This window comes from Centruroides sculpturatus, unplaced genomic scaffold, assembly GCF_000671375.1.
Source record: "Centruroides sculpturatus isolate CEXI.00-Female unplaced genomic scaffold, Cexi_2.0 scaffold1084, whole genome shotgun sequence".
NCBI lineage: Eukaryota > Metazoa > Arthropoda > Arachnida > Scorpiones > Buthidae > Centruroides > Centruroides sculpturatus.
This window is the reverse complement of record NW_019385296.1, coordinates 159,188-231,276: the sequence shown is the minus strand read 5'-3', so window position 1 is coordinate 231,276 and position 72,089 is coordinate 159,188. Positions and strand designations below refer to the sequence as shown.

The 72,089-nt window shown below is 28.9% G+C and overlaps 1 protein-coding gene and 1 long non-coding RNA gene across 4 annotated transcripts in view; one reads left to right on the top strand and one right to left on the bottom strand.

The window, feature by feature from the left end:
- Positions 1-8,868, top strand: part of LOC111637292 — a 23,968-nt gene extending 15,100 nt beyond the window's left edge. Inside the window, exons 2-3 of the long non-coding RNA XR_002758670.1 lie at positions 7,776-7,864; positions 7,946-8,868. This is a non-coding gene — a long non-coding RNA (uncharacterized LOC111637292). The remainder of the gene's footprint in view (positions 1-7,775; positions 7,865-7,945) is intronic.
- An 8,556-nt stretch (positions 8,869-17,424) lies between these two features.
- LOC111637286 (transcription elongation factor S-II-like) lies at positions 17,425-65,931 on the bottom strand. 3 transcript variants are annotated; one of them, XM_023382759.1, is made up of 8 exons: positions 65,887-65,931; positions 40,142-40,250; positions 38,530-38,769; positions 33,043-33,096; positions 27,836-27,990; positions 24,483-24,629; positions 23,669-23,740; positions 17,425-18,578 (listed from the first exon to the last, which is right to left on the bottom strand). In XM_023382759.1, exons 1-8 carry the CDS (start codon positions 65,914-65,916, stop codon positions 18,570-18,572), a joined length of 816 nt encoding a protein of 271 aa, XP_023238527.1. In that variant the 5' UTR covers positions 65,917-65,931; the 3' UTR covers positions 17,425-18,569. The 3 variants fall into 3 exon arrangements, with proteins under 3 accessions (XP_023238527.1, XP_023238529.1, XP_023238528.1); XM_023382761.1 differs by lacking the exon at positions 65,887-65,931 and adding an exon at positions 44,963-45,040 and having other exon boundaries at positions 17,426-18,578; XM_023382760.1 differs by lacking the exon at positions 65,887-65,931 and adding an exon at positions 44,924-45,028 and having other exon boundaries at positions 17,426-18,578.
- Positions 65,932-72,089: the final 6,158 nt, after the last annotated feature.

The window sequence follows — 72,089 nt, the reverse complement described above, 5'->3', positions numbered from 1 at the left end:
GATTACAGATATCCAATTTTTACATTATTATGCATTATCAACATTCTACACTGTACTTAAGAGCATTGTAATGGAGCATTAACTCTAAACACACAGTTAGTTGTTGACCTTTTTTTTTATTTTTAGGCATCAGACTTTTTCGTCGAGATATTCGGACTTAAGTAGCTAATACTGAAAGATTAATCACGGGCCGCATAAATTCATTAGATGGGCCGTATGTTGGCCATGCCTGTTCTAGGTGCAAAACTGTTAAGTATTCAATCTGATGATATAGGAAAGGTGTCAAGAAATGTTTAATTGAAAATAAATAGTTGTGTAGTAATTCTTTAAGTTATGAAATCTTTAAAATTCGAGTGAATTTGAGCCTTTGCTGATTCGTCTTTAAGACAAATTTGTACTGAAGACAGGTGAATGCAGTTAGAAAGTGAATGAATTTTAAAGATCTCATTCCAACATTTCTAAATTAAACATCATCAATATTAAATTTGTGACATTTTTAGAATTCATAACTAACATGTGCCATTTAATTTACTTATAAAAACTATTTTTTAACTGAATGAACTTATTAAAAATCAAAACTAATTTTCTGTTTAATTGTTGAAATTCTTTAAACTTCTCACAAGAAAAATTTGGATATTAATAATAATAATAATTTGTAAATTCAACATGTTGTTATTGTTCAAGTAAAAAGAAATTTAATTACTTTTTGATTTAACATTATATAAATTATCTTCTCCTCCTCCTCTTCTACATCTTACTTTCGTATTGACAGAAATTACATTTTAATTAAACACATTTTACGTATTTGTAATTAAGAAACTGGTAGTAAAACATTTTGTTGTGCGTGAGGAATGCATAGTTTCAAACATTATATGTCTTAAGGTAACAGACCGCTTCAAATGTCAGCCATTAAAAATAAAAAGAAATGCTAATTCAACAGTACACAAAATCAAACTGAAACGAGATGTTACTACTACACAAGAAATTCAAAATAATCAAATATATAGCATGTATATATATTAAAAATGCTTTGCAAACTTATCATAAAAAGGCAAACATATTAATAATCATACAAACAAAAACTTAATTTCTTTTAATAACTTTTTAACTGTAACTTTATATGTATGAATTGTCGCTCTCTATACAATCATTCAGTCTAAAAAATTTATATTAAAACATTACAATCTGGAATGAAATTTCAATCTGTTGGATAATTTTTGTTAAACAGAATTATCATCATCAATTGTAAGGAGATTTATCTTTGTTTTTTAATAAATGTATATTAAATAATATTATATATATATAAAGTAAAATATTTTTGTATTATACAGTTAGTTATATATGTATATAACTTCGGCCATAAGGTAAGGATTACCATTACTTCCGATGCAACCGTGTCTATAAATGTTGCCATTTATATCATATAAACTGCATATATATATATCACACAAAATTCCAACGTATATATTTCGACTGCATTAGAATATTTTATTTACAACGGAATCTAAAATTCCTTGCAATAAAAACCCAAATGAGAAAATCTTACTGGCTGATAATGGGCAATTTTTCAAAAATCACAAGTATTTAAATACAGAATTCATTTTTAGAAATATATATCCGAGATGGTACGGTGATACTTTTTGCAAAAGCCATGTTAAAGGTTAATAGCTTTTTTCTTTTTGGTTCCGTCTTTAAACATTTCAAGCAAAATTTTAGGTAAATGAAAAATAAAATTCTTGCCATTCTGTCAAAGTTCTCCTAAACTTAAGGAGCTGTTCGTGTGATGATTGTGAAAAATTAAACAAAATGATTAAAATGCTTGCTGCTTCATCAGTTCTTCAGCAAAACTATAAAAGGAAACATTTGTTGTTATAATAAAAATATTAATGACAACAAAAATAAAAATAAACCTTTGATTTAATGAATTAACACACAACAAATATTTATTAAAGCTCGAGTCTCAATGTATGCATAATCATCATATAAATAGCTTCATTTACATGATGATTTTTGCAATTATACGTTGAAATTGACTATTCTGTAAATATTTTGAATTGAAACAAATCATTTTCAATGCTATAAACTTTTTAATTAATTCACTGTATAAATTAGCAAAACTTAAATACATTACAGCAACAAACTATGAAGTTATGAGAACCCAGCATTTTTGATCATCAATTGCTATTACATGAAAATCCATTAAATCAAAGATTTTCCACATAAAAAAATTAAGCAATATAAAGTAACTACAGTGGTACCTCAGGATACAAAATTAATCTGTTCCGAAACTGAGATCGTATTATGAAAATGTCGTAAGGTGAATCATTTTTCCCCATACGATTATATGTAAAACCAAATAATTCATTCCAACACGAAAAATATACTCAAATTCAAGCTAAGTAATACATNAAATATTTTATTTATAATTTTCTTTCCCTTTTTTGTGCTTCTGAGTGCTTATTAGAGCGTGGGCAGATACATTTAATCGATCTAAAAAAATATAATACTGTATTTAATCAACATTTAATTCAGTTCTTCGTTACTTTATGTTCTCAAAGATATAAATTTCAGAAACTTTTTAAATTTTTTTCCTCCCAGTAGTACTAAGAGAGTCTTTTTTTCATGCTCATCGTTGATTCGTTCAGGTCCACAATAGGGTAGTCGCGTGGTGAATGACAAAACTCGACATATCCGAGTCAATCTACCCACGAAAATTTCAGCCAATAAGCACTAAATTTACTATTACTCTTATATCAGTATCGTGCGTGCTAAATTAGCATTTCACTTTATTCATTATCGTCCATTTCCACGAAGAACTGGATGGAGTACTCAAAGTATTGTTCCGTCAAGTTGTAAATATCATTTAAACTCATTTTAATTTATGTTTTTGCAATTTAAAAGGACATTCACACCAATTTAACTTAATTATCCAATAATTTCAGTCCAGCTAAGTATTAATATAGCGCTTAGAATATGATGCTTACAATGGAAATCAATCGTAGTCAAGAATGGTTCGTTGGGATAAAAATGGTCCTCTTAAAACACTTTATACTTGGTTTGGTTTTTATAGGACAAATGGCTGAACGCTTCCTGACAGTTCTTTTATGGGAAACTGGCCCCTATTAGATGTTACAAATGTGAATAAAACCCAAAAACTCCACGTGGTCAGCCTATTGCTATAGCGCGAAGCCAAAACCAACTGCCAATGTTTAGTGGTTTTATACAGTAGTGGGCCTTCATACGAGAAAAAGCAAGGTGAGGCTGGAAGTGTAAGAAGTTGAAAGAATTGGATCAATAACGAATGACAGAGAAGCTGTTAGCCTGATATCGTGTGCGCATTTTATACGGCATTCCCATTGGAGTAACACAAATAATTAACAGCAGAATTATAATTAAAATATTCTTCATTAATAATGTAAAAATTTCTTTGAGCTTTAAATTGCAATATAAGTCATGATGCAACTCTCAGATTATTAATTTTAACAAAGCATGTAAATACAGGACAAAGTTGAGTTCGAGAGTGTCTCGCATCTTCAAAACACCGAAAAACGAAGAAATCTTTTCAATATTAATATACATATATAGAAATAATGATGATAAAGCACAGATTGTGATGTGATGTATCGCTTCCATCATTAAAAATCGATGATGAAAGTGATCCATGAAGGTTCTAGTTAATAAAATAATGGATCACAAAATTCATTCAATTGTACCGCTTTAGTCACTAGAATCCTGGACAGATGGCTTAACATTAGGGAGACCCAGGATCAATCTGGGTGGCCTAAGAATGTTTTCGTGGACGGTTTCTCCCGGATATAAAGCCACGATATGTATGGGTTAAATTAGTTTTTCTATCTCCATAATTAAATATATCAGTTATTAACCAAAGTAGCTCCAATGTGGGCCTGACTGAACCCATAACGGGTTTCATAAAAGGCCCTCTTAGGGACCACAGTTTAGTAAAAACAAGAAATTTAAAAACAAAGTAGAAAATTAAGTCTAAATTAAAATTTCAAAGAATTATTACTTGATGATGATTATGATGAAAGCCTACTTTAATTGTTACTTAATAATGTAGCCTATTATTTTTATTAAATACATAAGTTAAAAATCTTGTCGTTGTCATAAAAATATAATTAGGCATTATCATATTATATTACCCATTAAATTAAGGTAGCTATATAAGGACGATGCCCTAAATATGTCTATTCAGTATTATAGTTTATATATATTGAAGGGAATTTTCAGAACTTATACAAAATTTGCAGTGAAACCCGTAATTCATGCCCTTATTCTGTCCTTTTGCAGGGCACTCGTGTTTTTTTTTTTATACATATTGTGCTGAGGGAAAATACGCGCTTTTGTCTTTAAATTGCAATTTCTATCCAAAAAATAAATTCACCAAACATATAAACGTCAGTCGAGAAGTCTTTTGCGATGGAAAATGGTGTCAGAATTTAAATTTGGGCTAAAAATATCGAAAGAACATTTACCGCCCTCTGTTGATAAAAAATTCAACTAGTGATGTTTTAAAATTTAACACTAAAAAATGTCTTTTATAGAAATATACAGAGAGAAAAAAATTGTTTACATTTAATTTTAAAAAGTTGATAAATTTTTAATCGCCTCTTTTAGCAAAATAACAGCGCAGGTACGCACAATTTCCAATCTGTATGTTAAAGTAACTGAATCACGCAACACGGCAAAAATAGGTCAAAGAACACACTGGATTTAATATTCACCAATAACTCGGTAGAGAGAGAAAAAAAATCACTGCAGCCACTTCTAATTGTTTCTCGTGTTATTAAAATCGCGGCAAGGATGCATAAAACGTTTTATCGATCGGTAAAGTTACCAGTTTTCCGTCCACATCATTTATCGATTCGATTTGGAACTTTTCCAAACCACGTGATTACGGAGTGACGTAGATAATCGAGTCGCAATTTTAACGGTCGTTTTTTATTCTTGTGACTACTACTGACGGCGCTACAGTCGATTTATAAATTCAAATTGGATTCTGGTGTTATCGTCTCGTCTTTGGTTATCTTTTTTATGAATGGTCACTTTTTTATTTCATTGGGCTGCAATTTGAAAAAATTGTAACCTATAAATTCCCAATGTCGTCCGTCCGTCCGTCTTTCCTTAATCTCGAGAACGGAGTTACTCGTAGATAGATTAAATTAAAGACGAGCCCCCCGATTTTTACATTTTTGTACTCAGGGACCTTGGAACGTCGAGAAATACCAAAAAAATTGGGTTTATTCTATATATATATATATATATATTGATGTTAGTGTGTGGGGGGACCACGATGTTGTTCACTCAATTTGAAGCTTAACTCCTGTGCTTTTAGTCGAAAATTTTTTAAATTTGGCAGGGAGGTCTGTATATTTATTAGGAGAATTGATGCTATTCAATTCCCCTAATGTTTTTTCTCCCAGTATTTCTTCTCGTGATTAATGCACGTGTTCTTTGCCTTAAAACTTTCCAATTGCTGTCATAAAACCAGCAAAACTTATTGTGATTCATTGGTTAATTAAACATATATTTCGCAACCTATCATACATGTATTCTGAACTTTAGCTATTGTGATGTGGGGCTACAAATGAAGAATTCGATACGCTCAATAATAGTTTTAATTGTTATTGATATGTTAACGTATCCTGAAGATAATTACAGTACAATTGTGAATTGGCTTTCATTTTAAACGTAGTAGTTTCTAAAATAACAAACCGGAATTACAACTGCAATTTGCATGATTTTTTTTTTGTTTTATATCAGGAAAATTTAAATTGCAATTGTTCAATTCGGACATGCACACAAACGTGGAGAAATGCAAGTCTGTCAGACGGAATTTATAGTTAAACTGGGTGATGTTTTCCGCGATTATTGATGTTTATAGGTTAGAAAGAAACCAAACAAATGCGTCAAAACTATGGAGGAGGAGGATAGAAGGGCAATTCGATATTTGTACAGTTAAACTTTACTGTACGTCCACTCAATAATTACACACAAGAAAAAAATGTCTAATACAAAAAGTACATGGAAATTTGATATTTATAAAATGCCAAGCAATTTAGCTGCAAGACAGCCGACATTTTAAGTATAAAAATTACACTGCAAAGTGTAGCCATTTTACATTCGACTGTTTCCACTGTAATCCTGCTTATAGTCCTTGTGATTATACCGTAAACGTTATAATTGCAGCATATATCAGTGACTTTTACCTAAGTCATCATTTCGTCTAGATTTATCTACGCCATCTTAATTACGAAACAAAGGTTCTTCGTGTTTAATCTTCGTCCAGAACTACAGGACATATATATATTAGCATACAACCTAATTACAATGTGTATTAAACGTCAATCTGACGTCACTTCATGATTTTAAACAAAGAGCTAGTATAGAAATGTCGTCACATTGACGTCAGTGTGTATGCATAAGCGAAAACAAATGGAATTATCTTGAATACAAGTAGTATAAGTTCTCGTTTATTGGAATTAATAGAATTTAAAAATTGCTGATTTACATTTAAAACATTTTTAACACCTAAAATAAGTTAACAATATTAAAAAATATATGAAGTAAACACTGATCTGTACTATAGAATAGGGGATATCATCAAAAAAAGCTAAAGTTTATCACCAAATTACAGATTAAAATCAATAGCCTTCATCTTTCATCTCAATTTATATTGTTATTAGACAGTTTGCCCTATAACATTCATCATAGATGTTATTCATGCATCTTTCTCTAACATATAATTAAATCCTTGTCATGATTCTGCAACTGACTGTATAATTAAAGATGTGTTTGTACTATAAATTTGTCTTCCCACTTGGTAGATTTACTTTCTATAGTATAAAATTATTTTTAAATTAAGGATTTGTCTTTATCATTTATTCCAACTAAAATATTTTCTTTTTTTGAGGACAAACACTAGAGTAAATTCTATGTAAAGTTTTAATTTCATATCAATTTCAGGTATGTCCTTGAGAATATATACTACTACTATAGAAGTTAATGAGGTTTCCATTTCTAAACATCCACAAATATGGGACATGAATACAATTGAAGGGTATAATGTCCACACCAGGGAAGGGTATATGTAAAAACTTTGTGACAGATTGCGATGGGATGTGGTATCAGGGAAATTTTTGAGAATCTTTGGGATGCCATCATTCTACTGTTTGAAATAATTTTATCAAAATCATTACATAAAAGTGATTTTGATCAATGATCATGCAAAGTTCTATTTATGTAAATGGTTGCACTTTGGAACATGACTGTCATGATTAAAACAGGATGAATAAATGATGTTGATAGTCCAGTGTTTTAGTAACAACTCTTCATGTTCCAAAAAGCATAGTTGCATTTTAGTAGAAATGCTGTACTAAATATGATTAAAAATTGCAGTCCTGCATTATGATGATATCACAATAAATAATTGCTCATTTTGTAATACATATTAAACTTTCCATTATAAATTACAGTATAAAATACTAAAGATAGTAAAGTATTTGGCTTACAGGTTTGGCTTGGATAGTTGGGGTTCTACTGCATTTATTTTTCAAATTCAAGCTTTCTACCTGACAGAGGACCATTTAATATTTGTTTGTTAATTTACATAAAAAATATTTTGGATACATACAGATTACATTCTTCTTTTATATTATGAGAAAATTAATGTACAAGAATAAATTTGTTCTGCCAAATTTAATTTCAGTAAGACTAATAATTACAGTAGATTTAAAAATTTCATACTTTTGCAACAGGTAGGATTTTTACAAGGTATCTGCATCCCTTGTTATGATTTACTACAAAAATTAGTTCCTGAAACAAGACTAATGCTGGACGGTTGTCAGTAAGTATTATTATTATTATTATTATGCAAGTTTTTATTAGTAAAAACAGTTTTAATAAAAATAAATCCTTCTTCCTTTAGAAAAAATCTTCAAAAGTGGCAAGAATTAGCCAACCAGCAAGAAAATAAGTAAATTAATGTGGTTTTTGTTTTCATACTTTGGCATATAAATGGATGAATATCTGTTTAATTTATTGTTAAGTAAATCTTTTGTATGATTGAAGAATGGTACAAAGCCAAATCGTAATCCAAAAATGGCATTTATAAAATATTTAAAACTACAAATAGCCAAATGATATAATGATATTTGGAGTAATGCATAGAGAATAAGCAAATTATTGTATGAATCTCATATCTGCTAATGTACATGCTGTTAATTTGCCGGAATTTGAGGAGTCCGAAAAAGTATACATACTCTTGTTACTATAAGAAAAACAGACCATGCAACTGATAAAGAATAATAATTATTTTAATTTGTTGTGGCGACAGTCCTCGGATTAAAATCTATTTTTATAATAAATAAATAATATATTTATTATAAGTGTCTGTAAGGCAAATTTTATAGCAGTGCCTGAAAATATGAGATTTTGAATGCTGTATGGATGAAGTAAGAAAACAATCAACTTTCTACATAAAAGCATGCCAGGGGCAGTTATTGTGATTTAAATACTACATTTTAATGACAACAATCATGTTAAATGCTCCCAATAGACATCTTAGTTGGACTGTCTTTGTCTTCTGATCAATTTGGGATGTCTTAAATGGTTTTAAATCTATTTATCGAATGATCGTGTAATTATTTTTTAAGCTGTTATGAATATGTTACATAATCATTTGTATTATATGAAGTACATTGTAAATGTCTGTACAATTGTTCTGATTCGTCTGTGATAGAAAAAAACAATTACCATCAACATTGTTGGTTTGTTGTTTAAAATACAAAATATCTACAGTATTATTGATATTTGTACAGCTATATTGTATAAAAAAAAGTTACTATAAGTGGAAAATAAAGAATATATATTACTATATAAATAAAGTATATATATAAAATATATATTAAAATTTGACAAAATTATTTCTGAATTACAGAACTCTCCAAATTATAAAATTGGAGGAATCAATTGTTTGTTTTCATGAAATGTTTTAAGATCGTTCACATCTCATTATCAGATTGAACACAACTAATTTCTTTGTATGTTTGAATAATTTTGAACATACAATGAATTTCTTTGTATGTTCTAGGTCAGGGGTGGCCAACAGTTTTTGCTCCCTGGCCGAATTGGAAAGAAAACTTTTTTGTTGGGCTAAACCAGAGGCTGCCCTAGCAAGATTTTGAGGTGGTGCAAGATCTCATTCTGGTGTCACCCTGTAGAGACGAAATTGTACATAGAGATTACAGATATCCAATTTTTACATTATTATGCATTATCAACATTCTACACTGTACTTAAGAGCATTGTAATGGAGCATTAACTCTAAACACACAGTTAGTTGTTGACCTTTTTTTTTATTTTTAGGCATCAGACTTTTTCGTCGAGATATTCGGACTTAAGTAGCTAATACTGAAAGATTAATCACGGGCCGCATAAATTCATTAGATGGGCCGTATGTTGGCCATGCCTGTTCTAGGTGCAAAACTGTTAAGTATTCAATCTGATGATATAGGAAAGGTGTCAAGAAATGTTTAATTGAAAATAAATAGTTGTGTAGTAATTCTTTAAGTTATGAAATCTTTAAAATTCGAGTGAATTTGAGCCTTTGCTGATTCGTCTTTAAGACAAATTTGTACTGAAGACAGGTGAATGCAGTTAGAAAGTGAATGAATTTTAAAGATCTCATTCCAACATTTCTAAATTAAACATCATCAATATTAAATTTGTGACATTTTTAGAATTCATAACTAACATGTGCCATTTAATTTACTTATAAAAACTATTTTTTAACTGAATGAACTTATTAAAAATCAAAACTAATTTTCTGTTTAATTGTTGAAATTCTTTAAACTTCTCACAAGAAAAATTTGGATATTAATAATAATAATAATTTGTAAATTCAACATGTTGTTATTGTTCAAGTAAAAAGAAATTTAATTACTTTTTGATTTAACATTATATAAATTATCTTCTCCTCCTCCTCTTCTACATCTTACTTTCGTATTGACAGAAATTACATTTTAATTAAACACATTTTACGTATTTGTAATTAAGAAACTGGTAGTAAAACATTTTGTTGTGCGTGAGGAATGCATAGTTTCAAACATTATATGTCTTAAGGTAACAGACCGCTTCAAATGTCAGCCATTAAAAATAAAAAGAAATGCTAATTCAACAGTACACAAAATCAAACTGAAACGAGATGTTACTACTACACAAGAAATTCAAAATAATCAAATATATAGCATGTATATATATTAAAAATGCTTTGCAAACTTATCATAAAAAGGCAAACATATTAATAATCATACAAACAAAAACTTAATTTCTTTTAATAACTTTTTAACTGTAACTTTATATGTATGAATTGTCGCTCTCTATACAATCATTCAGTCTAAAAAATTTATATTAAAACATTACAATCTGGAATGAAATTTCAATCTGTTGGATAATTTTTGTTAAACAGAATTATCATCATCAATTGTAAGGAGATTTATCTTTGTTTTTTAATAAATGTATATTAAATAATATTATATATATATAAAGTAAAATATTTTTGTATTATACAGTTAGTTATATATGTATATAACTTCGGCCATAAGGTAAGGATTACCATTACTTCCGATGCAACCGTGTCTATAAATGTTGCCATTTATATCATATAAACTGCATATATATATATCACACAAAATTCCAACGTATATATTTTGACTGCATTAGAATATTTTATTTACAACGGAATCTAAAATTCCTTGCAATAAAAACCCAAATGAGAAAATCTTACTGGCTGATAATGGGCAATTTTTCAAAAATCACAAGTATTTAAATACAGAATTCATTTTTAGAAATATATATCCGAGATGGTACGGTGATACTTTTTGCAAAAGCCATGTTAAAGGTTAATAGCTTTTTTCTTTTTGGTTCCGTCTTTAAACATTTCAAGCAAAATTTTAGGTAAATGAAAAATAAAATTCTTGCCATTCTGTCAAAGTTCTCCTAAACTTAAGGAGCTGTTCGTGTGATGATTGTGAAAAATTAAACAAAATGATTAAAATGCTTGCTGCTTCATCAGTTCTTCAGCAAAACTATAAAAGGAAACATTTGTTGTTATAATAAAAATATTAATGACAACAAAAATAAAAATAAACCTTTGATTTAATGAATTAACACACAACAAATATTTATTAAAGCTCGAGTCTCAATGTATGCATAATCATCATATAAATAGCTTCATTTACATGATGATTTTTGCAATTATACGTTGAAATTGACTATTCTGTAAATATTTTGAATTGAAACAAATCATTTTCAATGCTATAAACTTTTTAATTAATTCACTGTATAAATTAGCAAAACTTAAATACATTACAGCAACAAACTATGAAGTTATGAGAACCCAGCATTTTTGATCATCAATTGCTATTACATGAAAATCCATTAAATCAAAGATTTTCCACATAAAAAAATTAAGCAATATAAAGTAACTACAGTGGTACCTCAGGATACAAAATTAATCTGTTCCGAAACTGAGATCGTATCATGAAAATGTCGTAAGGTGAATCATTTTTCCCCATACGATTATATGTAAAACCAAATAATTCATTCCAACACGAAAAATATACTCAAATTCAAGCTAAGTAATACATTAAAAAAAATAACTATAGTAAGGAAAACACTGAAAAATGCATTTTGTAGTTGTAAATGTATAAATAACCATAATAGAATAATAATTGATTAAAAAAATGTAGTTTTATTTGCACTTTACCTCTGAGGATAGACGACGGTGGAGGTGTAAACTGGTGGCAAAAGAGAGGGAGAAGTGAAATGATACTAAAACTTAACTTACGTAACAATGTGACAATAACTTAAAAATAACTTAGAAGAGATAAAAAAATTATTATTGTTTTATATATATTTTAATTTTTATTCACTGCTTTTTGCTTTCTTTCTTCACTTCCACCAGCACTTTCACTGGATAGAGGTCGCTTGGTAAAATATCTATGCATAGAGGTTTGGCTTTGCCCACTTTTTAAAATGTTTCTAAAATGACTTAGGCAAATGTCATTACTCCGAGTGGCAATACTGCCAGTGTGAACCTTTTCGGGATGTTTCTTTTCAATAAAATCAGTCACTTTCTGATAATACCTCAAGATTTCCTTTATCGAGATCCTTCCACGACGAAGCAAACATGTGGACTGAGACCAATGAATAGAAGTGAATAAAAAATGGCGCTGCGAATTAATGTAATGTCATGTGGTGAGTTTTTGTTCGTATCGTGGAGCAAAAATATGTTTGATTTTCATGTCGTATCCTGAAAATTTCGTATGATGGGGCATTCGTATCCTGAGGTACCACTGTATTTAAATCATACATAAAATTACAAAGAGAAAATAAATTTATTTTAATTTTTACTTTATCTATTAAAACAACTTCACTTAAAATTTACTACTATACTCCTTTAGTTGTAGAAACCAAAAAATGAACATTCTGTTATTTGTGTGTAAACTTTGTTCATTATTTTTTGAATCACTGAACATATTTTCTTATTTTAAAATAGGAAAAAATTATTTTAATATGAAAGTAGACATATGGTTGGAATATTGAAAAATGGGGAGGTAAATATTTTATAATTTTAGTAGATGTGTGATTGTAAATTGTAAAATTAATGTAGTTATTGCATATTTACTAGTGTAGAAAAAGTATTTATGCCTTGTTTAGCTTGTATGGAAGAAAGCCCAATGAGGAGAGAAATATTTTAATTTCTGAAATGCATCTGGAAAAAATAAAGTTGTTGAATGGCTAGTAATTATGGAGTCTGTGGATTTGATAATTCCTAGAAAAGAACAGTGTTTGAACAGGTTATGTATTAAAGAAACAGAATAGAAGCAGAGGATAAATTATTTAACATATTTAGATTAATCTACATTATACAGGATGGCAAAAAAAGCACATACAACTTTAACTGAAAGTTTCTCTGTAAGAAATAAAAATCAGAAATACTTAGTTTAAGTTATATATTAAGGCAACTCTACATATTTGGTATTTTCTGATTGCTAAATAATTGTCTTTTGATAAAGTGTCTGTCATGTGGCAAGCACATGCACACACATACACACACATGCTTATTTGCCAAGCATTGATTCATTGTGGGAATTATCAAATGTTTGTCCAAGATTTGTTTCCTTTCGTTCAGCATAATATATCAATGAGGAGTGGAAAATGGCAAATACCAAATATTTGTCAAGTGAAGTCACGAGTAAATCATCCACACTACTTGGTACTGGCCAAATGTTTGTTCAGCATTTGGGAAATATGGAATGTGTGGAGCTGACTTTATTGCAACTACTACTCCTAAGTGTGAGTTCTTCCAAGTATTTTCTTAAACAAATTTTTCTTTCAGATTTTCAAAGATATTTGTAATTAAAATTAATGCCATTCCCATTAAAAATCATAACTAATCTAATCTAAATGGCTTATACAACATTTTTAACAATTATTAACAGAATGTTATTTTTTTACTGTGTGTTTCAAGCAGTTCAGTCTTTGATTAATAGTTTGAAACTACAAAATAATTTTCATTATGTGATATACAATGCTTCTTGAATACTTTATCTTTGTTGTCATCTATATAACTATGTTATGCTGGATGTTCCTAAACATGATTTGATGTGTGTAACTGTGATTAGATGCCACAGGTAACCACTTTCAACATCTGTTACAATAATACCAGCAGTTTGCTTATGTGTTACTGATAAACTACAGATCAGGGCTACCTTTTCATCTGCTACCCTGTATAAGATTATTTGAAAAACTTAAACAGAAGTAGAAAGTATGCTTAAAAATATAGCTGGAACTTTTTATTCAAATATGAGAAAATCCAAGAAAGTCTAAATTATCAATCCAAAAAATTCAACTAGTATATGGGGGTATCATTCCTTGTCTTTTTTTTAAGCATTACTGTGCATTTTTATAAGTAAATAGTTTTTAGCACATTTCTAGTATCTGTCAGTACTCGACATTCTTTGACAACACTACATTTTCTCATTTCTACTCCTTTAATCTCTAATTTTTTAAGCTAAAAATACGCTTGTATGTGCTTCACACTTAATGGCATTGCTTAGCTCTGTTTTTACAATGTCTTATCTAGATTCAGAGGTCATTAAAACTGTGAAATACCTGACAATTCTGAAACTCCCAAGCTATTTTCTTTTTTAAATATATTGAATTATCCATATTTACACCGAAAAATGTTTTTAATTAACTGAATTTTTAACATTAAATTTCAAGGGATGTATAGTACTGTACATTCAAATTAATCAAATATATGTTTTTCCATCATTCCCAGAGAACAGTCAAGCATAAACTAAAAACTTTGTATAGTGTTAATAGTTCATTGATGAATTAAAATTTTTTTTTTTCATTTGGAATAATGTAAAATTTATATAATTTTGTAAATTGTAGACTGAAGAAGAGTATATATTTTATACATAATATACAGTTAAACTATTAAATTACAGATCAAGTATTCTGATTCCAAATTTAATAGAATCAAAGTCACTTGTGGAAATAACTTTTCAATCAAATTAATCAAGTTTTAATTAACCAAATTCAACTGGGATTGTTTTCTTCTAAATTTCTACAATTTTAAATTCTATCAAGGTCATAATGTGTTTATGGAAAAATTTTAAATGGAAATTTAAGTATAGTTTCTTCGAATAACTTCTGAATATAAATTCTGAAGCAGTAAAAATGTTAAGATGAATGAAATAGTTATAACATATTTTTTAAAAGTGTAATTTTTTAAGTGAAATTGATTTTGTGTAGTAAGAAATAAAATTGAAAATTTAAATCATGTATAGAATGAAGAAAAGATGTAAAAGCAGTATTATAAAATTAATGAACACCAACAAAAAAATAACATTTGAACTTGGCACAATATTCAAAAAAATGAGAAAAACAATGCTTAATTCTGGAAACAAAATTAATTTTTAACTTTATTCAGAATATTCTTTATTATTATCAGAATTCTTTATTATTAATTAAACTTTATTCAGAAATGTTTTCCTTCTTTTATAAGATCATCAGCAGCAGTGAAAATTATCATGTGTATTAGAAAGAATTGTTCAAAAGAGAATGTATTCCTTCAGCACATTTGATAATTTTCACTGCTGATGATTTATAAAAGAATAAAAATGTTTCTGAATAAAGTTTAATTTGGTTTCTGAAATTAAGCATTTTTTCTAATCTTTTCTTATTAATTAATAAACATGATAAACAAAATCACTTTTGCCTCTTGCTTCTTCACTTATAAACAATTCAAACAAAACTGTTAAAATATTGAAATGTAAGCTAATGTAATTAAATGAACTTCTTGTTGATACTTGCCTGTTTTAGAAATTAATTTTAACAAACTAGCACTTATTTTGTTTTTGTGCTTTTTTTTTTTTAATTATTCTATTCTAACTGGTTGTAACTGAAAAAGCCTTAATAAAAGAGGTAAAAGTGTTATAAAATTAATAAATTCAGATACTCATAAAAACTTTTAAAAATAGTAAAAACAATTTAATTAAGAGCATTTTCGGTTATTTTTGAAGACCTTCCTCAGGTAGACTATAAATTCAAACTTAGTGAAAATTGAATGTAACAGATAATTATGTCATATTCTATTTATATACCTATTAAAAACAGCAAAAACAATTTAATTACAAAAACATTCATAATTAAATTGTATTTGCTATTTTTAAAGGTTTTATGAGTGAGTGAATTTCCATATTTGTAGCTTCTATTTTTAAAATTAATAAATAAAATAAATAAATAACTTATGTGTTATATGCCATAATATTTTATAATACTGTTTTTGTAAAGTGTTTGAGAAGTTACTATATAACAAGAAATCTGTAATGACACTAAAGTTACATGTATGGTATTGCATACGAGACCTGCAAGCTGTATGCAATACCATAAGGTCAATTGGTACCAAATGGACAATTCACAGGTCTTGTATGCAATGTTGTACACATGCCTTTAATGTCATTACAAATTTCTCACTGCATAACATTTTGGACACCCTGTACATTTTCTTCATTCTATCCAAATGTAGTATGTAAGTTTTATTGCATCATATATGAAAAAAACTTTATATATATAAGTTATATATAAAATGAGAACTTACTTTCCATCTAAATCCACATTCATTGCACAAAACAAAGGTAGTCATAGGTTCATCAGCACTTCTTGTTTGAACCTAAACATTTTAAAATTTGCAATTAAACAGTAAAATATAATATGCTTCTAACACAATAAAGTGCTATAAATTAAGACACTTGGCGGGTTTTCTCATCTTTATTTAGTTGATACGTGTGAACATTTTACACGTTTCGGGCTCTTAAGCCCCTCTTCAGCCAACTAAAACATTAAAAAAGAATANTTGGAGGAATCAATTGTTTTGTTTTCATGAAATGTTTTAAGATCGTTCACATCTCATTATCAGATTGAACACAACTAATTTCTTTGTATGTTTGAATAATTTTGAACATACAATGAATTTCTTTGTATGTTCTAGGTCAGGGGTGGCCAACAGTTTTTGCTCCCTGGCCGAATTGGAAAGAAAACTTTTTTGTTGGGCTAAACCAGAGGCTGCCCTAGCAAGATTTTGAGGTGGTGCAAGATCTCATTCTGGTGTCACCCTGTAGAGACGAAATTGTACATAGAGATTACAGATATCCAATTTTTACATTATTATGCATTATCAACATTCTACACTGTACTTAAGAGCATTGTAATGGAGCATTAACTCTAAACACACAGTTAGTTGTTGACCTTTTTTTTTATTTTTAGGCATCAGACTTTTTCGTCGAGATATTCGGACTTAAGTAGCTAATACTGAAAGATTAATCACGGGCCGCATAAATTCATTAGATGGGCCGTATGTTGGCCATGCCTGTTCTAGGTGCAAAACTGTTAAGTATTCAATCTGATGATATAGGAAAGGTGTCAAGAAATGTTTAATTGAAAATAAATAGTTGTGTAGTAATTCTTTAAGTTATGAAATCTTTAAAATTCGAGTGAATTTGAGCCTTTGCTGATTCGTCTTTAAGACAAATTTGTACTGAAGACAGGTGAATGCAGTTAGAAAGTGAATGAATTTTAAAGATCTCATTCCAACATTTCTAAATTAAACATCATCAATATTAAATTTGTGACATTTTTAGAATTCATAACTAACATGTGCCATTTAATTTACTTATAAAAACTATTTTTTAACTGAATGAACTTATTAAAAATCAAAACTAATTTTCTGTTTAATTGTTGAAATTCTTTAAACTTCTCACAAGAAAAATTTGGATATTAATAATAATAATAATTTGTAAATTCAACATGTTGTTATTGTTCAAGTAAAAAGAAATTTAATTACTTTTTGATTTAACATTATATAAATTATCTTCTCCTCCTCCTCTTCTACATCTTACTTTCGTATTGACAGAAATTACATTTTAATTAAACACATTTTACGTATTTGTAATTAAGAAACTGGTAGTAAAACATTTTGTTGTGCGTGAGGAATGCATAGTTTCAAACATTATATGTCTTAAGGTAACAGACCGCTTCAAATGTCAGCCATTAAAAATAAAAAGAAATGCTAATTCAACAGTACACAAAATCAAACTGAAACGAGATGTTACTACTACACAAGAAATTCAAAATAATCAAATATATAGCATGTATATATATTAAAAATGCTTTGCAAACTTATCATAAAAAGGCAAACATATTAATAATCATACAAACAAAAACTTAATTTCTTTTAATAACTTTTTAACTGTAACTTTATATGTATGAATTGTCGCTCTCTATACAATCATTCAGTCTAAAAAATTTATATTAAAACATTACAATCTGGAATGAAATTTCAATCTGTTGGATAATTTTTGTTAAACAGAATTATCATCATCAATTGTAAGGAGATTTATCTTTGTTTTTTAATAAATGTATATTAAATAATATTATATATATATAAAGTAAAATATTTTTGTATTATACAGTTAGTTATATATGTATATAACTTCGGCCATAAGGTAAGGATTACCATTACTTCCGATGCAACCGTGTCTATAAATGTTGCCATTTATATCATATAAACTGCATATATATATATCACACAAAATTCCAACGTATATATTTTGACTGCATTAGAATATTTTATTTACAACGGAATCTAAAATTCCTTGCAATAAAAACCCAAATGAGAAAATCTTACTGGCTGATAATGGGCAATTTTTCAAAAATCACAAGTATTTAAATACAGAATTCATTTTTAGAAATATATATCCGAGATGGTACGGTGATACTTTTTGCAAAAGCCATGTTAAAGGTTAATAGCTTTTTTCTTTTTGGTTCCGTCTTTAAACATTTCAAGCAAAATTTTAGGTAAATGAAAAATAAAATTCTTGCCATTCTGTCAAAGTTCTCCTAAACTTAAGGAGCTGTTCGTGTGATGATTGTGAAAAATTAAACAAAATGATTAAAATGCTTGCTGCTTCATCAGTTCTTCAGCAAAACTATAAAAGGAAACATTTGTTGTTATAATAAAAATATTAATGACAACAAAAATAAAAATAAACCTTTGATTTAATGAATTAACACACAACAAATATTTATTAAAGCTCGAGTCTCAATGTATGCATAATCATCATATAAATAGCTTCATTTACATGATGATTTTTGCAATTATACGTTGAAATTGACTATTCTGTAAATATTTTGAATTGAAACAAATCATTTTCAATGCTATAAACTTTTTAATTAATTCACTGTATAAATTAGCAAAACTTAAATACATTACAGCAACAAACTATGAAGTTATGAGAACCCAGCATTTTTGATCATCAATTGCTATTACATGAAAATCCATTAAATCAAAGATTTTCCACATAAAAAAATTAAGCAATATAAAGTAACTACAGTGGTACCTCAGGATACAAAATTAATCTGTTCCGAAACTGAGATCGTATCATGAAAATGTCGTAAGGTGAATCATTTTTCCCCATACGATTATATGTAAAACCAAATAATTCATTCCAACACGAAAAATATACTCAAATTCAAGCTAAGTAATACATTAAAAAAAATAACTATAGTAAGGAAAACACTGAAAAATGCATTTTGTAGTTGTAAATGTATAAATAACCATAATAGAATAATAATTGATTAAAAAAATGTAGTTTTATTTGCACTTTACCTCTGAGGATAGACGACGGTGGAGGTGTAAACTGGTGGCAAAAGAGAGGGAGAAGGGAAATGATACTAAAACTTAACTTACGTAACAATGTGACAATAACTTAAAAATAACTTAGAAGAGATAAAAAAAATTATTATTGTTTTATATATATTTTAATTTTTATTCACTGCTTTTTGCTTTCTTTCTTCACTTCCACCAGCACTTTCACTGGATAGAGGTCGCTTGGTAAAATATCTATGCATAGAGGTTTGGCTTTGCCCACTTTTTAAAATGTTTCTAAAATGACTTAGGCAAATGTCATTACTCCGAGTGGCAATACTGCCAGTGTGAACCTTTTCGGGATGTTTCTTTTCAATAAAATCAGTCACTTTCTGATAATACCTCAAGATTTCCTTTATCGAGATCCTTCCACGACGAAGCAAACATGTGGACTGAGACCAATGAATAGAAGTGAATAAAAAATGGCGCTGCGAATTAATGTAATGTCATGTGGTGAGTTTTTGTTCGTATCGTGGAGCAAAAATATGTTTGATTTTCATGTCGTATCCTGAAAATTTCGTATGATGGGGCATTCGTATCCTGAGGTACCACTGTATTTAAATCATACATAAAATTACAAAGAGAAAATAAATTTATTTTAATTTTTACTTTATCTATTAAAACAACTTCACTTAAAATTTACTACTATACTCCTTTAGTTGTAGAAACCAAAAAATGAACATTCTGTTATTTGTGTGTAAACTTTGTTCATTATTTTTTGAATCACTGAACATATTTTCTTATTTTAAAATAGGAAAAAATTATTTTAATATGAAAGTAGACATATGGTTGGAATATTGAAAAATGGGGAGGTAAATATTTTATAATTTTAGTAGATGTGTGATTGTAAATTGTAAAATTAATGTAGTTATTGCATATTTACTAGTGTAGAAAAAGTATTTATGCCTTGTTTAGCTTGTATGGAAGAAAGCCCAATGAGGAGAGAAATATTTTAATTTCTGAAATGCATCTGGAAAAAATAAAGTTGTTGAATGGCTAGTAATTATGGAGTCTGTGGATTTGATAATTCCTAGAAAAGAACAGTGTTTGAACAGGTTATGTATTAAAGAAACAGAATAGAAGCAGAGGATAAATTATTTAACATATTTAGATTAATCTACATTATACAGGATGGCAAAAAAAGCACATACAACTTTAACTGAAAGTTTCTCTGTAAGAAATAAAAATCAGAAATACTTAGTTTAAGTTATATATTAAGGCAACTCTACATATTTGGTATTTTCTGATTGCTAAATAATTGTCTTTTGATAAAGTGTCTGTCATGTGGCAAGCACATGCACACACATACACACACATGCTTATTTGCCAAGCATTGATTCATTGTGGGAATTATCAAATGTTTGTCCAAGATTTGTTTCCTTTCGTTCAGCATAATATATCAATGAGGAGTGGAAAATGGCAAATACCAAATATTTGTCAAGTGAAGTCACGAGTAAATCATCCACACTACTTGGTACTGGCCAAATGTTTGTTCAGCATTTGGGAAATATGGAATGTGTGGAGCTGACTTTATTGCAACTACTACTCCTAAGTGTGAGTTCTTCCAAGTATTTTCTTAAACAAATTTTTCTTTCAGATTTTCAAAGATATTTGTAATTAAAATTAATGCCATTCCCATTAAAAATCATAACTAATCTAATCTAAATGGCTTATACAACATTTTTAACAATTATTAACAGAATGTTATTTTTTTACTGTGTGTTTCAAGCAGTTCAGTCTTTGATTAATAGTTTGAAACTACAAAATAATTTTCATTATGTGATATACAATGCTTCTTGAATACTTTATCTTTGTTGTCATCTATATAACTATGTTATGCTGGATGTTCCTAAACATGATTTGATGTGTGTAACTGTGATTAGATGCCACAGGTAACCACTTTCAACATCTGTTACAATAATACCAGCAGTTTGCTTATGTGTTACTGATAAACTACAGATCAGGGCTACCTTTTCATCTGCTACCCTGTATAAGATTATTTGAAAAACTTAAACAGAAGTAGAAAGTATGCTTAAAAATATAGCTGGAACTTTTTATTCAAATATGAGAAAATCCAAGAAAGTCTAAATTATCAATCCAAAAAATTCAACTAGTATATGGGGGTATCATTCCTTGTCTTTTTTTTAAGCATTACTGTGCATTTTTATAAGTAAATAGTTTTTAGCACATTTCTAGTATCTGTCAGTACTCGACATTCTTTGACAACACTACATTTTCTCATTTCTACTCCTTTAATCTCTAATTTTTTAAGCTAAAAATACGCTTGTATGTGCTTCACACTTAATGGCATTGCTTAGCTCTGTTTTTACAATGTCTTATCTAGATTCAGAGGTCATTAAAACTGTGAAATACCTGACAATTCTGAAACTCCCAAGCTATTTTCTTTTTTAAATATATTGAATTATCCATATTTACACCGAAAAATGTTTTTAATTAACTGAATTTTTAACATTAAATTTCAAGGGATGTATAGTACTGTACATTCAAATTAATCAAATATATGTTTTTCCATCATTCCCAGAGAACAGTCAAGCATAAACTAAAAACTTTGTATAGTGTTAATAGTTCATTGATGAATTAAAATTTTTTTTTTTTTCATTTGGAATAATGTAAAATTTATATAATTTTGTAAATTGTAGACTGAAGAAGAGTATATATTTTATACATAATATACAGTTAAACTATTAAATTACAGATCAAGTATTCTGATTCCAAATTTAATAGAATCAAAGTCACTTGTGGAAATAACTTTTCAATCAAATTAATCAAGTTTTAATTAACCAAATTCAACTGGGATTGTTTTCTTCTAAATTTCTACAATTTTAAATTCTATCAAGGTCATAATGTATTTATGGAAAAATTTTAAATGGAAATTTAAGTATAGTTTCTTCGAATAACTTCTGAATATAAATTCTGAAGCAGTAAAAATGTTAAGATGAATGAAATAGTTATAACATATTTTTTAAAAGTGTAATTTTTTAAGTGAAATTGATTTTGTGTAGTAAGAAATAAAATTGAAAATTTAAATCATGTATAGAATGAAGAAAAGATGTAAAAGCAGTATTATAAAATTAATGAACACCAACAAAAAAATAACATTTGAACTTGGCACAATATTCAAAAAAATGAGAAAAACAATGCTTAATTCTGGAAACAAAATTAATTTTTAACTTTATTCAGAATATTCTTTATTATTATCAGAATTCTTTATTATTAATTAAACTTTATTCAGAAATGTTTTCCTTCTTTTATAAGATCATCAGCAGCAGTGAAAATTATCATGTGTATTAGAAAGAATTGTTCAAAAGAGAATGTATTCCTTCAGCACATTTGATAATTTTCACTGCTGATGATTTATAAAAGAATAAAAATGTTTCTGAATAAAGTTTAATTTGGTTTCTGAAATTAAGCATTTTTTCTAATCTTTTCTTATTAATTAATAAACATGATAAACAAAATCACTTTTGCCTCTTGCTTCTTCACTTATAAACAATTCAAACAAAACTGTTAAAATATTGAAATGTAAGCTAATGTAATTAAATGAACTTCTTGTTGATACTTGCCTGTTTTAGAAATTAATTTTAACAAACTAGCACTTATTTTGTTTTTGTGCTTTTTTTTTTTTAATTATTCTATTCTAACTGGTTGTAACTGAAAAAGCCTTAATAAAAGAGGTAAAAGTGTTATAAAATTAATAAATTCAGATACTCATAAAAACTTTTAAAAATAGTAAAAACAATTTAATTAAGAGCATTTTCGGTTATTTTTGAAGACCTTCCTCAGGTAGACTATAAATTCAAACTTAGTGAAAATTGAATGTAACAGATAATTATGTCATATTCTATTTATATACCTATTAAAAACAGCAAAAACAATTTAATTACAAAAACATTCATAATTAAATTGTATTTGCTATTTTTAAAGGTTTTATGAGTGAGTGAATTTCCATATTTGTAGCTTCTATTTTTAAAATTAATAAATAAAATAAATAAATAACTTATGTGTTATATGCCATAATATTTTATAATACTGTTTTTGTAAAGTGTTTGAGAAGTTACTATATAACAAGAAATCTGTAATGACACTAAAGTTACATGTATGGTATTGCATACGAGACCTGCAAGCTGTATGCAATACCATAAGGTCAATTGGTACCAAATGGACAATTCACAGGTCTTGTATGCAATGTTGTACACATGCCTTTAATGTCATTACAAATTTCTCACTGCATAACATTTTGGACACCCTGTACATTTTCTTCATTCTATCCAAATGTAGTATGTAAGTTTTATTGCATCATATATGAAAAAAACTTTATATATATAAGTTATATATAAAATGAGAACTTACTTTCCATCTAAATCCACATTCATTGCACAAAACAAAGGTAGTCATAGGTTCATCAGCACTTCTTGTTTGAACCTAAACATTTTAAAATTTGCAATTAAACAGTAAAATATAATATGCTTCTAACACAATAAAGTGCTATAAATTAAGACACTTGGCGGGTTTTCTCATCTTTATTTAGTTGATACGTGTGAACATTTTACACGTTTCGGGCTCTTAAGCCCCTCTTCAGCCAACATGTATATAAGTCTTATAGACTGAAGTAACAGCTTGCTTCCGTTTCAGTAACAGTTACTCTCGATATTTTCCAGTAACGTCAGCTTATTCATAAATAACTTGATTACGGTTGTTATTAAAACTAACAACCGTAAAAAACAGTTTTAATAACAACCATAATCAAGTTATTTATGAATAAGCTGACGTTACTGGAAAATATCGAGAGTAACTGTTACTGAAACGGAAGCAAGCTGTTACTTCAGTCTATAAGACTTATATACATGTTGGCTGAAGAGGGGCTTAAGAGCCCGAAACGTGTAAAATGTTCACACGTATCAACTAAATAAAGATGAGAAAACCCGCCAAGTGTCTTAATTTATAGCACTTTATTGTGTTAGAAGCATAAACAAATTGAAAAGCACGGTTTCATATCATCAAAAAAAGTAAAATATAAATTAAAATAGCTTGTGATAAAAAATTATTTTTTTTATATTAAATAATTGGTATAATATACAGGTAAACTAGTACAATAAAGCAAACTGCTCCTAATAAATGTTTCTTACTATACGCATACATAAAAAAAATATATTTAATTTCTTACTTGATTATAAGTTGAATTATTCTTTTTGCATTTAGGGCACTTCAAAAGATCTGTTTTTGTTCCACTAGTCACACACATCTGATGATCATTAATAGCTTCTTTTGTGAACTTTTGACGTAATTGTTTCATTTCATCACTTGCCATTTCCTAAAAATTACAAATGAAGTGATAATTAATAAAATATCTTTTCTCCTTCTGTGTTTAAAAATAGCATTAAGCAATTTTGTACATACAAAAATTCATTAAAATTCTGCTATATAAAAATGATAAATATAAAACATCTTATTTAAAACTAATAATAAATCTTATTTAGTGTATCATAGTTTCAAATTGAAATTGAAATTTCCATACTTAACGCAATAATTAGTTATTGTAACACACAATATAATTTGTTTAATGCACTGTACTGTACATCTTATATCAAAAATGCAGCTGCAAAAAGTTAATTTATTTATACAGCAATAAATGCTTTTTGAAAAGCATTTTATTTTCATACTTGTAGTGCTTCACAATATCCACATTTCCAAATGTATTCATTTAGGACTCTGTCATCAGATACAGAAGATATGCAAACAAATACAAAATCACATTCAAAATTACTATACAATCAACACTTTAATAGTGAGATTTTACTTCGATATGAACAAGCATGAAATTTGTCACACATATAGTATCACACAGAAATATCTGTATACAGTTGAACCTGTATATCTCAAATCTCACAGGAATGAGAAAAAATTTAAGACAGACAGATTTTGAGATATAGAGATTTTGAAATAGAGGTTCATATGCAGTAAATAGTAATAGATCTGATTTGAGGCATGGTATTTTATTAATACAATAGCAAGTACAATACACACCTTATTACATATAAGTAAAACATTTTTGACAACCTTAACAGAAATAGTTTATCAATACTTTCTGATGCTTGACTTTATAATTTTTGAGATACAGGTTTTCAAGATATACATGTTTGAGATAGACAGGTTCAACTATATATGTTCTTCAGCACAGAGGATAACTGTCTCCATTAACACAGCTTTATAGGAAATTTGTCTACTGGACATTGTTCAATTGACTTGCTGTAGGTCAAATCACTATCATATCATTCCAAACCAAAACCAAAATTAAAATTAAAGTAATAGAGATGTGTACCATGTCTATACTGTGTGACATCATAACACATGCAAATTGCTGAGCAGAGTGAAGAGAACAAATAATAACAAGGCTGCATTAAATCAACTTTGTGCCTGATTCCAATGCACAACCCAGTTTTTGAGACCAGAAAAATAAAAAAAAAGCATATTAGAATTGAGAAAATTTTATCATAAGGATGAAGCAGCACTAGTTCAATTAAACTTTTGAACAGAAATTATATATTTTTTAACACTAAATAGTCAAACAAATCAAGCATTAAAATCAGCTAAATCAGATATTAAGTCATCAAGCCAAATAGCTGTAATATTTTAGTAGTAAAATAAATATTTTTCTCGTTAATATGATTACAATTTCTTAATTGTAAATTCAAATTCTTTTTTTATTGCATTTCATTCTTAACTTTTTCCATGTCCTCTCTTTCTTAAAGTCTTTTTTCCATGCTCATCACAGAGATTGCTAGGTGGTGAACAACAACAGAGATCAATGTATCTGGAATAGACTACCTATGAGAAACTTCCTGATTTGATCCTGTGGCCCAAGCAGTAGATTGTTCCCTTAACTGCCTTGATCATGTGGTTATCTTCATTAACTCTTTCTATGACTAATCATATTAGCAAAATTCTGTAAAGACTTCTGAAGTAGAAAATTTTAGTCTTATTGAGTTATTTTAATTAAAAAACCAGTATTTTCAATGTTAATATATATCTATTAAAAATGTTTAGCAGAATGCATCTTTTACATTAAATCCTTTAACATTTACAGTGGGTGATCAGTTAACAAACAAATCGGATAATGAACACTTTCGTGAAAGATCTTTATGTTTGGACAACAAACACCTCACAGAACAAACACAAGAAGAAGTGATGTAAAATAATGAATACCAATTGTTCTTCCCTTGTCTTCAGATAACAATTCGAAACTTTTCAGAGTGCAGGAGACATCGACATTGACACTCAACCCGGTATATACTGATTGGATAGTATTCCTCCGAACTTTGAAACTCTCCCTTGTAATTCCAGCCTTTTATTTTTCTGACAGAAACAATTCTTTTATAGTATTCCTGAGACTGTCGGGTGGGCATTTGTTAAGTTTTGCATCAGTTTTTATTTTCGAAAGGTAAGAGTATAATAGCAAAGGTAGAGAGTGGGCAGAAGATGTCTGATGTTGCTGGGCAGTATAGCTTGAACAGGTCTACAGTAGGCCGCAGTTCAATCTTATCTAAGAAAGATACAGTATAATCAAGAAGACCCAATCAGCTTAAGGAGTAACAAAAATCACATCTGAAAAATAAAGAACATTGAAGAGCTCATAATGGAACCTGAAACTGATCTGACAACAGAAGAACGTCAAAAACTCTTGAATGAAGAACACCAAGAAACTTGGCAAGATATGTTTTCTTCTGAAAAGGAGGATTAATGCTGATATCTGCTAATTAACATATTTTGAAGAAGTGGAGGATGTCAGAACAACTGTCTTAGAATGGCATCCAAACCAGGTTGAGGTTTAGGATCTCTACAATTACAATGCTATTAATTAATTCTGAAAAATCCTGAAGAAGAGAAAAGCAATCAACATTAGACGGATTCCTTAACCCCCACAAATGGATAAAACATGACTAATAAAAATGCAAGACTGTGTATATATGTATTTTTATTATTGCATATAAATAAATGTAGTAAGAAAGTACATATTTTTTATTTTTTGGAGTCTCCAGAACAAATTAATCAAATTCCCATAAAAACCCATGGTAAATCGATAATCAGTTAACAAACAATTCAGATAGCGAACAAAGTTTTGGAACAGATTATGTTCGTTAACCAATCACCCACTGTATTTAACAACTAGTTTTCTTAGATCTGATTAATTTTATTTTTACTTGTAGTTTAACTGGCATGCCAGTAGCCTTAGGCAATTTTAAATTTGTGTTCTACATCATGCATGTGTATTTGTAACAAGCTAAAGATGGCAAAAGAATAATAAAAAATGTTATTCAGTAACATTTTTATACTATATTTATATAAATCATTCTTTACAGAATAAGAAATAATCTCATTTTCATAAATTTAGTAATTTGTATAATGTTGTGATTTAAAAAGATCAAAGTTTCATATATTTTTATGACTATTCATTGTAATTTTTCTCCTTTATGATATATTTATATCATGTATTTTAGATAAATTAGAAATTATAATTACCTCAGCTGTCATAGAAGCAAGTTTTTCAGGTAATATAGCACCTCTTAAAACGTTAAGACGAAGATTTGGATTTTTACCATCTTTTAAATTTGAAATTCTGCTACGTATTCTGTTTTTATATTTCATGCCTGTATCTTTCAATTCATTATAAATACATAATCACTGTTAAGGAATATTTACAATCATTTTATTTTGTAATGTTAAAAAAAGTCCATTAAGTTACATTTATTAATTTTTAATAAATCAAATGGAATAAAGATGAAATACTACATTATGTAATTTATTTAACTTCTAATCATTATAAAATTAAGTTTATCACTTACATAATTAATAAAGAAAATTAAAAGTTGAAGACTGAATACAAATAAAAATTTGCATTCTTCTTCATAATCATAGGAACACAGTTTAACATGAGCAATTATTTATTGTAACATTGTCACAATGCTGAGCTGCAAATTTTAATCATATTTTTAATTTAAAATATGTGTTCTCCATAGTTTTCCATTAGCAATGGAGTTGAGCTGGTCATCTATCTAACTCTGTTCAGGGGAAAATTTTGAATTGAAGTAATATGACTCTGGTCCAAACTGGAAGTTTATATGTAGTTAATTGGAGCCTCCTGCCTCTATGTTTTCCATATCTGACTTTGAATTTCATTTATCTAACATCATTCTTGAGATTCAGGAAAGGCAGACAGACAGATGACAGTAGGAATTTGTAGGTCTACAATTTTTTCAAACGAGTCCAATTAACAGAGTCAATCTTTCTTTAGAAGCTCTTCTGAGCTCATACATATGCAAATTCATTATTCATTAAATTCTTATAAAAATTAAAGTTTAACCGAAATTTTAAGATTATTACTTATAATTATAAAAATAAACAGAGAGGTATCTTCTGGCATTAATAGGGAAATTCTAGATTTGACAAAAGCAAGAGTTAATAAACAAAAATCACATTTTATATAATAAAATGAATAAAGTAAGTAATCTTAAAATTAATATATTTTCTACCAAAGTGATCTTATTATAGAGAAGCTACCTGTACGCAACTATCTTACAGTGAAGTTAAAATTGTAGCAAAGTCATTAATGTTTAAGATTGATTATCTCACTTGACTTTTAAAATATATATTCTTATTCTTTGCTCTCTTATTCCTATTCTGTTGTACGTAATGTCTTCTCTGTGACTTGTAGAAAAGTTACCCTATTAATTTTTAAAATTATTTAAATTATCTTGGAAGTATCTATATATCATTGTGTAACATGAAATATATAACTTTGGTATTGCCAATAGAACTTTTAGAATTGTTTTAAAACGTAATAATAAAAAACATTTCAATTTTTTTGTTGTTTGGACTAATGCTTTCATATATGTTGATAAATAACATGGGATACAAATAGTTTATTGACTTTCTCTGAACTTGATCAGTTCTCAGATACGAAACAACTAATTTTTTTGTCCTGATTATCTTGAATATCGATATATAAATAAGAAAATTGTAACTTTCATAAGTTACAAAATTGTAAATTAACTACAAAATTACTAATTGCAAAATTAATATAAGGAACGAATTTAATATTATTGTAATAAAGAAATAGAATTATCATAGCAGAATATGGTACAGGTATATTTAATATTTAAAAAGTTATCATAAATTAAGTATATCATAAATTAAGGAAATTACAGTTTTATATAAATTACTTATTTGAATTATTATTATTTGAATTTGAATTAATGTTTATTAACGTAATAGGCTGTAGCCTGTTACACGGGGGATGTTTATACAATTTATCAACTTTACATAAATTAATTTTTTCAATGAACTTTTGCCATCCGTCTATTACAATCAGGGTGGTTGGATTTTACAATTTCNTGTTAAATCCTTCTTTAAATCGGATTTATTATTCATTTTTTTTTCATAGGTAAAATACTTATTTATTATTTAAGTAAATATTTTACCAGAGGATTATTCATCCTATATGATGATCTCAGCATGAACATCATCAACTGGTAACAGTTTTTGGGTGCATTTGTTAATAGCAGTCACTCTGCAATGGGAGTGTGCTGCTGTTTGTAGGCATTTAGGAATGACGGTGAAAGAAAGATGATAGCACCCACACTATCAATAGTATCGTGATGGAGGAATATAAAATTCTAAAATGAGCTTTTAGAGGCAAAAGAAGGCCCCAATTGTAAACTTTAACCATTAAATGGATTTGTTGTTGAAAGAGCATTCAAAGTAGCCACAAAAACAATTAGAATGCTTGTGCGCAGTTACGCGGAGGTATAAAAGAATGCACCATTTATTACATTTCATGTTGTATTGTACAAGGGTTTCCAGTTCCAGTTCCAGTTATCCAGTTCCCAAACCATGTTAGAGTGAACCCATGCTATAAAAGCACCATGCTATATGGGGATATTCCCAATTCTCAAACCGTGTTAGAGTGAATCCGTGCTATAGAACTGTCGTGTTATACGGGGGTTATCTGTACTTTATTATAGTATGCATTTCCGATCAAGTCCTCATCAGCCATCACATAGATTGGACAGAAATAAATTAAAGAAGATTAGACATCTATAAGTAATAATTAACATTATAACTTACTAAAAAAAAAACATTTTTTACTACAACAAAAACACAAAACTAAATTTACATTCTCTGTAAAATCTCATACATAGAAAACTGGTTAATTGAAATTAATTTCATATTTGTGTATATCACTGTGAACAAATAAAAAAGCATTTAAATTAACATATTTTATGAATTATTACTTCTTTATATACTAACATAATAAATACATAACTTTAAAATTTAATCATTTAAGGATATTATCTTCTATTTTACCAGCCAATTCATCTGGATCTTCTGAATCTTCAGGAATGCCTATCCAAAATTAAATAACAATATTTTATTTAAAAAAATTAAATTAAATTGCTTTATGTCAGTATGGAATAAAATTCACTTTATTTTTATAATATTTACAAGTAAATTTTGTTCCTTTTTAATTGATTCATCCATCCATTGTGACTGATTTGTTTACAACAAAATGCTGATTTCCAAAATTGAAGTTGTATACATTGCTATTGCATTCTTTCCAAAATATTTTTCTTACATTGTTTAATGTAAGCAGTTATTTGTATCATCTCACATTTTAATCCAAAATTTATACATTGAAGTAGTTTTAAATACATTAATATCACCAAATGCCATTTTCTTCACAATGTAAACTAACTTTTTCCTTCTTGAATTTCATTTGAAATATCATCAGCATCAAGCATGCACATGGCATGCAATTAATACTTTATAACCAATTTGTTAGCAATTCATTTAATTCATTCAACTTTATAAATGTACCCATAAAGAAAATATGAAATAAAATGATATATCATTTTTCTCCCATAGATATTTTTACTACTTGATGAGTTTAACTTTCTGATTTTTCTTGTTGAATAGTGTGCATGTTTGAAATAGGCATATTTTAAACAAATTCCTTTTACTATTCAGTACAATATTAACACCAGAACAAACATTTCTGGCTAATTTAATTAGTGATTATCAAGTTCCAATTTAACACAAAAACAACTTTTCAATTCTAGAACTTTAATCTGTTTTGCCTTACATTGTTTTTATATTAGATTGAAAACTTACAATAACTAATTAAATTATTAAAAATACAAAAACTAGTTAAAAGTATCTCATCAGTTCTGAATTATTTATGTTCTAATTTCAAGCAATAAACCTTCCTCAGGTAGACTATAAATTCAAACTTAGTNAAATTCTTATAAAAATTTCTAAATTAAAATTTTTAAACAATCAAATTTTTACAAAAATCTAGTGCCAAAGAAACTTTTAATTAATTTGCATATCGTTCATGCACAAGAATAGTGACAACTCAAAAATTTCCAATTTCGAGTTTATTGTAGAAATGTATAGCAAACTCCCCATATTTTTACGTGGAAGAACAAACACTAATATTTATTTCCAAAAAAGATTTGAAAATTTTAAAAATACAAGATCATGACAAAAGCCTTGCAGGAAATAAGAAACTTTTAAATGGCTGTTCTGGAAGATCTATTTTTTTAAGCTGTGTCACTATTCTTGTGCACCAATGTTATGAGTGGAAAAAAAGCCTCTATCTAAAGATTAATTCTGCTAATGTTAAATCATGCTCCTATAATTTTTTAAAACTATCTGTCCTACAGGTATTGAGAGGACCTATTTTAGCAAATTCATTAAGGGTTCAGTCAAGCCCAACATATCCATACAGACCACTCCTGGAAAAATTCCTGGTATTTTTTGACCCATCCAGATTCAATCCCAGATCCCAAAAAGCAATAGTCCCCTGCCACCTTAACCACTCAACCTGTGTTCCTATGGTTGTGAAGGATGTTCATGTAAAAATTGCAAATTTTATTGTATTTAGTCTTCAATTTGTAATATATTTTACTAATAAATCATCTTGAATTTTTAAATTTAGTTGCAATTTTATCAGATCTTTACTTAATTTTTTCTTTAAATAAGTAGTCACTTATAATATATATTATGGCTTTAAGACAGCCTTTTCTTCTTATGCCCTGGCAAGGAGAGACACAGATCAAAACGAAATTAAACTTTTTTCTTTCCTACACATATACAGGAACGTAACCCCCATATAACATGGGAGTTACGTTCCAAAAAATTGCCATGTTATGCGAATTCATGTTATACAAAATAAAGAACTAGTGCGAAAAGAGGGGTTAGGTTCCAAAAATTAAAAAACATGCTGTTAAATCCTTATTTGAATTGGATTTATTATTCATTTTTTTTTCATAGGTAAAATACTTATTTATTATTTAAGTAAATATTTTACCAGAGGATTATTCATCCTATATGATGATCTCAGCATGAGCATCATCAACTGGTAANAGCCATCACATAGATTGGACAGAAATAAATTAAAGAAGATTAGACATCTATAAGTAATAATTAACATTATAACTTACTAAAAAAAAAACATTTTTTACTACAACAAAAACACAAAACTAAATTTACATTCTCTGTAAAATCTCATACATAGAAAACTGGTTAATTGAAATTAATTTCATATTTGTGTATATCACTGTGAACAAATAAAAAAGCATTTAAATTAACATATTTTATGAATTATTACTTCTTTATATACTAACATAATAAATACATAACTTTAAAATTTAATCATTTAAGGATATTATCTTCTATTTTACCAGCCAATTCATCTGGATCTTCTGAATCTTCAGGAATGCCTATCCAAAATTAAATAACAATATTTTATTTAAAAAAATTAAATTAAATTGCTTTATGTCAGTATGGAATAAAATTCACTTTATTTTTATAATATTTACAAGTAAATTTTGTTCCTTTTTAATTGATTCATCCATCCATTGTGACTGATTTGTTTACAACAAAATGCTGATTTCCAAAATTGAAGTTGTATACATTGCTATTGCATTCTTTCCAAAATATTTTTCTTACATTGTTTAATGTAAGCAGTTATTTGTATCATCTCACATTTTAATCCAAAATTTATACATTGAAGTAGTTTTAAATACATTAATATCACCAAATGCCATTTTCTTCACAATGTAAACTAACTTTTTCCTTCTTGAATTTCATTTGAAATATCATCAGCATCAAGCATGCACATGGCATGCAATTAATACTTTATAACCAATTTGTTAGCAATTCATTTAATTCATTCAACTTTATAAATGTACCCATAAAGAAAATATGAAATAAAATGATATATCATTTTTCTCCCATAGATATTTTTACTACTTGATGAGTTTAACTTTCTGATTTTTCTTGTTGAATAGTGTGCATGTTTGAAATAGGCATATTTTAAACAAATTCCTTTTACTATTCAGTACAATATTAACACCAGAACAAACATTTCTGCCTAATTTAATTAGTGATTATCAAGTTCCAATTTAACACAAAAACAACTTTTCAATTCTAGAACTTTAATCTGTTTTGCCTTACATTGTTTTTATATTAGATTGAAAATTTACAATAACTAATTAAATTATTAAAAATACAAAAACTAGTTAAAAGTATCTCATCAGTTCTGAATTATTTATGTTCTAATTTCAAGCAATAATATGGATAATTGAGAATTTGACACATTTTATTAATTATAATTAAAATAACTAATGTTTTTGATGGAAACTTTCCATGGAAAAAAGTCATTTAATTAAAGGTTGTTTAATTATAGTTAAATATTTTCAATATCAAATGCTATATTGTTTAGTGTTTTAAAATTATTTAATAAATAAAAATACTACAAAAATGTAAGAATTTAATGAATTTTTCAACTAAATTCCCACTTTATAAAATTCAAAATATATATATTTCTTGCATATGCACTGCAACTAGAGGATTTGATCCTGGCATCTCGAAAATCGGGATCCCAACCACTTTTCAGTCCCAAAATTTTCGGGATTAAGTTTTCCTAATCCCGAGATTTTCGGGATTGCTATCATTTTAAAAAAGTTGCAAAATAGACTGCATGAAGCGAAACGTTCAGTGCCAGTGCTTTTAACTGAATTGCTTGCCTATCATTTTAATATAAAATACAAGAAATTTTATTCCAACAAGCAGCAGAAATTAACCTAGCAGGCTTGCAATGCTTGCTTGGAATAAAATTTCTTGTATTTTGAACTAAAATGATAGGCAAGCAGTTCTCACTGGATTACTTGGTAATATACTTCATTTTTGTATTTTTGAATTTTCATGGGCGCCAATCGATTTTCTGGTGCAGTTGAGAGAACTACTCAGTGCGTTTTACCTGTCAATGTGTTAACCATCTTGTTTTGCCAGTGTGGGTAATATAGACCCGACACCTCTCACTTAGGGGGGGTCGACCTTAGGTGAAAAGGTTACGACCCTCACCTTGCCCATGATCTGTCAGGATGATGCGAGAAAGTCTTTTTATGTATGGGGGTAGTGGTTTGCTGGACGCTGAGAGAATCACACAGAGACCGAATTTACAAAATTAACATGCTTATTTTTAGAAAGACATGTTTACAATGATCAAAACAATGGTCTGTCCAGTGAAAAGATGGTGTACCAAACGATGGAGAGCCCTTCCCAAGGGCATGTGAGTCACACATCAGAAAAAATTCTCCTGCGTCGGTTGTAGAGGGTTTTCCTTTTACCCATTTGGAGGAGGAAGTGGTAGCAAGGCCCACATAGCACAAGACCACGATGTTCGTTCACGATGTTCCGTTGGAAAGTTAATTCCCTAGTTCATACTGTGGAGAAGTCTGCGGCGGGAAGGTCTGTCCCTAACTTCTGCCATATTTGGTTTGCTAGCCTTTACTCCTACAATCCCAATCTGTGTCAACCAGACTGTTTTCTTCCAACCTCCCTGTGTCCTCAGAGCTATAACTAGAGCAGGCTTATAAGTATTTACTAATGATTCCTCCAACTTCCATCAAACCTAAACACGTTTTCTCAGCAGCTGCATATATGTGCAACAAATTGAGAAGCAGACTTGGGGATGAGACACTGGATGAATTGTTATTTCTCAGATCATATTTTAGCAATTCAAATTAGAATGTTCCTATTAGATTAGTTTTCTTTATATTTAAGAAAAATGTGACTGATTAATATTATTTTTAAATACTTTTTGCTAAGAAACTTACTATACTACCTACTTACTAGGTTGTTACATGAATGTCGTCTATTTAGTCAATGTTAAGAGAGATTTTTGTTAATTTTCAACGTTTATTTGCATAGTTTGTTACATAAAGATTTTTCCAATTTATGTAAGTTTAAAGAGATCTTGATGATGCTTAAAAAAAATAACTTTAACATGAAGACTGAGTAATTTTAAGTCTGGTTAGTCTGACTCTAAGTCTGATTAGTTAGAGTGATTAAATTAGCTAGGTGTATACTGTAAAATACATTGATTTTTGTCTAAATTTTGATTTGTTGATTTCTGTAAGATTTTCCTATTTTTTATTAACCCTCAATACCGAAATAATCCCGGGATCGACTAAGTATAATCCCAAAATCTTAGGATTAAAAATAAGGACCGGAATCGAATTCCCTAACTGCAACTTATGCTACTCAAAGTTATCAAAGATTGGATTGAGGTTTGAGTAGCATGAGTAGCAACAAATTTGCATGGTAGGACAGGTTTGAATCCTGCTCAGGGCTGATGTTTTCATGCTAAATTTAATAAAATCAGATATAAATAAATTTCAGACAAAATAAAAGCTCAACCACCTACCTCTAGATAAACTGCTTAATATTTTATTAATTAATTAGACTTATTGTAGCCTGATAAGAATCTGGCTGTATTGTTTGCTTCATAACATTTATCAGGTTAATTATATATAAAATTGTATATATATTTTTCTAAACAGATTATGCAAGTTATAATACAGTCGATCCCCCTATAACGCAATAGATACATTCCACTTTATAAGAATTTCGCATTGTAGGAATCCTCAAATACATGAGCCAATCACAACCCAGCAATTGTGCAGTTTACAGACTACGGCTGCTTAAAAGGTTTTCTTCTATAAAATTAATCAATTCTGGACTAATTTCACTCAACATTTCCAAAACACGTATAATTTTTTGGGAATAATCTATATAAACTATGCTATAAACAAAAAATTGTAGGATTACTTACTGAGTGTGCGCCGTTCGACCACGCCATTGCTTAAGCTTGTTTTCACCGCAGAGCAGCGCACCAAATGGCGGCCACGTTTTCTGATAAGTTATTTTTCTGCGAAAAATTTGTTGAACTTTGGAGACATCATTAATAGAAATAATTTTTGTGACCGTTGAATAAGAAATGTTTTTTCCACAAGAAATGTATAAAATTACAGTACTGTATTAGACTTACAGTACCTAATTTAGGCCTATATACTGTACAGACGATAGTAAATGCAACTTACCCGCCTAAACTCTCCGTAGCGTGTAAGTAGTTAGACTGCTCATCCACTATTGGTCCAGATTCAACCAATCCTGTCGCGATATGAGTCGGCGATGACGTTTTACCGCATTTTACAAGTCTCTTTTAGCGTCTTTATATGAATATGGTCGCAATTTTTTCACTGCGATATACGAATCCGCGTCATATGAACCCGCGTTTTAGGGGGGTCTACTGTATTTTAATAAAAATCTATAAAATGTAACATTAAAAAAACCTAATTTAAATCACAAACTAAACAAATTATCTGCCAACTCTGAAATTCTTTAATAAATAAAATCTATACATATAATCTATGTAAAATTCCTGTAATAAAATATGATTAAAACTAGAATGAGTAGATTATCATGCCAAATATAGGGTTTTTGCTTGAAAGTACCCAATTTGATTTGACTATAAGAAATTAACAGTTAAAGAAAGGTTCACCAAAGATTTTACAAATTTCATTGAAAAAAATCACCACATCTCTATGTGCATTCCAGCAGTCATAGTGACAATATCAAGGTGGTAGACAATTTTCTGCTATATACACCGCTGCATATCCTGTTTCACAGTGGTGATGGCTGCAGTGATGTGCTCCCAAAGATCCTGAAGGTCTCTGACCAAAGTTGCATAAACTATATCTTTCACATAATCCCACAGAAAGAAATCTAAGGGGAATCTTGAAAGATCTTGGCAGCCACACTATCAGGCATACCAGACCACAACCTGTGCTTTCTCCTGTGGCAAAGCAATGACTGGACAATAACGTACACAATTCAACTTCTGTGCCATTTTGCATTACTACAAAATCTCTATTTTTTAATTTCTGAAGTTAGACTATTTACAAAAACATATTAATATTTTTGTGTCTATCATTAAATCCTTTTCACACAACCACAGAAGAGGATTTAATGATAGACTCAAAAATGTTAATATATTTTGTAAATAGTCTAACTTCAAAAATTAAAATATTGAAGAATATACTGAATTAACATTGAACATTGTGAATTTATGCAAATGAAAATGATTTACTCGTAACTGCCACTAGAGGGATGAACCAGTTATAAAATTTGGCAAAGGACTTGATGGTTGGCGAGAAGATTCTTAAGTTTTTAATGTAAAGAACGTCGGATCCTACAATAAAAGGCTGGAATTTGATCATTTTTAAACATTGTAAATTTTTTACCTTTTATTATTTGCCTTTTAAAGAAGTTTTATCTTCTAACCAATATAACTGTGTCTTCTGTGGTTGTGTGAAAAGGATTTAATGATAGACTTGAAAATATTAGTATGTTTTTGTAAATAGTCTAACTTCAAAAATTAAAATATTGAAGAATATCCTGAGTTAACATTGAACATTGTAAAAAATCTCTATAAAACTTGATAAGTTTCTCACCAGACGCCACTTGTTGCTTTTATATATTCATTTTTTATGGAAAATTAAAATTGGGTACTTTCAAGCAGAGCACCCTGTATTAAAAATAAGTAAAATAAAATACTTTTAAATATTTATCTTGTTCTTTAATTACAATAGCAAAAAGAAAATGCAAAAAGTAGTCGTGGTCAAATATAATTTAAAAGTTTAAAATTATTATTATTTTTTTCATATACAGTGTTTGGCACAACATTTTGGTTCAACCATTACTCATAATAAAATCATACAGATAACAAGTGTAAATTTTGTTCATTATTACTATTAAGAGATTTCTTATTTAATTATTTAAAAGTAAAAAAAATGACTCAAACTTACCATCTCCCTTTAACGCATTAGATAGCATCTCTCGACATTTCAAACGTACTGTGTCTTTTGTATCTGAAGGAAAGGTAGTTTGTTTAGGAAGTGATTTTGAAGATGTAATTGATGAAAGCTTCTGTGAAGGACTGAATTCACTAGGACTACTCTTTTGACTGCCTGAACTGCTGCTACTTGGAGGAGAATCTGATTTTTCTTTATTATTACCATATCCATCGCCTTTTGGACTTGGTGAACCTATAATTTAAATTAATCTATATTTTAAAATGTATTATTATAAATTAAATTTAAATGAATATGTATTCTAAAAATAACTAGCAGGTAAACCCGACATTGCCCAGGAAAAAAATAAAAACGAACATTAATATTTTTTGTACTTCTAATCCTTCTATTGTATTATACTATTTGGTTTATATAAACTATAAAAGTTATCTTATGTAATGGTTTATCACACCAAATGAACAATCTAACACATTTAGAAATTTAGTCAAATTGTGTACAGTAGAGGAATAATTTTTAATTTAAAATGTGTTAGATTGATCACTCGGTGTGATAAACCCTTACGTAGGATAACCTTTGTAGTTATCTAAATCAAATACTATAATATAACAAACATTAAAATGAAAACATATAAAGAAATTGATTATTTTAGAAATTTATTAATTTATTTTATTGATTATTGACTACTATTGTCATGTTTACTGTGATACTTGGGTGTTATAAAATGGCACAATTTCATTGGTCAAGCAATTGAAAATACAATATATTAAATTTTTAAGATATTAGATATTTTTCTAATGTTAGTCATTACAAACTGTTTCATTCACAGCTGAATATCAAATGGTAATCTAACAATGAATCAAATTTCATGAAAAATAGAGCAAATATTTAAACCACTTAAAACATATTATGTGCTGGCTGATAATCTTGTATTATACAATTTTTATATTCACTAAATGCCACTAAATGCTGGGTCCAATAGGAAGAAGGGACTATTGTAGAAGGGGGAATTGAAGTTAATTCGACCAAAAGTAGTCGTTGACCTCCTCCCAGAAGCAAGGATGGTCAATGACTACTCATTGTATAGGCAAACTATTGCCCATTGTTCAATTCTGAATGCATCCACTGTAACAAACTTAACATTACTCTGCTAATTATTGGAGATAAAATCTATTCCTACAAAAACTTAATGCAGACCACACTTCACCTATGTTGAGCTTACCCACCCATAAGGTGCCCCACTATTTACTACTTTGCACAATGAAACACGACACTTGTCCACTTTTCAATTGGTCAATCCTTATAGATATTATTATAATAATTATCTACATAAGGCATTTCTTAATTGTTGAAGTTAAAATAAAACTATGAAAATAAAGGTATAATAAATTTAATTTTTAATATAATATAATAAAAATTAATATAATACTGAAATTCACATATTTTTTGGCCAATATTTCTGAAAAATATCATTGAAAAATCTTGAATCTTAATACTGAATTATTTAACAATATAGAGTGTTTTATTATAACAAAAAATAAAATGATAAATACTAGGAATAAATTAAATTATCATCACTATAAAAATTAAATGTAGATATTTAACTTACCAGAGAGAAGTTTTTTCCATGTCTTAATCAATGTTTTAGCCAATGAAATCACTTCCTCATCATTGCTGGACTTACGAAGGGAATTAACTGTCATACCAATTCTAGTTTTCTAAATATAAAATAATTAATAAGTCAAAATGAAATAATTTTATGTATTTCTATTGATTAAAATATTAAAACTGAAGAAATAGTAATATGATTATGTCCATTTTCAATATTTATCAAATATAAGTTAGAAGCTGTTTGTCATCAAATTAAGTTAATTAAATTCAACTATTATGTTACATCAACAACAATAATTAATATACAGTTGCAAAATACGATTATTGAAAGACATACAGCAATCAATTAGTCTCATTAAATTGGTAGAAAAATGACTGCTATATGTCTTTCAATTGAGGAGAGGTTTACAACACACTGCCCCTCTCTGAATACACCTCTGCTTTAACTGATATTTTGCATAAAATATTACATCTTAAGATTAAATAAATACATTTAAATATTTGGTTTTTTTAAATACAAACTAGAATATTCAGGCTAATAATAAGTCGCACAACTGTCTATCAGCATCACAGAAAATATGTTTACTTCACAAGTACTTTTGACAGTATATATAGTGATAGTCATGGTATATCACACTTATTTTTATAATTTTATATTTTGTTGATGTTGTCGAAACCGTGTTGTATTTGCTTATTGTGTACAGGCACAATGAAGTGACGTTTTTCTCAACACTGGGCTAGTTGAATCTTTTATTTAGTTAGAACGTTTTTTCCATACATCAACGTTTCGGGCATCAGCCCCTCTTCAGCTAACTAAANTTTCATACATGCGTTAATCAAGCCGAATAGTATGGCCAAATATTCAGCTATTCGGCCACGCTCCTGGCTGAATATTCGGTATTCAGCCTGAGGTCGAATATACTATTCGTTGCAACACTAATAATTATAGCAATAGAACGAATAAGTATTGTTCTTTGATCTTCCAAAGGTTTATGAACACAACTTTTTAAAAATACTTTGGTTTTTCCAATTTGCCATTCCATTTTAGAAAATTCAAGAGACTGCAATATATAACTAACTCCACGAGGATTGCTTGGATATTTGCTCTTTACTAAACTTCTCATCAAATTCTTATAATATCCCACGTTCTTAAATAACACAGTTGTGTTAAAACTTGTTCATCATCATAATTATTTGGCATTGTATTTGTATTAGGTTTTATATGTCAAACATACTTTTAGAACTTTTGGAAGTAATTTTCTTCACTGGCATTTGATTATTATATAAATAGTAATCTGTCACAAACTCTGACAATTAACTGGAGAACTGAATTTCACTGCAATATTAACTGTACTTTCAGTATCAGATTCAATTCCCTTTGATCTTCTGGAACTAAATCTATTTTATGTACTAAACAAAATACTTTTTTTCAGGAGACTTTTGAAGAATGGATTCTAAACATAACTGATAATAGTGCATGTCTTTTTCTAACTGATGTGATTTAACATCAAAAACATAAATAAGAACCTTCTAACTATATACCTAATTGTACTAGAATGCATTCTGAGGCTATTTGCTTTGCTCCTTCAAGATATGTGCACCATTTATTTCCCTGAAAAACATTATATTGTCCAAATAAACCAGTTATTGTAACCTGAACTGGAGTATGCATAGGTTTCAAAGTAAACAGATTAGTAGAAATTAGTTCCATGTTATGTTGGAGTTCAATAAAACAATGCTCTAAAGGTTCACAATAAGCTGTTGTGCTTCTCTTCCAAATCCTCCAGCATATCCTCTTACACCTTGAGATACTACTGTTCCTCTGCTTACTGTAGCAGCACTTGATTGTGGAATTCTAGGCAAAGGGTTGGTAGATAAACCATACTGGCTCCATAATCAAATGGATCAAAACTTGCTTGGCTACATATATATATATAAAGAAGTCTCCCTACTTCATAAACAACTATTAACAGTTATGACCCATATATATATATATATATATATATAAATAGTTATGACCCATATATATATATATATATAGGTCATAACAGTTGTTTATGAAGTAGGGAGACTTCTTTTCTTCTTACGTAATTGTAAAATACATGAAAAAAAATATATATTTTTCTCTCTCCTCTGACTTATGGATATTTTATAACTTCAAAGAAATTTTTAAAACATTGTATCAACAATGAATAAAAAAAATTAAAGTTAAAAAAGGTAAAAAGGAGATCAACTTGCAAAGAAAACTTTTATTTACAGGAGGATTTTATTTATTTAGGAGGTTTAATAATGTAAATAAAAGTTTTCTTTGCAAGTTGATCTCGTTTTTACTTTTTTCAACTTTAATCTTTTTTATTCATTGTTGATACAATGTTTTAAAAAATTTTTCTTTGAAGTTATCTATATAAAATATCCATAAGTCAGAGGAAAAAGAAAAATGTATTTTTTTGTGTATTTTCCAATTACATAAGAAGAATTTTATATTTGTTATTTATGTTCCATGCTTGTGTAGAAGAAGCAATTTGAAAATGTTCTATCTCTAGAATTCTAACATTCTGATCTTCATTTTGTCTGAAGAAGAGTTATATACTGTTGAAAATACTTGTGAAGTAACATATTTTCTGTAATGTCGATAGACACTTGTGTGACTTACTTTTATTATTAGTATTTGACATCTGTTGTTACTTATATTTTATTATTAATATTCAGGCTACTTCTCCACTTTATCTCCATTGTCTTTTGAGACTTTTCTGATTATGTGTAAAAATAAATAAATAAATAAATAAGTAAATCTTGGAGGGTCAAATTTGACATGATTCCAATACTTCCCCTTGTTATGAATACAAGCAGCCGGGAAAATAGAAGTTAAAGATTATTATCATTTTTAAATTGAAGACATAGTCGGTTGAAAATGAAATCATTTTTAAAAAATCAATTTTTCAAAAATATTTCCTCAAAATTGATGAAACCTTTATGGGTTAATTGTACATAAATAACTACCGTTTTTTTGCCTGGACCGCATTTAATCAGAGACTGGCAAAAAAACGGTGGTTATTTATGTACAATTAACCCATAAAGGTTTCATCAATTTTGAGGAAATATTTTTGAAAAATTGATTTTTTAAAAGTAATATAAAGAAAACGGAACCATGGATATATACATATCTATTACTTATAGCAATGAAATCATTGTTTATTCACTTTCAATGTTCCAGAATACAAACTTTTGATGACTGACCTTTCTCTGGCTACTTGGCTGTTCCAATTTTTAAATCTGTGTTTTTAATTAAATATTTTTTCTTTGTTTGTAAGAGAAGTTTTAATTTTGATGGTCAAGTACACTACAGAGAAAGGTCAGTTGTCAAAAGTTTGTACTATGGAACATTGAAAGTGAATAAATGGTGATTCCTTTTTTCAACAGACTGTCTTCAATTTAATTTTTAAACATAATCACCATCCAATAAAATTCTACAATTTAATTTATCATCATTTGTTTATTTTCTATTTAAAATGTTCAATAACAAAAATAAATAATTTTAATCTCTTAAGGAACTGCTATGGCAAATGAAATTAAAAACTGCTTTATATTAAAGCATAAAAATATCTACTTTTATAAACATTTAAAATTCAAATTATGTGTGTAGCGTCCTTGTAATCCAAAAAATAATTCTTGGTAGACAACCAGACAGCAATTGGTTAGGAATACATTACGGTTTATTTAAAACAATAGACCCCCCAATGGTTTAAACTAATAGAGAGTGCCTCCACGCATTAAAGATTGTTTAAAAGCACACCCCGTTGTACAGAATGTTAGGAATGGTTTAAATAACATTACGTGTCGGTATACTGTTACTCTGTGAACACCGGATAACACCAGTTGCCAGTTTTGCCATTTTATCTTTTGTCAGGAATAATACATATTAACTGAAAATGTAAGTGTTCATAGATACTCTGAAATTAATAATCTGTATTTTATTTTTTATATAAATGATGTGTTAAACAGCAATGTTCTATACATTTTTCATATTATAGAGAATAGTCATACACCAATGTGATAAAAATATAGTAACACAATTTTAAGATGTACCATTATATGACATGTAAGTTTTTTATGTTTTTTTTATGTTATTAGTAAATATGACGTAAAAAAGGGCCCCCCTTTATACGTCATATTTACCAAATGTCGTGAACCTTACTTTATTTTGTATTTTTAATAGAACTGAAGAGGGGTTGGAAACATAAACCAACCCGAAATGTATTTGAATAAAAAAAATTGTTTTAAATAAACCGTAATGTTTTCCTAACCAATTGCTGTTTGGTCGTCTACCAAGAATTATTTTTTGCATTACAAGGATGCTACACACAGAATTTGAACATATAGCAACCATACCTTCTACATTAAGAAGTATATTTAAAATTCACTTATAGGAAAAATTAATTTATAATATTTTAAAATTTTGTCATAAGCATTAAATCATTTAATTCAATTAAACATTTTAGAAAAATTTTACCATTTACCCAAATTTTACTTGATAAAGAAGGGGCATATCAATAATTAGTTATGCAAATGAGAAAACAATATATATTTGCATATTAAATGCATACTAATTTTGTAAAAACATTACAATGTACAACTTAAAATACATGATAATTTGTTATTTTAATGCCAAACAAGCCAATTGATATTTATACATATAATAATAAAATAAAGATATAAATTCAATAAAAAATATAATTCTTAATTTTTGATAATTGTAATGTCAGAAAATATGGTAAAGTACCTTATATCAATCCTAAAAATGCATTTAACCCATTTTTACCTGTCCATAATGGAATATTTCAGTTCAAAACAACAATCAGCAGTTATCACCAGCAGACTACTTAGTGAGTTATACACTATTAATAGATATTTTGGCTATACTGCACAACTGCACCAGTTCAAATCAACTTTATTGGTAATGAGCATTTAAACTCTTTTTTAACATTTAAAATGATTTTAAAAGAACATTATGATACAGCATTAAAATGAAAAGTGATATGTGCATAAGAACATGAAAGCAGAACTGCCAAACATTATCTATTTTATGGCATTTGTCCCCTTTTTCTAACTTTTTATTTAACAAACCTTAATAAAATTGAATATTTTAAAATTTCCCCTCCTAAATAAAATCTTAAAAATTCAATTTTTTAGCTCATGATGCATCAAAAAATCCTAGATGCATATCCTCAATTCTAGCATCCTAGAATTAAGGATATGCAAATTTAAAAAATTTCTACCAAAAATTTGTTTTTTGTTAAGTTAATCTCCAGTAAAAACGTGAAAGTATCAATTTTTTGTGAAATTTTTAACAAAAGTATCAACATAAAAATCTGCAATTGTAACATTAAATAAATTGATGAGATAAAGTGCTTTATGTATTTATTATTATAACATTCAGAAAATTATCATAAATTATTTTTGCATTTTAACAATTATTTTTATTAACAACCTATTTAAAATTATCATGTAAACACTAAAATAACATCACTTAATTATTTTAATGCATTAAAGAATAGACTCTAGGCTTTTATGTTTCAATCAACAATGTCATTTTATAACATAAAATGTTATAAAATAACATTGCATATTTAATTAAAATTAATGAAAATTTAAATGCATAAAAACTTCCTTAACAAGTCTATTTGTAGTCAAGAAAGTTAGATTGAAAACTTGGATACATTCCAAAGCACAATTTAATTACAGTAACATTTGGTTTTGTGACACATTTCAGTAGGACTTATCACACAAATTTACTGTTTAAAAAGCTCTTACTGAATGGCCATTCACTTTAATTAAGTGGTATTGGGAGCAATCGTCTATGTTAACAGCATAAAAATATTTTCAAGCACTATAATAATCTATATTGCATATCATAATTTATGTACACATGTACAGTAAAGTGTACAAAATATTGTATTGTGTTGTTGATATAAAGAAGTGAAACTGTTGCATACATCTTTTACAACATAATAAAAAAATAAGTTTAAATAAAGTCTGATAGAACATTGCAGAAAACGGGTCCAAGAAAAATCCATTTTATTAATTTTACAAGCAAAAAAACACCTTTAAACTTGTTTAATAATCTATAAATCAAGTAATTTAATTGAAAATCCAGAATTTATATTTTAAGTGATTTAAGTGGTTGTATATGTTTCTTCTACATACCCTCATGACATTTCCTAGACACAAAGGAAAAAGAATTATAAACATTTCAGATACATTCACTCAAATATAATTTTAATATGAGTAAAAATTTTATTCACTTATGTATTAAATAAAAGAAATTTGGTTTTGATTTTTATTTTTCAGATGAAAAAATATTATTTTTGCATTTAGATTCTTGAATTATTATAAAACTATTTTTATTTACGGTAATCAAAATTATTTGCATTTGAAAAGCTTCTTATATTTTAAAATTATATCAAATTATATTTTAAAATAGCTTCACCACACAACCATTAAAGTTAATATAATTATCTTAACACTCATCTGTAATTTGATCACATTCATTTATTGAATTATCTCTCAATAATAATTTTATATTTCTAATGTTAGATGAAAGATAGTGATTTAATCAAGCACTGTTTCATTTAAATATTTTCATACATTACATCAACAAATCTAAACATACATAAATAATTATACAAGCTAACTAAATACCAAATAATAATTGCTGTTATTAATTCATTTAATATTGAAAAATTACATAAGATATGTTAGTATATTCTGCATTAAAATATGCCATAATAAATACTCAATAACATCTTAAAAGTATCATGCAAGTACTTGAAAAAATAATTATATTTAGTAATCATATTTTTTTATAATTAGTTTAATGCAGTGTTTCACAAACTTTGGACCACCATCTCCTTTTAGTGCATATATTTCTTATATTTTTTTTTGTTTCAAAACAAAAATTCATTTGGAAAACCCCTACCAAACCCTTGCCTTTCAGTGCTCGAGTCTTCTACTGCTCTCAATGGGACAATAGTGCCCACTTTCAGAATCACTGGTTTAATAGATACCTAGTATTGATAGAATGATTTTGCCACTATAAGAGATCCAAACTTCAATCCAATCATTGCAATTTTTCGTAGTGATTTGTTTATATCAAGACTTTCTTCCAACTACTTATCCTTACAGACTAATTTCACTGCAAATAAAACACTCTTCTAATAAGCACAGTCAAAATAATATCAATTTATATGTTATAATGTAATCCAAAGCACACTGAAAGTGCCACAGAAAAATTCAACAATTTATTTTGTAATAAATAAATTTCATAATTCCTTAATTTTTACTATCAAAATTAAATATTAATATTTTCTTATATTATTAATATTGTATTAGTTTCACATTATTTATAATATTCAATATTTTTGCATTATTCATAAACTGGATATACTCATATGTACAGTACAATTGATTTTATTACATTTTAGCACAAATTCATGAAATATAAGAAGCATTTCTTTATATCAACTGTATGAGTTAAAAACAGGTCATTATTTTGACACACATATACATATCAACAAAATTATAATATAATTAACTTTACAGAATGCACTCTACTAATAAGTTTTTTTTTATTAATTAACTGAAGTGAAACATACCAGTAATAAAATTGTATACTGCCTAATAATACTCATGAAAATGGGTTAAACATTTAATAGAAGTCCATTAAATGAATTTCCACTAAAAGTAAACCTAATAAAATGTGTGTCTGCTCAAAACAGTTGCCAAAATAAACTATTATTTGAAGAGTTTTGCTAAATCAAAACCTGTCTCAAATGAAATCATTTAATTGAATACTACTGAAACAGAAATCACATAATGAAATTAATGTTATATCTCTATATAGTTTTGTCAAACAGATGTGAAGGAAAGTACATATATGATCAATAAGAATCAAAGTACTGTAAGGTCTCTTTTTATGCGGATTATTTTTATGCGATTTTGAAGTTGTGCGGTTTGTATTTCATCTAAAAATTTCTTGGACAAACATACATATAGGCTTGTTTAGGAAGCCCGCGTATAGACAGTCTCCAAAAATCATGGAACGCTCAAAGCTCACTCCATTTGTTCCACTGACATATAACGTTTATGGATGTAAAGGACAGCTAGATCTACCTTAATCGCTTTAGTTCCTAGCAATTTTTGATATAAATATAATTAAATATAAAAAATACTTAAAACTGAAAAAAAACGAAAGAAATGCGTTAATTTTGAAGAAAAAGCTTCAAAGTTTAACTTCCTTTGTCTCACCCTTCTGTGAAATTTAACACAGATAAGTCATTGTTTACACAGCTGGATGACCTTGAACACAGCTGGAGTTGGATTTCCCGGGGCATTTTCATAGACGTTGCAAGAGGACAAGGGTTTAAAGTAGGGTGAATACTAGTGGCCGTATATTTTTAAATATTTTTAAAAAATTCAAATTTTTATTGCGATTTCCGACCCCCTGACTTAATTAAACGTATATATAATAAAATATATTAATTAAAAAAAACTATTGGAAGTCGTTTTTGATATCAGAAAGTAGCTTTAAATAATTTTACCAACTCGTTTTGCTTTTATGCGATTTTAGAAAATTACGGAACGTATCCCTACTTTTTCAAGGCAAGTAAAGTCTTTTTTTATGCAAATTTTTTATATGCGCTTTTCTGTAGAACGTATCCACCGCATAAAACGAGTAACTTACAGAAATTAACCAGTGGAACCTGTTTAACGAATGCTGTAGTTAATGACCAAATCGGTTAATGAACTTTTATTTTGCAAAAATTCTGTCTCAGATAACGGACAGTGAATGCAAGTTTCTGTTATGTAATTTAACTATATGCAATTTATTGGTTTCATCTTTATCTAATTTGTAATAAAGCATATTACAAAAACTAGAGAACCTGAATAATTCATCTAACAAGTTATGGGCCCAGGCCACACTTCTAGATCATCATCAAATTAATATTCTAACAAAGTGAAGGTAAGCCTTTTTCTAGAATAATAAGTCATAACCCAATAGCTCCAATCAATTTTCAAGATGAATATACAATTGTTTCGAATAGAAAAGTTGGATAAAAGGCAATTATAATTGCTGGAAAATGCAAATGAAAATACTTTTAATACAAAATGACCTTGGAAATATGTTGAAGAAGCAACAGATGAATCTGATGAAGAATGGAACAAAAAAGACCAAAAGGCTTTAGCAATAATTATTTTAAGCATAAAATCATTAGAAATAATTCATGTAAAAAGATGTAGCACATCAAAGAAAGTGTGGGACAAACTAAAAAAAATACATCAGCCAAGAGAATCAATTATGAAAGTAAGTCTTACAAGACAATTACTTCAAATGAAAATGAAGCTGAATCAAAGTATGAAGGAATATTTAGATGTCTTCTTTGAAACACTTGATACATTGGCAGAAATTGACACGTTTCCATCGACTTTCTTTCCATTCTGATCCTTTGAGGACTTTCTGATATGAGAATTTTACAGTAGTAATTGAAAGCAGAGATCAACTTCCTGAACTCAACATATTAAAGGTGAAACTTCTAAAAGAGGAAAAGAAATGTGAGAGGGAAGAAGATATAACAAGTAAGAAGACAGCCTTTGTAGAACACTCAAATGAAAATAAAGGCAAAGATCAACTTAACTCTAAGAAAAAGAAGAAATTCTCTTTCAAGTGTTATACTTGTGGCAAACAAGGGCAAAAATCCTCTGATTGTTGATGAAACAAAAGGAAAAAACATAAAACATCTTCAAAAGAACCTAACAAAATAGCAACAGCAACTACATTTGAATCTTGTGAATCTTTATCTCAAACACTAAGAAAGGATGAATGGTGTTTCAATAGTGGAGCAACAGCACACATGTGGAGATGAAAAGCAATTCATAAAAACAACACAAATTAATCCACAAAAAGTGCAACTGGCCAACAATAAAACAACTCAAGCTGCTGGAAAGGGCTTGATTCTGTTGAAAACCTTAATTAATTTGAAAGAAGATACACTACTTTTAGAAAATGTAATATTTGTACCTGACCTTCAAGGAAATTTAATTTCACTCAGTAAGTGTACCCAGAGATCTTATACTTTCAAATTCCCAGGTAAAAATGAAAGCTTAGAAAATACCAAAACTAAAGAGATTTTGGCACAAGACATTAAAAGGAATGAGCTTTATGTTTAAGACAACCTACAGAAAGTTCTTCTCTAGCTACTGTAGCCCAGAAAAGTCACTCAAAAGGAATTAATCCAAAAATAAAAGATATCCAGATATGACATAACATGCTTGGACATCTAAACTTCAGCAATCTGAAAAAATTACAAACAAAATAAATGGTACTTAGCTTGCAATTTGATAATTCTCCCGAAGAATCTGAGGCTTGTGAAACTTGTATTGGAAGAACACAGACAAGATTATCATTTTCAAAAGAATCTTCAAGTTCAAATCATATATTACAACTAGTTCATTCAGACATCTGTGGCCCAATGAAGATCAAATCTCTTGATGGATCAAGATATTTTGTCAGAAAAAATTATATTTCTTGAGATTATATGTACAATATGAGTCAATTTCTTTTGGTCCCTTCACACATTGTTGAGGTAATAACAATTCCATGGCAGAGTCGATCTTTTATTGTAGGTACCCGTTTGCCATACAATACAAAAAAATTAAAATAGTCCTCTAGCAGTGGAACAAAGATAAAATTAATTAATATATATAGTTTAAAAAATTGCCAGTATGTATGAGGGCTGTTCGGAAAGTTCATGGCCATGCCTATATGCGACGCTGCAATCAATTTAATTTTTGACGGGAATAATTCAGCCATCTTTGTAAAGATACAATACCACTTTCCACTTGATTTGTTGTAAAGTTTTGCCACAACAGCTTAGCAGATAGTCAGTGTGCACACGCTTTGTCAAAAATCGAGAAGACGGAGACTCATGCGATCATAAAATACCTGACGATAAAAGGGTTGACCCCATCTCAAATCAAAGCTGACATGGATGAAGTTTGGGAGAGTCTGCTCCTTCATACACCACTGTTTCACTAAAAAAAATGGACAGCCCTTTTTAAATCTGGCAGAGAGAGTGTGGAAGATGACCCTCACAGCGGACGGCCATCAACTGCTGTCACTGAAGAAAATATCGACAAAGTTCACGATTTGTTGTTAGCAGATTGCCGTTTGAAAACGCGTGAGATAGCTGAGACAACAGGCATCTCTGTCAACTGAGTGTATCACATCCTAACTAAAAATTTGAGTATGACAAAGGTCTCAGCAAGGTGGGTGCCACATCTACTGACCCCGAGCAAAAACCTGATCGCACTTTGATGTCAAAGGAGTGTTTGGACTTCTACCAGAAAAACCCATAGGATTTCTTGCGTCGGTTTGTGACTACTGACAAAACGTGGATCCATTACTACACTCCTGAAACAAAAGAATAGTCGAAGCAATGGAAACACCACAGTTCGCCACCACCAAAGAAAGCAAAGACAGTTCCATCAGAAGGGAAAGTGATGGCCTCGGTTTTTTGGGTTGCTGAAGACATCATCCTTATTGACTACCTAGAAAGAGGAAAGACCATCAATGCTGTCTGTTACTGTGAACTTTTGGAAAAACTGAAGAAAGAAATCGAAAAAAAAGAGGCCACACTTGAAGAAGAAAAAGGTTCTGTTTCACCATGGTAATACACCTGCACATTCCGCCAGAATCACTGAACAAAAGATAAATGAACTTTGCTTCCAATTAGTTCCACGTCCACTGTACTCACCTGATTTGACCCCCAGAGACTTCCACCTTTTTCCAAACCTAAAAAAATTTTTGGTTGGAAAGAGATTCCACTCAAATGACAAAGTCATATCTGAAGTGAACGAGTATTTTGCATACCTTGACAAATCGACCTATTGTGATGGCATAAAAAAGGTAGAACATCGCTGGAATAAGTGCATTGCTAACAAAGGAGACTACATTGAAAAATAAAAATAGTTTTAACATTATTTTGTTTGTTGTTCTATTTGAGGCCACGAACTTTCTGAACAGCCCTCATATAGTCTCAAGAAATATAATTTTTTCTATTAAAGTAAATTTGTCCTGGCAATTTTTTAAAATATATATTGTCATATTTATAGATGATAAATCCAGAAAAATTTCTGTCTACACACTGAAGAACAGAAGTAAAGTATTTGATGCATTTAAAAGATAGAAATCAACTTCAGAGAAGTAAACTGGACAAAAAATAAAAATGATTAGAAGTGACAACAGTCAAGAATATTTAAGCAAGGAATTCACGAAATTTCTTCAATATGAGGGAATAAAACATCAGCTCTGTTGAATACTCATTTCAACAGAATGGCATAGCTGAATGTGCTAATGGAACTCTTGTCAAAATGCATGTTGATAAATTCAGAATTATCAGAATCATTATGAGCTGAGATAATAATTGCTGCTGCATATATCAAAAATAGGTGTCCTAGTAAAAACATGGACAAGACATGGAAAAAATTTTTACCTTAAGAAAATCTACTATATCCCATCTTTGTGTGATAGGAAGCAAGCTTTCGCTGTAAACAATAAACCTGGAAAAAGTAAATTCATACCAAAAAGTAATGAATATATTTTAATAGGATATGATAATGAAGAATACCATCTTTGAAAATGAGGTACAAACCAAGTTATCAAAAGTAGAGATGTTTGTTTTATTGAACTAGGTCTTACGACAAATTCTCCAAAAAATAATGATAAGTTGTTATGATATCTCAACTAGAACTAGAAGAAAAGAGAAATGTGGGAAGAAAACTGTATGAGACAGGATGTTCAGGATGAAGACAATGACTCACCTGAGATCTAGTCTCAAGTGATACTGAGAATATCTTAGAACTAAATTTGGATGATGACAATGATCAAGAAAATGTCGCCAATACAGTCGACCCCCTATAACACTGTTGATTATTCCGTTTTATATGAATTCCATGTTGTGCGAGTCACTTAGATTTTACAAATACATGTGCCGGGCTGTGAACAGCTCAGATATTTGTAAAATCTAAGTGACTCGTACAACATAGAATTCATATAAAACGGAATAATCAACAGTGTTATAGGGGGTCGACTGTATTCAAACAATTCAAAGAAGAAGGGAAAGACCAAAAAAGCTGCAAACAGAACTCCCTGGCCTACCAATGAAAGAATATCACTTTGTTCAATCAAAGGTAGTAAAGAAAGACTTGGACTGTCAAACCATTGAAGATAAAGTGCACAATACCTAATAAAAACTCTATGTTTCATTCTAAAAATAAAAATATTGACTTTCAGTGGCATTTCATAGGTATATGCACAACATAAACACAATAAATATGATGTATAAACCTTCACAGAACATGCTTGCAAACATCCTATCTTAAAGTCTATCCAAAGGGAGTCGTGAAGCATGTGTTAAAAACTTAGAAATCTGTACTGACTTTGAGGGGAAGTGTTGAGACTTAAAATTTCATATGATGTCAGCATATAATTACAAGTGATGAACCAAATTGTATATGTGATCTCTTGTGATGTAAAGTGATCTTGTCTCTTTCCCCCTGAGAATGGCATTCTGTAGGATCAAAGTTTCCGTTATGTAATTTAACTAATGCAATTCATTAGTTTTATCTTTATCTAATTAATTATTAGATAAAGATAAAACTGAGACAAATTATTCAAGTCTGTAGTTTTTGTAATATACTTTATTATGATAGAGCATATTACGAAAACTAGAGACCTGAATAATTTGTCTAACACAGAAGATGCTTGTTTCAAATATATATCTATCTATCTATATATATATATATATATATATGGAAATGTATGTCCCTATATTTCACTTTTCTGCCAAATCTACACATCGCACTTGAATGGTGTTTGTATGTGGTGGTAGCCCCAAGTCTCCATTCGTGCACAGGGGTGGTTGCGTCTCGATAGCTATAAGGGTGCGGGAGATATGAGGCTGAAAGTGGTTGAAAGTGGCTTTCTATTTCGAATGTTTTGTTCGAATTTGTTCGAATTTAATTCGAACAATGTTCAAATTTGTTCGAATTTGTTCGAATTAAATTCGAACATAAAATTCGAATATTGGTTCGATTATAGAACGATTGTAAACGTTCCAGAAACGTTGAAAATAGTTCGTTTGACTAAACGTAAAAATTCTCTAATTAGTCTGGAAACGGGGGACCTAATTCTTGCATTCTGTGAAAACGGGTAAGATTGGCTATAATGTAATTATCTTAATCTTCATTATCGTTACTTTTTGCCCAGCGAAGCGAGTCCTTGCAGCTAGATTCTAGATTACTTAGAAAAACAGTCTTTTATATATAAAGAAAACTATATTACATACAAATAAAAACCCAGCGAAGCGGGTCCTTGCAGCTAGTATATATATATATAATACTGTACATTAAAATTAAACTTATGGGTATATAGTTTAATTTTTTAAGTGCATTACACATTACACAAAAACAAATCCAAAAATGACTAAAATAAAACAAATAAATATACCAACATCTGTAAGTTATTTCAATAGTAATGATAGAAAAATAAAAAAATGTTTATTCTTATGAGAAATATAAAATGTATAGCTGACAGATGTAGTACTTTGTTTCATATACATTTTAATTTATTACAGTTTGATATTACTTTGTCATTGAATCAAATAAAAAGGCAACATCTTTCTAGTACATTCTTCATTTCATCTTTGTTTTTTTGTATTTCTTTCTACAGATATTTTTCCATGTGCCTTCAAAATTTATAAATGAAATTAATAGCAAGAAATTAGCTGGAGTGATATAATTAAGGATTATTTTTTTTAAATATTCAATAATAATTTTTAATCTTTGCTTTAAAACTATTATTCTGATTAAAATTTATTTTTTATTCCTGATTTCTCAGATAATCTAGTAATTTGCCCTCTCTTTTTGCTTACTATAAGCTCATTTAAACAGATATTATTATAAATTCACCTAAGCATTTATTTTATGTTAGATTAAAAAATTATTATTTTTTTACTTTTCCTATATTGCTTTTACCTTGTATTTTTTGCCTCCTGAAAATCTAAAAAAAAAACTTATATAATCATCAGAAAACAATTCCAAAAATTCTAAAGATATGACAATTTTTGAGTAATTTTCTTCTAACTAGTAACATGAATTTTCCTTTCTATTCAATTATGTACTATTACCTTATATAGTTTATTTTTTTACTTTATCTGCTGCTTAAACTGATATTTAAATCTATCATTTTTCAATTATTTAGTGTAATTTTTTACCAACACAACTGTTGTTTTTCCTTTCTCTTCTGTTAATCTCATCTTCCTTGTTTATTTATAATTTCTTACAATGTGATTAGATAAATTGTCGAACTAATAATTTTTGTCATGATATCAGCTATCTGTTAAAATTCATCAGAATAATAATCTATATTAAACCATGAGCTTTCAGATAATTGCATAGCCATTTATGAAGCTCATTTAATTATAATTATGCCAGATTCATTATATAATTTTGAATTTTGTGTTTTCTTAAAATGTTTGAACAATTTTTAAGAAATATATATAGTTCCTAAAGTTTTCCTATTAAAAATATACTTGATTTGAAGACAAACATAAAAGTAATAAAAAATCCACAAAGATAAATTGAACACAAGCAAAGTTGACTTATTTTTAGTATCTGTTTTCTCCTTACTGAGCAAAAATTGCTGTAAAATCTCTCTGAAAACAAATTCTGTAGTATCAAACAATTAAAAACCAATAATACATAGGGATATAAATGTCAGCTCCACTTATGTTTAACTATGTTTGTGATATTAAGAGAAGAGAGTAAGAAAATTATCTTCCTATATCTTCTTCAATGTCCTCATCTTTGTTTATCTTCAAATTATGTATATTTTTATTTATATTTTTTGTCTAGAATTATTATTTTTATATAAAAACTCTATTAATATATGAATTCTGAAATTACAAAATTTCATTGCTAAAATTTCCTACAATAATTGCTTTTGTAAATTTGATCAAATGTATTTAAATTACAATATTTTAGACTATTTAAATTTAAAAATATTTAGAATTGTTTTGTATAAGATATAAGATTTTAAATTTTATTTTAGTTTTATTACTATATGTTTTAAAACTATTAGTAATAAATCTAAAATTTATGATTATCTTGAAAAACAAGTGAAAATATTTTTATATTTCATAAAAATTAATATTAAAAATTTTGATAATCAGCAGAACATTTGAAAGTAGCAAAATTCAACAATAATCATTTTCATGACCTTGAAATATTCTGGAAGTCTGCTTGATATGGTCTCTGACATATTTAGAGTTTCCAACTCATCTTAAGTCCAAACAAAGTATCATACATCATGCCAAAAATCACAATTCTTAACTTTCACTTATTGCATACATTTAAATTTTAATTGTTTTTTATACTAATCCTTTTTAGTAAAACAAAACACTGTTGAATATACAAAAAAAAAATCACGAGTCACTCTCCAGGCATTTTATTAACATGATTTACATTCATTGGCAGCATCTCTACAAACTATGTTATTTAATGTATCAATTTTCATTATAAAACAAAGAAGAAAGCCTCTCAAATTAGCCTATCGCATTTCACCACTAACAAAAGAATTTTATAGAAAATTGATCGAGCTTAATTTTCTTGTTAATGAAATAAAATTTAAGCAGGAATACAAAAAAAAAGTTATCTAAAAATATTTCAATTTTATCTAGCAATTTTGATAAACGTATCATCATCACCTAAAATATCAAAAATGTTTTTTTATGATACAAAATAACAATTTTTCTATTGCTAGTCACTCAACTTTTAATGGATTTAAAAATCTCTCTCGCACACAAACACAGAATGAATGAAACTCATTGAAAGGAAGCGAAGTACTTAATATTTTTTTCTTTGCATTAAGAAAATAAAAAGAATATGTAAAAAACTAACTTCCCTTTTAGCTAAGAAAGAAGAAGAAGAAGAAGAAGAAAAATCTTCTTGATGATCAAGACTTTCGCCCAACAGAGAAATATCACTATAATTATTTTATAAAATTTTTTCTTTGATTTCTTTGATAATATATCGAACGTTTTATTATAATTTTAAAGATTTCTTTTTAAATTTTTTCTTTTTAAATTTCCAAAATTAACTTTATTGAAGTAGCGTGTTAGATAAAGTCGATACTTCTAGCATATATATATATACTTTTTTAAAATTCTTACAAACGTTCGAGTCTAAAATATCATAAATTGTTCTGAGATCTCTAAACTATTTCAATATATCTTTACTATACTTTAACTTATATATATTTTGCAAATTTTAGTGTCCAACTCCATTTCGGTATATATCTGTTATGTGATATGATATAATTTATATCTTCACCACTCCTCGTATAGATCTATCTATACATATTTTTCTGTTTATCAAAAAAATTCTTATAAAGTAATTACATTTTTTAAATGCTTAAAAGATATATATTAAGTTGGGTCTTACTAGTAATTATCTTACTCTAGTCTCACTAGTATATTCGAATTGTTACTCATAATAATCATCTTACTAGATACAGAATTCGANGTCATCTATTTTTTAATATATAAATTATGTTGTTATAGCAAATCTTTCATCATATTGATTATATAATCAATAGTCTATTAAAAATAATTTATAAAATCATTTCAGTCTTATTTCTGATTAAATATAAAAATTATGCAAATTTTTAAATATCACAGTTTCATGTGAACAACCTGCAGAGTATATGTATTTATAAGTCAGTTTGAAGATACAGATTATCTGCTGATTTTAACTCATAATTATGAACTCATCAAATGACTTTTCCTTCGTCTAACATCATCAAGTGCATCGTTTAGTAAACATGAAAATCTTTATGCACAAGACATTCATATGCTACCATTCATCTGTACTTGAACTTGAAAGCTGATAAATTTCTTCCTCCCGCTGTACATAATTTAATCGTTTCAGAAACTGACCATCAAGTTTACTTTATGTTAACTGATTGTTTTTTTTTTTTATTGCTATAAGTGCATTTTGATGATTAAGATAATTATTTATGTTTAAAATTATAGCTTGACAGTGGAATGTTTCTCCTTGTTTATAGAAAACAGTATTAATTCTCATCATTTTGCAAATAAAATCAAAACTAAATTTGATGTAATTAACGTTTTGCTTTATTTTGGATCATATTTTAAACTCTATAATGTACAGTACAATCCATTAAATCCAAATAATCAGCCAAATTATCAAGCTATTTTTAGGCTAAGTTAATAATAATCACCTACATATAATCAAATTAATTAGTAACTTATTATTAACTTTGCCTAAAAATAGCCTAACAATTCAGCAGATCATTTGGATTCAATTAAATTGGGTTATGAGTTGTTGTTATTGTACAATCAATTTTATATTAATTAAACAACACTCTTTTAAAATTTAAATAATTATTAAATAACATTAGAAAACAGTAATAAAATAAATTTCAAGAGCCTAATGATCAACACTTCCAACTAGTGCCATATAACAGATATTAATGATATTACAATTATTTTCTATTTAATTTTTTCCAAGTTTATTTTAAAAGTTTATCATTATTACCAATTATTTTACAATTATAATCACATCTGAAATAAATTAACTCCTCAAATGCTGTATTATTCAGACTATATTTTAATCTATTAATAAACAACAAACTTAGCTCTAAAGCAGTGGTTCTCAACCAGGGGTACATGTACTGTACCCCTAGGGGTATTAGAGTAAATCGAAGGGGTACATCTAACTTTCATTACAAAATGGCGTATGTTAATCAATTTGCTGTAAATTATTAACACAAGAAACAAGAAACAACAAAAACTTGCTTTAAAATATCCCAGTGTGAACACCAATTTCCCTTTTAACAGTCTAAACAACTTGTTTATCCACTTGATTTGCCTGTCTATTTGTGCCATTAGTGACAAGTAAACCTGTAGTCTAGGAAAATTATGGTTTAACCGAGCATTAATTACTTCTCAATAAGATTGGGGCTTTTTGTGTTTTTACTGGACTACTGGTATTAGGAATAACGAGGCCTGGATTGTATCCCCACCATGCAATGCGTGTCACTGCATACGCATATTATTTGATATTTAGCAAATTTATACATTACGTTTGTTACAAAAATTGAGAGATTCATGTACTGTTCTGCACGTTATAAATTCGCAGCCATTACTTTCAAGGTCAGTGCACAGTTATAATCTCTATTTAACAACATGGGAACCAAATTTTGAAAAAATTGCTGAAGATTTATCACAACAAATATCCCATTAAACTTTGTTAGAAATTATTGTAGAATAATTTAAATTTTCTTTAATTATAATTATTTATTTTTAGGAAATGTAATTTATGCATGTATTGAAATGACTTCTGTGATTTTATATAATATACTTATCAATTAATAATAAATTTAATCAGATACATACATTTATTTATGTAAAATAAGTAATCCACTTTTAGTTATAGTTAGTTAGAGTTTTTTTTATGACGCTCAGTTATAAGGGCTGTATACATCTAATGCAGTAATTATAAAATTTACATACAAAAATATAAAGGGTACTTGAGAAACAACTAATGGGCTAATGGGGTACATCAACAAAAAAGGTTGAGAACCACTGCTCTAAAGGGAGACAGACTGCTTCTTGTGCTAATAGTAATAATTACAATAAATTTTAAATCAAATTTAATTATTATTAAATAAATTATTAATGCAAATTACCAGGGCTGTGGAGTTGGAGTCGGAGTCATGGAGTTTTGGTGTTTTAGCCGGAGTCGTCAAAAAACCCGCCAACTCCAACTCCTTTTTACTTACCAACTTGTTATGTATATAAAACGGAAAAGTATTGAAATCAAGTCAAATTTGACCCTCCAAGTTTTTTTTTTTTTTTTGCAAATCTACACGTTTGGAGACCTCCAGAACCCCTCAAAAAAGTCAATAAAGGGGAAAAATTTGCGCATGCGTGTGTGTTGGCATCTAATTTGTTAAACTTCTTTATTTTCTGTTCTGAGATATTAAACAATATCTCAAAATAGGTAAAGTTTAAAAAATGAAATGTGGCACTGTAATTTGCATATAAAGGGGCATTAATACTATTAAATTTTGGTTCTTAATTAAAGGTCGACAGGGTGAAGACATAAAAGTGGTCATGTGTCATATCTCTTAATGAATATTTTACTCATTATTAGCGTTCAAAATTTAAAAAAATAAAATAAAACTCGTCTCTACCCTCAAAGCAAGCTTTTTTTGCCATTTTATAATAGTACAGTAAAACCAGTTAAGATGTCCTTGCCTAAGATGTTAGAATGTATACGGGACATGATTTAGTTCAACCACTTTGACGTTGAATAACTAACTCCTGTGTTAAACCATCTGACTCCGATTCTGGCCACTCTGACCACAGAAATTGTTAGGATTCAAACAGAGTGAACAAAATCATACCCCCACACACAGTCTAACATCCACACATATAGAAAAAAACCTCGAATCCTTTGCATATCTTGAAATTTCAAGGTGTCCTGAATCCAAAAATGTAAAAATTTGAAAGGGGTCATTTTTTGACCAAGCGCTACATGTTTCCTCTGTTAAATATAACAGCCGGAAAAGTAAAAATTATCGAATACAAATTTATATATTATTTAGAGAAGTCTTTTAGCTTTGGAATAAAAAGTTTCTACGCTCTATCTTTATTAGAACTCTATTTATTGAACCTTTTATTCTGAGGTCACGTGATGACATCAGAATTTCTGGGTCTCTTTCGATAATAAGTCCGCCCCTGGTCGGAGTCGGTAGATTTTTACGTGACTCCACAGCCCTGCAAATTACTAAATATCTACATATTAATTAGCCAAGTCATGGCCTGATGGATCTGGAATTATCATTTGATTATTAATTATTTGTGTATTTTGGAGTTCCTGGAACACTAACAATTAAACTGCTAGTGTTCCAGGTCTAAATCTTCAAATTAGAAAAACTTTAAGAGTTTGAAACATTTCATGCTAATGAAATTTTTAGTCCTTAAAAGTTTTTAGAAGTATTACTATACTTCCAGCATTTTAGCAGATTAAGATTTAGGTATTTTTCTGTACTTTTCTACCACATTAAGATCATATCATGTTCTTGAGTAAACATCTCAATACAGATATTATACTTTATTTATTATTTTTTTTTTCAAGTTTATACTAAAAATTCAGACTGTTTTAATTTATGCATTTATTTGCATCATTTTCCATGACATTAGAACTACACATATTAGTAGGCCCTCAATGTAACAGACATTCATCACTACCATAATAGACAACACCACTTTCCATAGTCAGCCAGATAACCAAGATGGTCAAGATATCATCCTACCATTCTGGAAAACCCAAAATTAAATTCAGGTGATCAAAAAACAAGAACTTTTTCAGGGATGATCTGTTCTGGATATGTATGTCAGGCTCTGTCTCTCAATCCTATTGTGGCCTGGCCTTACTAGGATTGAGAAAATATCTCTTAGTGTCCACAGGACAAAGTTAAAATATATATAAATGTTATATTGAAAATAAACTAAATAAAGTTTCCATTTTATTTCCTTGAAAACAAGAAAAGATTATCAAGATTCCTCCCAGATTGTACCAACTCCATAGGTGCTTTGGGGCTCCAGTACCCACAAAGTTGTTGGCTTCATTTCCATGATTGTTATGATAAGGCTGGACATAGAATAGTCTGTATTGTACTGGCCAAGTTTAGTGTGCATGCAATTTCTACAGCACATTTTCCAAATAACTAGAGGTTTGTGTACTGCTTTTTCTTTGGAGAATTTGTGTACATGTAGATTAATTAGGATCAGACATTTTATTAATTAATGACTCAAAACTTATTGACATGTATTTCTATCTTGCTTTTGTCTTGTCTAATTTTAGTAAAAATCATCTTCGAAATTGTTTAAATCTTACAAAAAGTTAAATTTTAATAAAGCTTTTGAAGAAAGAGTAACAAGTCTTAAAATTATTATTATTTACTAATCCAAAATGCCTATAAGGATGATATTAAGTAACATTAGAAATTTTTAAATAGTAACAGTGTTTAAAATGTTATTTGCAAATATTCAATAACATATTTAAGGTTTACTATTCTCAATCAATACACAGTAGACCATTGAATTCAAACTGAGCATTTAACTTGAACACCCACAAAAATTATAAAAATTTGACAATGATAGAAGGAAATATCTAACAGTTATTAACTAATGAGGAGTTAATGCTGTGAAAGACTTGTTATATTCTTAGAGAAAAATAAATTCATCCTTTTCTATAATAAAAATATTATTTACTTCCTAGACATTCCAACAACCATATGCAGAAAAAAATGCAGTTTTTATGTTACAAATCACATTTTTTTTTCCAATTTTTTGATATTCATTTGAAAAAAAAAAAATACATTTCATGATTTCAAAATTAAAAGATATAAACACTGCACATATAACCAGTACTCAGCAAGAAAAAAATTACAAGAAAGTAAAACATTTTCTTCCAATGGGCATCATTAGACTAACTGACTTTCACAGTTTGTATGAAGCTGTTAAAATAACCAGTTCAAACCAAAATTAATTATAATTACCTGCTAAAAAAAATCTTTATCTAGCATAACTGTTTACTCAAATAAGTGTTTTGAATCTATTTGACAGAACAACTTCAAGTTACATGAGAACTTCCACATAGAATGCAACAAATAATACATAAAAAATTAGAATAGAATAAAAAATATCAAATGTCAACTTCATAAAAAAATATTTACCTTTAATAAAAATTAACACTAATTACCTAACATAATTGGAATATTTACAACAAAGATAAAAACTGAAGATGATCCTTTAAAAAGATTAAAATTAGCAGCTTACAAAATAAAATAAATGCTGTAAAATTATAAAAGTGTTAATTATTTATAAAAGTTACTATATGTGGGATAAAGTTCCTGCATTATTTAAATTAATACATTCATTATTTATAAAGATTTCACAAATCTCTACAAATCTACCAAATAATGGATTTTTGATACTGTTGATTCTTTCAGCATTGATCCATTCAATAGAGGATCCATCAGTTTGCAAAAATAGAACAGTGTTTAGGTATACTTTAATAAATCAGAAACAGTTAATTTTAAGAGTGATTCTTGCAGTGTTTAAGGCGACACTACATAAAATACAGTAATTATTTATTGTGACATTGTCACAATGCCACCAAGCTGCAATTTTTTGATCATATTTTTAATTTATTTAATTTAAAATATATGCTCTCCACCTCAAATTAGTACTGTAGTGTCTTGTCCCTGTAAACATCATACTTTTCTGTTAGCAATGGTCATCTCTAGCTTTTTCAGGAGAAATTTTTTAATTAAAATAACATGACTTCCAGTTTGCATTAGCAGTTCATATATAGTTAATTGGAACCTCCTGTCCCTAAGCTTTCCATATCTGCTCTTGAATTTCATTTATCTAACATCATTCTCAAGATTAAGGAAAGACAAATGAACAAACACATGGACAACACTAGGAATTTACACATCTACAATTTTTTTCAAATTGCAGCCGAATAACAAAATTCAATGTTAATCTAATTCTAAATTCCAAAAAGGATTTCAATTTAAGGATAAAAAAATACAAATAAATTATTATTTAATGTTTCTAAGTCAAAAATAATAGTAATAAAATACAAGCATCATAAAAACTGATTAAAAATTTTTATTGATTTTATGCAATAATTTTTCAAATCACTCTTACTCTTCAAAAATAATTATATTCAAAAATATTGAAACACTAAACTTATATTATATTTAAAAAGCTTCTATACATATACATAAATTATATTAACAATTTTTTATTGCTTACCGACTATATAATAAACTATAGTTTAATTATTATGTTCCAGCTGTAAACATTAAAAATTCTTTAAAAACATTACCCCTGTTAAAAATCATGGCATGCATAAACATTTTTATTGAAATAATCTTGATTGAAACGTTACAATATGTTGGAAATATGATTATCAATCCAATTCCAATGAGAAAACAGTACACCATGATTATTCTAATAAACAGTATCCTCCAGTATTAAGCACCCTCTATTGAAAAGTGCATCTGCAAGATGAAAAAAGTTATAGACAGCACCTTCTAACAGCAGGTATGCTGCCTATTGGAGGAAGGTAAAGCTTGTTATAAAGTGAAAAACAGCAAATTCTATTCAGAATTATCACTTTTACCATATATTAAACTAATGTGTGTGTGTGTGTGTGTGTTGTGTTGCATTGTTATTCAAATAATAATAAAATATAATATACATGATTTATTCCATTAATAGTTGCATCTAATTCTCAAAGAACAGAAATATTTTTTCTCTAATAGTAAGTGCACTCTAATAAACAGCATAACTACAAGATAAAAAGTTATAGGCAGCACACTTTTTATTAGAATAAATATGTTATTTAATATCAAATCCATAAAAATGATCTCAAGTAATCAAAATATATAAATATTTTAAATTGCTCAGAGTATTAAAAGTATGTAAGAAAATATTATGTACTTAATATGTCTTACAAAATCTTATAATAATACATCTTATGAAAAATTTAACAAAAATAGTGCAAATTTACATAAGATATCGGTTCAATAAGATGTTTGCAAACAAATGGATAAAATAATTGACATGGTCATAATTTCTTTATACATCACAAAAATAAGCATGCACGGTCATACAATCATGTAATTAATTGCAGATAATGAACTAGGAACTAGGTAAATTATTATATGTGATTATCACTAAATTATTTATAAAAATAAAAACTGGTAACTTATTTCATTAACTAAAAATATTAATGTATACTATTATTTAATGTGCATTAGTTCATTAGGTTCTTTTCTGTTAATGGGATGTCAGTTGTAACTTTAATCCTATGTGCAATACTGTCATCTGCATCGCTCCAAGACTATTACATTTAACTATTTAGTCCATGTAACTGTGCCAGCTTCGAGTGACCCATTTGACTGTTCATGGAATACTTGATGTTATATAGTTTTAGGGAGGTGTGGGAACTCGTTCCACCCGAGTGCCAAGGGACAAGTGATAGCGAACACCAAAGCACATGACTACATGCAAAGCATGTAGAATAGGCAATATACTGATACATGTTCAAAATTGATCTTTGGAGACGAATACCTTGTGAAGGGTCAACAATTCTGAAGTGGTGTGAAACCCTTCATTCAGAGCTTGAATCTTACCATATTGGCTGGCATCTTGTTAACAGAAAATACCATTCATTAACACAAAAACTCACTTCTTCTGTACTAAGTTTTGAATATAACAGATCCATAAAATCACTACAAATATATAGTAGAATGTGATTTATCTTTCTACAAACTTAAGATATTTATATGCACCATATATTATTGCAAAAATCCTACAATCACATAAAAACAGTTTATAAAAACACTAACATTTTGAGATTGGGGTAAACAATGTTACGAAATTGTAAATTTTAATTTTGTTAAAACGTTAAGTAATGAAATAAAAATTATAATTGTTTGAAGAAATAATGCTATCTGTAGAATAAAATTTATTCCTAAATATGTTTGCTAAGATTTTTAAAAATAATATTTAAACATACCGTAATATAATGTAGCCTATAAGAAAACATAGCAAGATAAACATTAAAATTCAATACAGTAGTTATTTTAAATATTTTCAGTTTTTATGCAATACTTAATTGCTTAAATTCAAAATGGATAAGCACTAAAATATTAATGTTGCTTACTACTTGCAACTTAAAAAAACAGATTCAACACAAAGCAGGGTCTATAAATGTGTACAGGTATATCTCGACTTACGTTGTTTCGAGTTACGTCGTTCCCGATTATACGTCGTTTGTCAAAAAAGTATATGGAAAAAAAAAATCAAGTTTAAGTCATTTTATTCGACTTTACGTCTGTCTGCCACAAATATTGAAGTCATAATATCACTAGAAAAATGTTTAAAGCACATAAAATCATATTATAATATATACATTTACAAGTATATACTGCATTTACAGTACATGCATTTGTAAATTTAAATTACTTTTTTCTGTACTATATTAAAAACTAAAATTATTTGTTTGTAAGCTTAAAATAGATCCTTATTAACCATATATTATTAAAAATGCATTAATAAATAAAATACAGAACGGGAATTGGTAATTTATGGTTTAGCCTAGTGGTAAGTAGATTCGGAGACAAGTAAATTCGACTTANAAAAAAAAAAAAAAAAAAAAAAAAAAAAAAAAAAAAAAAAAAAAAAAAAAAAAAAAAAAAAAAAAAAAAAAAAAAAAAAAAAAAAAAAAAAAAAAAAAAAAAAAAAAAAAAAAAAAAAAAAAAAAAAAAAAAAAAAAAAAAAAAAAAAAAAAAAAAAAAAAAAAAAAAAAAAAAAAAAAAAAAAAAAAAAAAAAAAAAAAAAAAAAAAAAAAAAAAAAAAAAAAAAAAAAAAAAAAAAAAAAAAAAAAAAAAAAAAAAAAAAAAAAAAAAAAAAAAAAAAAAAAAAAAAAAAAAAAAAAAAAAAAAAAAAAAAAAAAAAAAAAAAAAAAAAAAAAAAAAAAAAAAAAAAAAAAAAAAAAAAAAAAAAAAAAAAAAAAAAAAAAAAAAAAAAAAAAAAAAAAAAAAAAAAAAAAAAAAAAAAAAAAAAAAAAAAAAAAAAAAAAAAAAAAAAAAAAAAAAAAAAAAAAAAAAAAAAAAAAAGATAAACTAAAGCATCGAATAATGCTTTTATATACATTAAAATTAATATTATAAATGTGTTTTTTGTATATTTAATTCATTCATTATGTGGTTTATATTGTAATTAATTAAATTTAATATCAGAAAAACCAATTTTTCAAATAATAAATTTAATGTAAAGAAATCTTTCATTACAAATGTAATTAAGCTTTTCATATATTTATATATAGAGCTTTCAGAGAATTGTTTATACAATTTTCTTCTATTAATATCATTTAATAACTTTGATAAGGCTCTAAATATATACACATTCCTCTTATAAGAGAAATAAATCATTTCATAGCACATTAATAATTGATTTTTCTTTCGATTGGATTCGTTTTAAATATTCCAATACGTATAACATTCATATTAGAAAATAAATTTTTCGATAAATGGAAAAATTTCTGAAGAGATTCAATCTTTCAATCTCCATCTTGATTCTGACCTGTGCTCCATTAGCAACCATTCTCTCCAACTTTTTAGCTATTCTAAGTACTTCTTCCTCACAACCCATTGTTTTAGCTAATATAAAACTCAATGATATACTTTCACGAGTTTCAACGATTTAAAAGCAATAATATCAGACGGGCAATTCCGCCCTAAAAGTTCACGTTGCTATTCGTTTCTAGTAAAAACTAGAGGTTCTTCCTCCCAACCGTCACTTCTGCGAAATGCACATTGGGATAGAAAAGCCTTTAGACTACGATAGTATCGAATATATCATTGGTTCCCTCCAATGACGTATTAATTACGATTTTTAAAACAACTAACGCATTATTGGTGTTATATCAAAACAAATCGTCACGTGAATGTTATGTACCAATAATATTGTAACGAATCAACATTAAAGGAATTTTTTTTCGAGTTTGTTTTTCGAAATTTGAAAAAATTATTATTACTTTTATTATTATTCTAATCGGAAATATATGAATTTTTATAATTATTATTAACGTGTTAGATCCAATTTTTTATAAAAATGTATTAATTTGAAAACAAGTTTTAATATCTCAATATCGATTATTTCTGTATTCGACTTCTTAAATAAATATATCGATTATTTCGCCGAATGGTGGCGCACTTTTTAATTTTACATTGCGGGACGACGTAGCCATGTAGCTGCTACCTAACCGCAACTCAATCAATAAATAGGCGTACAAATGTTTATTTAAAATTGACAATACGGCTGTATACATCGACTAGAATTTGTGATTTCACGTGAAGGATTGGAGACGAGGAACGAGTTCCTTCTGATTATCGAACCGTTTATCAGTTGGCAAGCAATTGCTTTCTCTGAGTTCAGGACAGACATCCAGGTCATTCCTGTGATACTACTATATTCGCACAAAGCGTAAGGCAGCAGTTTGGTTAGAACCCCCACAACAACATTCCGACACCAAGTCTCTCGTCAGCCCTCCCGAACTCCACGATATAATTGTCGCTGTTTCCCTTTCATAGTCGGGGTGACTACTACTTTTTCCTTTTCCGCCGTTGCGTCCTACGCTGCCCTGGAATTGGAGGTTGAACTGCCCCAGGAGGCGGCTTGGTATTGCCGGCCAACGAACAATTTTCCCCTCGGAGGTTTTACGCGCATTCTCGAACCTTACCGAAAGCGTGAAGGTAAGCCATTGCCTAACGAGGTTCTTTCCACACCAGTCTCACCATTTTCCAAGAGGGAAAATTTCCCTTGCCGAGATTCCCGCCGAAAAGTCTTCGCTAAGTGCTGAAACATCACTTCATAGACTTCACCCCTCCTCGACGTCAGATACTCAAGATCAGTATTCCTGATCCTCAAGCTCAAAGATGTCAACACAGCCACAGTGGCACTCAAAATTGAAGCAATTAATCTTCTCCCAAGTCATTTCTGCATATATTCAGTCAGATCAGGGACATGGGAAAGAGCCCTGCCATTTGGAAAAGAACCATACTCATTCTAATTCAGAAACCAAAGGACTTTACTGCCTATGCCAATCCTACTGCCCAAACTACCTCACATCCACAGTCGTCAAAACTTTTAAAAGGCTGATATTGAAATGTCTTCAGACCCGCCTCTGCAGTCTTTGCCCATTCCCCCAATCACTTTGGTTTCCTCCTGTATAGGAAGGTGGAGGAGGCACTAGTCGCGAGAGCAAGAGGGCAATTGGGTCTACATATGGCACTAGACCTAGGGGGTGCATATAACTCTGTCTGCCGACAAATCCTAGTAGAGAAAATGGCCACCCTGGGGATTGGAAAAAATTCTCACCTGGCTCATGACTTCATTTCTAACTGCATTATTCAGATTCATTAGAGAAGTAATTCCAACACTATTCCTTCCAACAGGGGAACCTCTCTCTTTCATTTGCTTTATGGCTGACCTTTCGAAGATCCAAAACATCACAGGCATTCTTTATACAGACAACCTGTACTTTATCATTTTCAGTTCTCATCAGCCAACAGCAACTTCCCAAGTACAGACCGCCCTGGACCAAATCGAGCACTGGGTGGCTACTTGGAGCCTGGCTTTCTCAGTGTGGAAAAGTACCTCTAAAAATTTTTTGCCTTGGAAGAGCCGCCTCATTTAACACTGACCTTGCAAACTATTTCCCAGGTTACAAGTCTCTACATTCTGGGGTGCGTTTCCACCAATCCCTAATCTGGACAGCTCAAGGCACTTTCCTCGGGACCAAACTTGCCAGGGCAGATTTCTACGTGAAATTCTTTGCATCCTCACGAAATGGGTCTAGGACCAAGGACCTTCTTCACCTGCTACACTCCGTGCTTTGCCCAATGGCAGACATCTGGACATTGCTCCTGAAGGGCACCCCCGCAAGCCTATATCATTGGATCGAACTGATACTTAATGCAGCCCAGCAGATGGTGATGGGGTCCCCTGTTTCACGCAATTCATCTCCTTATATTTCGAAGCAGGATACATCCCAACCTAGGACCAGATTCGGACCCACTTAAAAAAGTTCCTCCTAAACTATCTTTCTTCGGGTCCTACAGCACCCTCTACCATTTTAATCGAGATGTCTCCAAGCCAGGGCTTGAATTTTTCAGCTGACAGGAACACCAGCAGCCCTTTATCTCTCAGACTCTGAAGCTGTTCTGTAACATCACCACCTCTCGCATATACCAACGAGGCTTGTTCCCACCCCCTCCTCCCAAATTGAGAGCCAGATCCTACTAGACGAGATACCAGCAGGCAGCCAATATCCTCCACTCTTTCTGATAGCCTAGTATTAGGACACTATCAACAGGAAATGGCCAGGTTGGCTCCTCACAGGAACAGACACCACAAGATCTCAATTCGCACAACAATAGGTGTGGTCATCCAGGCAGCAAACACACAAAAAATCCTACACATTAACCCTTATTACAGCATCTTCACAGCAGAGGCCTTGGCCATTCTCAGGGTGCTCCAGTTGGGAGAAGGCCATCGTCGCCCAATGGTCATCATCACAGAAAACAGATTTATCGTCTTAGCACTGAGCCTTCTCCCCTCATCCTCTCCCCACCTTATCGATATTGCCACATGGATCTCAACTTTCCCATCTCACTGACTCACCTTTGGACATCAGGGCATGCAGGAATACCAATCAACATAGCAGCGGACAATGCAGTCCTCAGCGGCAAACTCACCAATTTGCTTTGGCGGACCAACAGTCCTCTGGACTTTTCTCTACACATTATCTAAGCAAGACATCAGGGCCGATTCACAATCTGATCCGCTATCCTACACACGTGCCCAACCTCTCTGAGTCAGGACAGGATCAGAGCATCACTCCTCAAAAACCTCCTCCCATAGGATCACTTACTTCTGCATTTATTCAATCAGATCAGGGGAGAAAGAAAGAGCCCTGCCATTTGGAAAAGAGCCATAATCATTCCAATTCACATTTGTCCCTTCCAACACTGGGCCTACGAACTTACATGTTAAGGTAATACTATTCTGCCTTCGCATGGACACTGCTCCATTACACCATTTTCTAAATTCCAGATTCAGCAGCCTTCACCTTCGTGCCTCCAATGCAGTGACATTGAAACCACTTCTGACAGCACCTGCCTGCAATACACACAGGCCCACCTCAAACTCAAATCCATCCGTTAAATCAGACAAAAATTCATTAGTTGGAATTCCATATCTTCTACGATCTTTTCTTGTTTTAAATTGTGTAAAAAGCATAAAAACTTGGAGTTTGCAAACTTAAGTTTACAAAATCCAATCTATTTATTTATGTTAAAGTCTGTCCTATGATTAAATTTAAGGTTGCATTTACGTAACTTATTGAGAATGGTTGCATTAAATAATGTAGGTACAATGTTTCATGTTTATGCTTAATTTTCATTGTGAATTGGCCTTTATTCCTGCACTGCTAATCTTAAATTAAAGTAATACTTAAACCATGGTTTAGTTATTGACCTTCTTCCGTAAGAGAGGATGGTCAACGACTATTCATTAATAGCGAGGTTACGGCCGACGTTTTCATCTCTAAAACGTGGACGTCGATCGTCGAGCGGCGCTCGACGTTCGACGTTCACGTTTTAGAGAGGAAAACGTCGTCGCAACCTGGCTAATACTGGTCTACTATTAATTTGAAAAATGGTCCGTGTTAGACAGATTGTGATGGCCCCTCACGTAATCGAAGTTGCTAACCTTAACGTCCGAAAGACTTCATGCAAAACTTCTTTAAATAAAAAAATCAAGTAAAAATGAGAGAATAATTGCTTTTATGTGATGATAAAGTGTTTAAATTTTGGCAACAGACTGTGTAAACTACGTGGGAAGTATGTTTTCTTAAATATTGCATTTACAAGAAAATTATTGGGCTGGAATTTGAAAAAATTGTAGACGTATAAAATCTGACTGTCATCCTTTATTTGATGTCTGTCAGTCCTTTCTTAATCTCGAGAAAAGAGTTAAATAGATAAAAGTCGAGATCAGATAAGAGCAGGAGATCCAGATTAACTATATACGTTTGGAACGGAAGTCACGTTACTTCGATTGAACATTTTTCCCTGAACAAAGTTGACCAACATGACTCTATTGCTAACAGGAAAGTATGATGTAAAGGGGAAGGCCACCACTAAAAGTATTGAG

Bases quoted from the DNA above. Each gene is read 5' to 3' on its own strand.
- LOC111637286 (XM_023382759.1), bottom strand. From the start codon at position 65,916: ATGTTTTCTTATAGGCTACATTATATTACG. The intron at 24,630-27,835 runs GTAATTATAATT...TGTAATTTTTAG, and splicing joins TTGCTTCTATGACAGCTGAG to GAAATGGCAAGTGATGAAAT. The intron at 23,741-24,482 runs GTAAGAAATTAA...TAAAATGTTTAG, and splicing joins ATAATTCAACTTATAATCAA to GTTCAAACAAGAAGTGCTGA.